This window comes from Ochlerotatus camptorhynchus, unplaced genomic scaffold (assembly GCF_037179485.1).
Source record: "Ochlerotatus camptorhynchus isolate MF236.1 unplaced genomic scaffold, CSIRO-AGI_Acam_v1.1 ptg000220l, whole genome shotgun sequence".
Classification (NCBI taxonomy): Eukaryota; Metazoa; Arthropoda; class Insecta; order Diptera; family Culicidae; genus Ochlerotatus; species Ochlerotatus camptorhynchus.
The window spans coordinates 3,679,697-3,751,785 of record NW_027040710.1 but is presented as its reverse complement, the minus strand read 5'-3'; the positions used below and the strand labels follow the sequence as shown (position 1 = coordinate 3,751,785).

General features: G+C 39.0%; 2 protein-coding genes across 2 annotated transcripts; both read right to left on the bottom strand.

Annotated features, from left to right (window-relative positions):
- Positions 1–28,116: 28,116 nt before the first annotated feature.
- On the bottom strand, positions 28,117–28,769 carry LOC135703688 (probable RNA-binding protein 46). The gene is made up of 2 exons (XM_065224967.1): positions 28,344–28,769; positions 28,117–28,284 (listed from the first exon to the last, which is right to left on the bottom strand). The coding sequence occupies exons 1-2, from the start codon at positions 28,767–28,769 to the stop codon at positions 28,117–28,119; spliced, it is 594 nt and encodes a 197-aa protein (XP_065081039.1).
- Positions 28,770–63,559: 34,790 nt separating this feature from the next.
- LOC135703746 (uncharacterized) lies at positions 63,560–64,167 on the bottom strand. The gene is made up of 2 exons (XM_065225063.1): positions 63,959–64,167; positions 63,560–63,900 (listed from the first exon to the last, which is right to left on the bottom strand). The coding sequence occupies exons 1-2, from the start codon at positions 63,996–63,998 to the stop codon at positions 63,572–63,574; spliced, it is 369 nt and encodes a 122-aa protein (XP_065081135.1). The 5' UTR covers positions 63,999–64,167; the 3' UTR covers positions 63,560–63,571.
- Positions 64,168–72,089: the final 7,922 nt, after the last annotated feature.

The window sequence follows — 72,089 nt, the reverse complement described above, 5'->3', positions numbered from 1 at the left end:
TCTAAATTCAGTCTCCACCAGGTAGATGCATGCAACGATGTGTTGTTATAGGTAGCATGCTAAAGAGTCTCGAGTATCCGTTTTCTTGATCTCTATTAAGCAATGTTGATGGATTATGTTTAAATATTTCAAAACTTTCAGCTACGTCTAGTTTCCAAGGCGAATATACAGTCCGCAGGATATTAATGTTATCCCTAGTCAAATTGTGCCCCTTTGTAACGATATTTTCTGCAACCTTGGATTTAAATCCATAATGAAGTCCTTTATCCATCTCTTTGTAAGTCTTTTTTACCTCTGCGATGTGTTCCTTAAACTTTGTTTCCAAAGTCCTTTTCATCTGACCAATGTAGATTTTATTGCAATCTGGACAAGAGATTTTGTAGACTCTGGCTTTCCCTAAGGCATTTATTGAATCTTTTGTTGATCCTAACAGTGACTTCAGCTGATTTGTCCTGCTGCTGAATACTAAATCTAGGCCAAAACTGAAACTGAAACTGAAACTGAACTCAATGGTTTGGTAATGTTTTTGTCGAAATTCACCGCTACCCGTTTTAAACCCTCAGTTACTGGTGTAAGAGTTGTCGAAATACGCCTAAAATGGTCCTTTGTTCTTTTATCGATTACTACTTGAATTGTTTTTTCTTGGTACCCATTAAGCCTAACGATTTCAAAAATGTGAGCTATTTACTTTGATTTGCCTGTATCGCTAGGAGGAAGAGTTTGCATCCTGCATGTGGTGAAAAGCGCCATTTTGTGTTGATGGGAATGGTTTGAAGTGCTTGGTATTACTCTCTTTGTGTTTGTTGGTTTCCTATAGATTTCGAAATTGAACGAAGACGTTTCCCTGATGATGAGAAGATCTAAGAAGGGGAGTTTGCCGTCTCTCTCTTCTTCGTGAGTAAATTTGATGTCCTTGTGAACGTTGCTTATGGCCTCCAAAGGTTTTGATAAATCTTCCCTTTTGACAATGCTAAAAATGTCATCCACGTACCTATACCAACACTCAGGCAACAAATTCCTATCCTCCAGAGTATTTTCTAGGTTAGCCATGAACAATTCACATAAAAATGAAGAAAGCGGATTGCCCATAGGAGCGCCTTTAGTTTGTTTATAAAAAATTCCTCTGAAAATGAAATGATTTTCCTCCATACAAAGACGAGTAAGCTTGAGATATGACCGAACTTTGCTTTTCCAAGTAGAATCCTCACGTTGCTTCAGAAGCCAGTCCTCTTAAAAGCTGATGGCTTCCTTTAAATTTAAAAGATTGTTTTCTGATTATAACTTATGTAAAAAATACGTTTTAACACACAGTTAAAATATGTATCCATAATTCTTAATGTACGATTTTAATCAAATTTTTAATTATTAAAATTTCAAACATTTAAAAAGTTTACATTTTTCATGAGTTTTTTTTAAACTAAAAATCAAGAACATTTTGCGATATTTAGGTTTCTTACTTCTTATTTTATTTACTTCAAATTACTAAAACACTTTTTTGAATATTTTTCCAAGAAAAACATTATTTTTCTCTACAACTGTATCACAGATCTCGTTTCGGTAACAACCGCCGTTTCAACGCAACAATTTTTTACACCATATTGAAAATTGTACAAGATCCAAAATGGTCGAACTTAGCAAAAATGAGAATCATTGCCCATAACAAACAATTATGCAAAATCATGCAAATCGGGGCAGGTCGAGTTTTTCCGATTCGTCATTTGTCGTGGAACTGCTCTATTTGCAGTTCACTAAAATTCTACGAGATTTCCTGAACTGCTATGAACGATCTTTGATGGAAATCACCTTGAACCCCTTCGCACTACAACCCTGGAATGGTCATCATTTTAACATACAGTCCACTATTCCTTGTGTCGTTGGCTACAACTGCACTATATCCAGAACAGATAGGCAGGAGCTCGTTGTTTACGGCGTGGTGATCTCAGCAACATATACCAAACACACATAGGCTATGTGGTGGTGAGTTACGATCGGCCTGCGGGAGAGGATAATCGGCCGTAATCTCTTATCGAGATCGTGGCCGAGAGATCGATCTGGATCTTGTGAACCCCAAATTCATCGCAAGTGGCTATCGATTCGCCGGTGAAAACGGTTCGATCGGGGGAACCATACGTAGTTTTTCCACTTATGACTAGAGTTAAGTAGTAGTTAATAAATCTTGTTACTTAGAGCAATAAACAAGAAAGGCCCCGGAACTCTATCAAACGGGATAATTAGGAGACCATACTCAAACTGCAGAGGAGAAGCCTTATTATGAATGCGTCATCCCTATGGAGCCATAAAGGTTGGTGAAACCCCAATTTCATGTCGGCAGAGCTATCGGAACCGACAATCTTGTAGTGCCACAAAGCTTCTAAAACTTAAACTAAATTTAATGAGCTTAACCAAAGCTCCCTGATCTTTTTTCCAATCCAATGAGCTTTTCCGAAATTTTCTAAGTTCCCTGAATTTTTGGAAAGCTCCGCTATCTTATGGGATGTTCCGTCAACTACTATGAAGTTTCCCGATTTTTCCGTAGCTTAAACAAACTTTACAAAACTTTCACTTTCGAAAACGTCAAACTTTCAAGCAAATTTGTTTAACTTTTCGAATTTCCTATCACCCATACAAAGTTCCCATCACTTCTTAAACATTTTCTCAAATTCTACGACGTTCTCTGAACTTCTTCCCAGTGCCAATTTTTTCCAATCTCTTTCAATTGGTAATTGTGGGACCACGATTACCTTACGCAACTGATTTTAAACTCTTGCTTCGAATTCATTCAATTGAAGGCGGTTGCCTCCTTCAACGTCAGCTGAATGCTTTTGCTGATTGTTGTATTATGAATCATATGGAGGTTAACCCGTCCAAATTCTCGGTTATCTCTTTTCCGCGCAACAAAGAGACTATTATGTTCAAGTATGTTTTGTTAAGCACTGAAATTGAGCGCGTCAGCCAAATTAAGGACCTAGGTGTGATTCTGTATACACAACTCTCTTTCAAGCAGCACATCTCGTATGCCGTCGACAAAGCTTTTAGAATTCTAGGGGTTATCTTCAGGATTGCCAAAGACTTCACGGTTATCTACTGCCTTATATCGTTGTACTGCTTCTTGTCTCGCTCCATATTAGAATATTGCTCGGTTGTCTGGACTCCTGTTGAGTCTGTTTAGCGACGGTTCTTGAGGAATACTGCCATTACGTAAACTGCCGTGGATGGATCCCTTCCGATTGCCAAGCTACGAAAGTCATTTGCAACTGATCCATCTGGAGCCCCTGTCGGTCCGAATGGATTTTTTTCCTCTGTTCGGGACCTAACACCACTGCGTCCAGTAATTTGATCTATTGTTGTATATCCCGTGTCCTTAGTTTAGTGCATGTCGTATTACCATAGAGGTAACTCTAAGACTAGTAGGTCCCGAAGTAACGTGCTCAACTTTTTGGCTCAGCTCTGGTACTATCTTCAGTCCCAAGCTAATCGATTCACCCCTCGAAACATAGGAAAATCCAATAACCCCTCATTTTATCTGTCAAACTTTCATAGAGAATCAAAACAAACATAATGTAGTACTAGAATTTCGACATGAATGGGGTACGTTAATCGTTTGCTTTGGTCCAATAGTTAAGTCAAGTAGTAAGCCAATTTAAAATCGTTAGTTTCGTATTGATTGTTGGTATTACTTACCATCACTATTGAGAAATGATGAAGTATTCGATTTTTTCACAGCTGGCATTCTTGAATTTATCGCAAGGATCCGACTCTAATTGAAAGGTTCCGCTATTTATACCCTTCGGAGTGTTGAAACACCCTTCAAAGGCGCACCCCTTTGTCAGTCAAAATTGGATTTCTTAGCAACAAAATTAAGGAATGACACCTATAATGACCATGCATCAGAAGCCTAGTCTAAACCACTTCAAACCTAGGGAACAACGAATAGAAGATTAGGAATCACATAGATAAAGACTAACTAACTCATTTTCTTTCTTGTTTCAAGATCATCCTCGGTAGACAAAGCCGAGTCTTGTCACTATCAACAAGGCATAAAAAGTAACAAGGACTAAAATGTGTTCCTTTGATTACTGAAAAATTCTGTTCCCCTAGTTTGAAGTAGTCAGGACTAGGAATCGGTGGTAGATCTTACATCCCGTAACGTACCACGAAAAGTTGATCTACCCACGTTACGGGGAAGAGGTCGAGGCCGAAGAGATACAGCATGGGCATTGCTAATTGCGGATATTATGTAAGGACGCACCGATTGCCCTGTTCTCCTTGAAAAAGTTGACATTAATGTTCAACCCCGAACCCTACGGAATAATGCAATGCTGTGCCTACCCATATAGCGAACTAACTACAGCAATCTTCAAAAGGGTCTCCGCACTGTTTGACTTTAATCTAACTCGCCAGCTGCTTCGCCGGAGGTTTAGTTCTTATTTTTCTGGATCAGTTTAGTTTGTCTAGTAATTTTCCTTTTGTTACGAGATGACTATCTATTTACTTATTGATGTTTAGCTTTAGTACTTTTCATGTTTCGTTTAGGTTACATAATTGGGGCCAGTAGCGCCTGTTGATGTTTAGTCATAAATAAATAAATAAATAAATAAAGGATGATATTCCATCGAATTCATACTTCAAATTCTTATTAATTCATCAACTAGCTCTTCAAAGAAATCGAACTTCTTCAATGAAAACATGCCTCTTCAGGGAGCCTCTTAACCAAGCTTACACAACACTGCTGAGAAAACACCACGAGCAAAAACAAAAGCTCGACTCCCTAATGGAAAACTTTTCCCATCGTCCGTCCTTCCACCATCTGTGCGGAGGTTAGATTTGGCTCAAGATTGTATTCTCTCATCATCATCATCATCATCGTCATCATACTCTTCATCATCGTTGAAAACAAACAGCGGGAAGCGGTATCTTTTGTTTGGCTATGCTCCCACCTCCTCCAGTCGTCGTCGGTCGTCTAAATCAAACGAATTGACAGCTAAACTCATAAGTTCGTTTTTCGTCTCATTTCTGATGAATGGCAGAATGAGTTTCCGTTGAAAAACGAATGTGTTGGTACATGTTTTTTGGTGAAAAGTTTCTGTGTACTCTTCGCCGAGTTTGTATCATCTCTGGGTAAACCAAAAGTGTGTAATATGGAGTAATAAGTGTGCTGGATGGTGTTTGTCTTTTGCTGGCAACTTTTCACAAAGGTGTTGTGTTTATCTGTTTGCTCATTTTCCGACGACAGACCTGGAACGGATGGAGGTGGATGATTGATGGGAAGCATTTAATTACATTGGATTTCTTTTGGGATTTTAATAGCTGTGTTCGTTTGCCAACGTTTTATATGCCATAGAATTTGAAGATCATTTAAAAAATCAAAACTTTTTCAAACCAAATTTTTCATGAACCATTCGTACATCACCGTACGTGTAAAAATACTCATGGAGTATCATCTCCCAAATTTATGCATTCCGCAACACGCAACCATTGTTTTCGGTCCCCTTTTCCCGAAGACGACCCTCGAATTGAAACAACTTTTATATTTCCCTCGCCTTATGCTCAAATCAAGAAGAATGACCTGAACTTCCCTGGCATTTGAAAAAGGGTCCAACGCGGACACTTATCCGATGCTATCTATGGCCGAATATTAATATTACATAAACCCAACTCCTCCATTAGCATCGTAAAATTGCGATATTTTTCCGTTTCATTCCCCCCGTTTGATGTTGTTGTTGGCATTCGCTTTTTTTTTGCACCGGAATTCGGGTACCACACGGCCGCACACGAGTCAGCATGGCAATAACTCTTACTGCCTATAGTGGAATCTCCCACCCCACCAAACGCGTCTTGAATCCGTCATTCGTACTGCTGCAGCTGTGACCGGACAATAATTTATGCACTCATTTAATAATAAATAGCCATCAATTTTCTGCTTTCACCATTATAGCCATAGCCGAACCGCCATCACCACCACCACCATCGAGGGAGTGCCCTTTGAGGCGAAAAACGGACCTCAATTTAGCACCCGCTGCTACACTGATGGCCGGCAGCACCCAGCTTGGTGGCGACACATTCGGCATCGCGATTATTGCGTTGCATTTTAAATCCGTCTCAAATGGTTCGTCCCCGCACCATACTTCAGTGAAAGCGCGATCCATCGCCGGTCCATCAACTCCAAAGGGGACTCGTCAATGCATCGGACATTCATTGCTCTGTGCGCAAAGTGGTAGCCTGTGTGGGAATGCCAAACCGGGGAGTGGTTGCTGGCTGGGTGAAAATGTGCTCAAATAGGCATTATTAATAATAAATGTTATTATAAATTATTGATACACATCAGGTACGCTGTGTAATAAAATAATCAATGATGTGAAATAATTATATTAAAATGACCTGTCATTCATTTGGCACAGGAGGAAAGCGAATGCAGATGTGGAGATCCTTGGTTAGATGCGAGCTGAAACACAGTGATGGAAACCGGATGCCAGGGAGAGGACGATTTATGAACGTGCTTGCATTGCTCGGGTTCTAGTCATATGGGACAGATGATAATCAATTTGGGTCAGATAATTGCTATGACGATAATGAGCTCCATCTGGTGCCCACACTGTTCACATAGGAAGCGCTTGTTTTTAATGCCACCATAGAAGATTAACAATCCGCATCATCTAGAAAGCTGGTGTTCCAGCGTTCTTGTCTTGTTATTCTGGTTATCTATAAAGTTGCTGTTCATGAAAAAGTTTGATAAGGATTTTTTCTGGATGCGGAAGACGTTCTAAGGACTGTTCATATTATAAAACAGCCACACACTTGCCGTCCCATATTTTGTATTTGACTACTTAGTTTAATGCTTGGTTGGACAAACTATCTGGACTCACTATCATTTGATATACGACAGTAGAGTATGGAAGAGACCCAGCAAAATGGTCCCAAACAGACAAGTCGACCCGATGTCGGATCAATGTAAGGCTAATTTAAGGTCGGTGTCGACCCAAGTTCGTGTTGTTGTCGGATCAATTTTGGGTTTATTTCGGGTCAATGTCAGGTCAACATCGGATTGGGGTTTGGTAGAAGTCCAGTTGGTTTCGTGTTGGCTTAGCTTTTTCGCCGGAATGATGACAAGAGCTCCGTTTATGTGTAGGTTATAGTACGTTCAGACTACAGAGTTATAACATGTTATAGCGCTATCTTGATGGTGGTTTCTGTGTTGCAATTATTTGACAACCGTTATAACACGTTATAACTCTCCAGTCTGAACAGCGTTTTACACTCAATTGAATGATATATAGCGTTTTTCAAATGAGAATGATCCATTCCTTCGTCAAATGACTAAGCAACAGATATCACCCATTCGAAGGAGGTCCCCTTTGATAACGAATAGCTACTTTTCTCATTTTCATAAAAAATGTTCAAATGATGTTGAGAATTTATAGCACTGGTATGAGCAATTTCGGCGCTTGCGGTGGCTTAAAAATTACAATTTCCCTCTAACGTTGTCAGCATCATTGGTGTGCTGTCGTCATTTTTATTTAGGAAAACCAGCTGATTTTCAAGAAACGAGGAATACCATCTGGGTGCCAAGACGCAATCAAGAGACGTAATTATTTTTTGCAAGTCCTTTTCCGTTAAACTCGATGGTTGTTTATTTTTATTTCTAGTGATTGTTCTAACAGCTAACAAAAAATTCTCAAGGCAATCAAAAAATGTCTTCTCACAAACGCAAACAAATCAAGGTTGCAAATACTCATTTCAGCTAAAATAATGTTTTTTTGGAATAATAAAACCAAAATATGGTATGATGACATGTTTTACTTGTAACTTACAAGAAGAGATTACACAGTATGTATTTGAAACATAAAACCTGTAAATTTTGCTTTCTATGAGTCACAATCAGCGATTTGCTGATCGCTGAGTGAGTGAGTGAGTGAGTGAGTGAATGTGTGAAAAATCGCTGATTGTGACTCTCATGAAGTGAAATAAACAGGTTTAATATGTCAAAAACATTCTTTGCAACCTCTTCTTGTATCCTACCAATTCAAAATATGATCATGGCATCTAATTATTTCATAATTAAAAAAAAAAAAAACATTGTTTTAGCTGAAATGAGTATTTGCAACCTTGAAACAAATTGCACCAATACGAACACGACTGGAGAGGACTATAAACTTTCATTATCACGCGTGATAGTGGAAAAAAAATTCATGCTTGCTACTGATTCTACAAGCTCCTTTGATATTGCGAGACTTTTATCATTTTGTAGCTGAGAGTCAACTCGATTCAAAAATAATTCCGTTGCACATCGTTTTCTTAGAGAGAGAAAATATAATTTGCTATCTCTCTTTACTTTTTACCGATAGCAGGCACGAAGTAACTTCTGCCAGCAGTGATGGAAGTTTCGGCTCACGTTCGGAAAAATTGCGACACTTTCTGTTGTGTATAACTTTTTATTGCATGGGTAAAATTTTATGAAATTTTCAATAAAACTAGTTTAGAGTGTATTGTTTACATTTGCAAAATCTCGTCACAGGCTGTCAAGCAGTTATGCCACATATACAGATTTATCTGTAAACATACAGATTTTTGTCAATATTTTGATACAGATATCTGTATATACAGATTACAGATTTTTCAAAAATATACAGTTTTTTTCAGATTTTTCAAATGAGGGGAAAATATGGTATACTATTTTTTATATTATTTAATTCCGAATAATAATCTTTTCTTACTTTTGAACAGCTTGAATTCAATCTGAGCATCAAAACCAAATCGTCTTTTTCATTAAATAAATTATCATTGTTTTAGCTTCGAATGGACTTCTGATGTTCAGATGCTCTGATTTCTCGTTGGAAGAAATAGTAGTTTCCCTTTCTATTTGTCGAAGAGTCAACTGGGTATATTGATATTTGATTAACAAAATTTCAGAAATAAAGAATATTGCAAGGGGCAATCAAATCTGCACACTGTGTCGAAACACAGCATGACACATTGTTCGGCACATTAAGGCACACCTTGACAAGGAAGACACAAACAATATAATATAAAACGGCACCACTGTTGAGTGTTGACATTTTGTCAATCGTTTCTAAGGTTTACTACTCGGGTCAATACTTTGTTTACTCACAAACGAAACTAGTGGGATAATGTCATACATAAAACTGGTGATACAAGGATTCAATCAAGAAGTTGTAAACGACAAACGGATCATTCGAAAAAAATTGTAAGTATTGTCTGAACCGTGAATCTCTTCAAACCTAGCAAAACTAAGTCCGTCTCTTCCGATTTCCACAGCAAAAATCACAGCGGATCGTGTTTTCATCTAGAACAGCTTCTATCAGGGCCTCACTTCAGTCGAGTTCATCTATGTACACCATGGCCGGTCCAGAGCGTCTTGTCGATACGGCAGTCAAGACGGTTGAAACGTGTTTCCTCTAGAGACGATTCGTTTTCGATTGAGGATGAAATCATTGTGAAAAATTCCCAATGGTTGCCTTTGATGATAAATTCGAATGGCCACACCAACGATTTTATCAATTTCATGCAAATGGATCCCAACTATACAACAGGGATGGCAGAAAACCTGCACTATTCTGTCATTCGTATGAAAATGATGCATCCTGCGAAGATCGGATTTAATTGTGGAACGATGAGCATCGGGCATCTATAGTTTGATGAATCTCCATATTCACTATTGGAAAAGTTCACCAAAACGCACTAGGATTCACGAAGTTTTTCCTTGATGAACTTCGTGAAATATCGTGAAATTTTTTCCAATGCTGCTCACATTCTAGCCCACATGCTGTCCCACTGGAGGCTTTATTCCAGAACACACTTCTTATTTTTGAACATAACATTTGATACTGTCATGTGTATCCAATCTCGAAGCGTACAACGAAGGATCAGAACAATATCTTCTGCGAGAGTTGAGGTACATCAACAATTTTGTTATACATAATGAACACTAAAGAAGAAAACAAGTTAGGGGCGGCCAGATTTGGCTCCCGGTCTTGCCGAGTATCTTCGGGACGGAAATTTTCACATTTTCTCCTGCGTTTTTCCTCGGGTATTCTTGTCAGTCATTAGTCTTAATTGGTGTGGTCTTTGATAGGACAACCACAGGAATTTAAAGCGATGTCCATAGAATATTGAAAGGTGTATCTGTAATGCTATATGCTCTTGAATCACCAATTTCCCACGTTTGTCATCTGTGTGGAGCTGACTGGATTGGGCGGAATCTTCTCGAGTTCTATCCAGATCTAAGGCGCCTGATAAAGCACTTCCACTGAAGTCTGTGGTGGCTGACAATCCTAATTTCAACTTATGACAGTTCTTCATAATCAGCGATACGATCGACTATTCTTTGAGGACACGCACTTCTGAGTCGATGATTTAAAACTGGTTCGACGATGTTGCTCCAAGCGTGGGATTGAACTACACAGATAAAAATCCTGAATTTTAATTGTGATGTAAACATTCATTCACGTAGACTTGTATTTCATTTCACGCAACCGAGCAACTTGCAAACAATGTTGTTTACAAAGATGGGCTTTTGTATACAATATTTGCTACATTGCATGAAATGTGTCAGAACTTTATATGATATATAATGTAAACGTATATGATATGTGACACTCCATTTATGTGCATCATATTGAACAGAAATTTACACTACTTTTTCGAACTGTGTATGCTTGGTTTGATGGTTTGCAGTTCCTCTTCCACCTCCCGACCCGCTAATGATCTAATGAGAATGGAGGTGAATGTCTACCATGATCCATCAGAGAAATTGAGAATGTAAACAAAATTATAAAAGTCATAACTTTCAGGGTTGCCAAACACCTTGATAAGCATACTTTAATTGTCCTTGATAGGTACGTTCGGCAGAGCACTTGGCACAGCTTTTGACACAACTTATAACTCGGCACGAATTAAGGTGTGCAGAGTTGAACACCCCTTGGAATATTGCATACAATTCGTTTAAACTGATAGTGATAGTTACTTCATTAAGAAAATCTTCAGCCGGAAACAGATTCGCCTCTCACAACTGGAACTTAATGTTAAGATACACATCACTTAACAAAAATTTTGTAGGATTTGGGGATTTTTCAAATAGACAAATTCTTTAGAAAGCATGGCTGTGATTAGTAATTTTTCAAGATTCTAAACTTTGAACAAAGTCCTTCTAAACTATGAATGAACTCAATGGAGATTTACGTAAAGCTGCACTAAGACCAAAATAAAGAAATTTTACAGATTTGTTTACAGATTTTTGTCAGTCAGATACAGATTAAAAAGATTTTTTGCGATGAAAATACAGATTGAAAATCGAAAAATGTGGCATCACTGCTGTCAAGTGGCTATCGAGATGGCTTCCAAACAATAAGTGCTTCGACAAAAAATTATGGGAGCGGTCGTGGAAAATCCAGGCCAGTCTCACAGGTGGACCGCGAATCAGTTTGGAATCGACAATTCAACCGTGTCCCGTGTGGTAAAATTGTTCAAGGAGACCCAAACGACCCTGTGGCGAGCGGGCAGCGGAAGAAAAGCGAAGACGACCGACCCCGTGAACGCAAGGAAGGTGAGGGAATACTGCAAACGCAATCCTAACCTTTCGATTAGGGACGTGGCCAAGAAGGTCAACTCTTTCATCTGGTTCGTCCAGCTGAAGACAGTATAGCTCTATATATTGAAACAAATGAGATAATCCACCACAGCCCCTATTAGTGAAAATCCCATAAGCTGTGGGTATCCTTATTCGCTGATAGCCCGGAAATAAGGATCCGGCAATCAGGGATACCGGCAATAAGGAATCCGGCAATAAGGATTCCTGACTGTAATCCTCCATCTATTCGTAATATTAATTTATATGATTCAATTGTTGTTAGGGAGATACTGACGATGGAAGTCGAAAGTTACGTTATATCGAGGTATACCTGTATTTGCATTCTTACGATTCGTACAAACCACCGAGGAGGAGGAAAACTACAAATACATTATCTACAAATGTATAAAATTATGTCGGTAAGAGCACTGATTATATTAAACTTTAATAAATTATGCATGGAAATGACCCTGGCGATTTTGTCTTTATTATTTGTGTATTTGTATCAAAAATCTTTAACGTAAGCTGCCAGCCCCAAGTGAAAATAAATTCGATTTACTGAGTTTATTCAGCAAAATGCTGTGAGTTGTCAGAATTTTTTATTGCTGAAAAATCAGTGAAGAAATGTTGCTGAAATTTTCGCTGGTTATCAGTAAAATGTTGTCATTTTGACAGAATTATTTTGCTGGATAGTTTGCTGATCTTTCATCAAGTTTCAGTTTGTTATCTTTCATCAGCCAAATTCTGCTGAGTTTCAGCGATTTAAATTTGGTGTGTAAACACATTTTGATACGACAAAATTTCTCAACTGCCGGCCTACGGGTCACGCAATGTCTCAAGGCACTTTTTTTTTTGCAACATTCATGTACCTCAATTTTTTCTTCACAGGATGTTAGTATTGATCCAAACAATCAACTCTGTGATGGTTTGAAAATATTTCATCTTGGGTTTTCTGAGAAAAGGTTTTTTGAAGTTTACAACGCCGAAAACGAAGGCGTATATTGAACTATTGACGATACAAAACTATTGCGAATTGAACAAATGCAGTTAAATCAGGCTCAAAAGTTGATTGAATTAATCCAAATGGCATTAAAGAGTTCTCTTTGACTCTCAAGCAAGATGCGTATTAATTACGTCGACTTTGCGCAAAATCAATTAATATTTGTTGCTAGAACAACTTCTTATTTAATTGCTCTTCCCTCATAAGAGTAAAAGAGAAATAAACGAACAGGACAGTCCAAGACAGCCACGTAATCATAGTAGGCATTGATTTTCTGCCTGTTTCGAGTGTTTTTGAATCTCTCGAAGAAAATAGAGAGTTCGCTTGTTTGCTTCGAAAAAGCGATTCTGTAAAAAAAAAAAATCACGCAACTTTAGTAGCGACGTTTGTTGAAAGATTTTTATTGGAGTTCGATAAAGGAATTAGTAGGTATTTGAAATGTTTGTGTCCCGTACTCAGCTGGTGACGAGGGGGCATTTACAACCCTGAGGGACAGAAAATTAGTTTGGATTTTTGTAACCCATGACGAAGTTGTTTGAAAATCGGTTAACAGATAATGCCGATAATACAGGAATGAAACTCACATGATGTTAGCTGCTCTTTCCCAGTGAGTTTAGGTAGTATTCACCTTAAAATATTACAGAATTGCTAGAGCTTCATTGCAGTTCCCATATTGTGTCTAAGGAAACCTTAAGGAAGGCTCAGCGACTTTCTAGGAAATTCTGCGAACTATAGGGAACTGTAGTGAATTTTAGGAAAGTTAAAGACGTTCCTCAAAAGAATCAGAGAAGTTTAACACCCTTCAGAGAAGTTCATTGATCTCAGTTCAGGAAAATTCTTCAAACTTTAAAGATGTGCTTCGATCTTCAGAGAAGCTCTATAAACTTCAGGAAAATTCTGCCAACTTCAGGGACGTTTTGTGAGCTTCAGGGGAGATCAATGTCCTTCTGATAAGTTCTACGACTCACGAGACTCAGAGACGTTCTGAGAACTTTCAAAAAGTTCTAAGAACATCAGAAAAAATTGAAGAATTTCATCGAAGTTCAACGAAATCAATGAAAAACCAAATGAACAGGGATATGCATTTGAATGTATTTAACTTCTATAAGCTGTATCATCCGTTGGTGGAACAACTCCCACTCCACGTCTTAGAAAACAGGTATGATAGAGAAAATTTGTTGCGACATCTCTTTCTGAGCAGGGTGGCAACAGGGGCGGGATGTGCTGTCAAATCGGCCTACTGAAAGTCCATCAAAGAGATGTAAATATGTTAGGCTCAGTAAATTTGTTGGCACCACGGATTAGCACGTTCAGCACCACCCGCAAAAAGTTACCAAAGGGACGTAGATGAGTGACTTGCGAAGCGTTTACTCCGATAGGGCAGAGAAAGGTAAAATATATTCCGATAAGGCCGCTCAATTGTATTCAATAGTAAACAGTGACAAGAGATAATTACGACTTGTGCATTGAAATTTCCTGAATTTGTGCTAAAATAATTAATAGAACCTACTGTAAGTACCCTGAATATGTTTCCATAACATACCTTACATCTAAATATTAAACTATACAACAGATACACAAATCGGAACAAAAAGCTGTTTAAGTACGGTGGATTCACTAAAGTAGAGGACAATAATTGTAGGTTAACCTAAGAATGTAAAATTTATCAACAAAAAAGTAAAACATAAAATTGAATTTCAGCTTAAAGCTAACTCACAACAACAATAACGAGTTTGACTCGAAGAGGTCCGAACACAGAATCCACTGCTGCAACAACAAAATTTGTTATCTCTTTCGTTCTCCCGTTGTTTAAACGGTAGAAGGAGTGTGACGTCAAACTAACTTCATCCATTTAATCAGCCGGAGAACGAAAGAGACGACAAATTTACTGGGCCTCACCTGTTTACGCTCATTGATTTGTCATATGGGAATTTGGTTCCAAACATCAACAAACCATCGTTGCTTATGGCTTTGTTGTCGTTTGCAACCAGTTATGCGAGGTAGGTGAGGATTGTTCGTATTCGACAGTCACCTCCCTCCAGGGTGGAAGGGCGTAAAAAATGAGAGGTCGCCACCTATAAAATATCCTGATTACGGCTCACGCATGTTACATTGCCGTATACCAGTATAAACAAATTGATCAGTTTATGAAAATTGAGGTTCACAAATATCCAGAAAAAGATGTTAACAAGACGTTCAAACCATGTTGACTGTCGAATTGTGTGAGTGTGTAGATTTTTATAAGAAAAAAGCACCACATAAAAAAACAAATTCATAAAAATGTGTAAGTCCTGCAAGGGGTAGGTCACTCCGCACACAAATCTTGGGTCATCTTTTTTGTCAGTGTGCCGCAGGTGTGCCGATTGTGCCGGTCATAGAGTAAGCTGCGGTTGTTTGTAAAATACTCATCCCAGCAACCCGGTATTTCAGTGTTCACTCGGCTGTCGACAAAAGCAGACCACTCTCGATGTGTGCTACGCGATCGTCTGTTTTCTCGGCAGCAACCATTGTGTGGTCCTCCTCATTGTTCTTCATCAGCAGTTCTTTCGGTCGATGCGTCGTCGACTTTGGAAAGCAACCGTTTCGTGATGAGTGTGTGAGTGCTGACCACGTTTTGCGCTCTGACCCTCGTTGGCGTACAACAATTTGCCATACAATGAAACTACTGGAAGCGGCTCCAGTTCTGATGGAGGAGGCTTTTTGGATAGCGGAAGATAAAGTGTTTATTGTGTTGTACCTTTTGACTATATTTTTAAGATGTATTGTATAGTGACCAAGAATCCTCGGCTCTGTAAAGTTAATTCGGTTGAGCCTTATCAAATAAATTAATGAACAAAAAAAAAAAAAAACCCGGTATTTCTGACGCCTTGAATGTTTTGGTTTGAAATTGCAAGGATAAATCGGATTGAGGATGATTCGCGGAAAGAGACGGGTGTGTGAAATTATGGTGTTTTGTTTTCATAGGATAATAAAAGTCCTGTGTTTTAGGGTTTTAAAATGCGCTCAAAGGCAGACTAGAAACTTAGTTTTTCGTGATGTGAAAAGCAACGGTCTATCAGCGGTCGGAAGGAGTTGGAACCGGTTGGGAACGTTGTTGGAGACCGACTATAGAAGAGGATGATGAATATGACTTCTGTAGTTTGTTTTGTGTGAGTTACAGCATTATTTGAATTAAGGGTACTAATGGGTACTAGGGTACTCTTTCTCTTGAGCCCAGTCAAGAACCTACATTTCGTATTTAGATCTATAAGTCAACCGAGAAGTGAACTGCTGGTCTGAGTTCCTCTGGTATATTCAATTAGAGGACTTTCCTGAATATACAGTAAACAGCACGTAATGTTGTGAACAACTTCAATGACAGTTGTCCGTCAGTGCTCCCAATTTATTTACAACAATCCAATGCCTACGAGATTGTGCCGAAGGTGTGCCGATGGATGTTCCCAAGCTGTGCCGAATCTAATTTCGACACTATGTGCTGAGTGACCTACCCCTTGAAATCATTTCTGACGCAGAAGAACCTTGGGAACGTCAGTCATGTATTGAAAACCGGAAACTTCAGAATCGCTCCGAGTTGGAAGATGAAAGTAAGGATCACTTTGTTTCCAAAAGCATTAGAGAGTTAGCAAGCAAAAAACTAGCCGTGGTTAGTTTTTCAAACGTCGCTGGAAGACCAGTGGGCTTAAATTTAAAACAATCAGGTAAAAAATCTCTCACGAAGATTTACTCAGCTTTAAGAAAGATCTTAATCCGAGTGTTAATAAGGTCAGTATGTGCATAACTTTACACTATATTTTTTTTTATGTTACATACGCTAAAATTGGCTAAACGTATGAGACATACCGACCGTAAAACTATCCAGCCCGGTCTCAAATCAGCTATGACGAAATGCAAAGCGGCCAATAATGATCTCAATAATGCTTCAAATTCTGTGGCTGCTGCAGCAATTGTCAAGCAAACATGCAGTATCTTTAAAGAAGTGGAAAATAATTTCAGATACGACAAAAACTTGATGAAAGCGGTGGTATCGTATAGTAGTGCTCATTTGAAGTAATCTCGTTATCTTGACAGCTCCATGTTATTTATCATTTTCTTTAGATATTTATGTAAGCATTGATAATGGAGCTAATTATAGTAAATATTTTCTCTAAAAATAATTATAGTAAATTTAGAGAATAAGCCATTCTATAATTATTTTATCATTTTAAACATTATGAGATCATGACAAAGTTACGATATCTTACGGTACCAAAGAGGAAATCTTACTGTACCATTGAAACGAAGTATTTTGACTACTTTAATCTCCAACAATCATATTCAGCTGTATTTGTTTCGATCCGTAACAGTTTTGTATCATCAGTAGTCCATATACGCCTTCATAAACGACTAAGTATCAAAATACTTTTTCTCAAAAAACCCAAGATGAAATATTTTAACATTATCACTGATTTAGTTGTAAGGATCCATTCTAACTTCCTGTGTTGAATAAACTGAGGTACATGAAAGTTGCAAAAAAAATGCCTTCAGACATAGCGTGCGGGTGTTTTATTTACAAGTTCAATAGCGAATTAACAACAAGCCTCATGAATTGAACTGAAAAAGATCAACAGCAGCCAAAAAGGAACCCACACATTCAGAATGACTGCAACCTCCATAACGTTACTAACCGAAAGTGAAACAAAATTATGAATTTTCCCTCAAAGCAAATTAAACCCAAAAATGAGCGAAAGTAAGATCGAAAACTTTTTCATTTGCTTAATTTCACTCCTCGATTGTCTTTTCTCCCTGCCTAGTTGCTTCCCTCGCCTGTTGTAGGCTGCATTAGTCGCAATGTTACAACATTACTCTCCACAATCGAGTTGCTCGAGCGCTTTGGCAGCGAGGTTCTGTTTATTTTTCGGCAGGATATTTAATCTTCTCTGCGGTTTTTCCCCGAGCTTGCAAAGGGAATTTTACATTTTTCGGGCTCGCTTTTAATTTGGAAAATTTCACCGGAATAAATTTATTGTGGCTTTTGGTGTTTGCCTCCCGCATGTTCCCCCCCTCAGGTCAAGTGCGGCTCACAATAGGACGCCGGGGATTTAATTCTCCTGGAAAACATCTTCCAAATTAACTTTTCTCATTTGGTGAAAAGGGATAAACCCGGATTGTGTGATTCGCACAAATATAACGAACGAGATAGGATTTGATGGCGACGAGGAGAGCAGCTCGGAGAGTGGGACTAATCCCTCTTTTCTTTATCAAACGAATAGAAGTAATCATGTCACGTTCTTGTTGCTGGCAGAGGTCCCTTTTTCCCGGAGATTGGCTGACCGGTCAACACAGTGGGGGGAAAAATAAGAAAATAAACTGATCCAATGCAGTTCGGTGAGGACCTCACGGGCACAGAAGGCTAAATCCAATGTGTCCCGGCCAGTTATCGTGTGCTGCTTACAATTTTATCTGTTTATATTGCAGTAAAACTATTATCTATTATCTCACCCGTGTCCCATTGTAAAACACCGGACGACAGGTTCCAGCCCGGGATGATGCTGCTCTTTTACCATTGCCCCAGTAGCGTTGAGTGGCGAGGAAAAGTCCATCTTCTCATCCTTACCGGGTAGTTCTGTCGTTTGTGCTGGACAGTTAATCCAACCTTAAATCTTTTTCCACTGCCAAGACACGTCGAAAGGATGGTGTTGTCTGAAGATGGCACCTACCTTCCTTCTTCCGAGGAACAGTGCTTGTTGATCGGTGTTCGAGATGGTCCGATGGTGGTGGGTGCAGTTAGAGACAGATTATTGTGCGCTGACCGTAAGATATCCCGGGGATCATTTGTCACGGCGTTGATTGCATTCAGGGGGATCATTGGGAAAATGGCACAATTAAACTACTGGGATGAAAAAGACGTTATAAATCGATGTTTCACTAAAGAGAAAACTGGCAGCCTTGATGAATTATTACTGGAGATGCTTTGTATGACGTCTTTACTGTATAGACCTTTCTTTGACGTTTAAGATTCGTGGCCACGAGTAGTTCTTGGGAATATTGCAGTCATATACAAGGCGAAATTAATTTCTGTTTACAAGTTACTTTTTTCAGTTTTCCGGGATTAGAAAAAAAATCCCGGGATTCAGGATTTTATTTTCTGAAATCCTTGTAAATCCCAAGATACCAGGGTGAGTTCAAAGACGTTTAAGGCTTGTACTCGAAAAAAAATGCACCATTTTTATCCGTGGGTAAAAATTGATGAAATCTCGGTATAACTAGTTTGGAGTGAATTGTTTACATTTGCAAAATGTCATAACAATCGGTTCAGTGGTTGTTGAGATGTCATCGAAACAAGAAGAAAATCGCCGGAGAATTTTGCGCGCCGTCATGGAAAATCCGACAGCGACCATGAGATGGATCGGAAGACAACTGGGAATCACCCATACAACTGTGTCTTGGTTGGTAAAATCGTTTAAGGAGTCCCAGACGACCGAGCGGCGGGCTGGAAGTGGAAGAAAATCGAAGACAGCTGACCCTGTGAAGGCCCGGAAGGTGTTGGATTATTTCATGCGTAATCCGAACCTTTCGATTCGCGACGCGGCTCTGAAGGCAAAGTGTTCCGCCTGTTTCGTTCAGCAAACCATGAAACGAGCTGGGCTTCGTGTATTCAAGGTCCGGATGGTATCTAACCGGCGTGATCAACAAAACACGGCGGCCAAATCCCGCGCAAGGAAGCTGTATCGAGAGTGGTTAACGAAACCGATGTGTGTCGTTATGGATGACGAAACCTACATCAAGGCAGGCGCAAAGCAGATACCGGGGCTGGAGTTCTACGTTGCCAAATCAAACTGAGTAAACCGTACATCACGATGGGTACCATCAACAGCGAAATTTACCGTACCGAGTGCCTCCAGAAGCGTCTGTTGCCCTTCCTGCGGTCCCACGGAGGCGAGACATTATTTTGGCCGGACCTGGCATCATACCATTACGCGCGATCGACGTTGGATTGGTACAGAGACACTAACGTTGTTTTTGTATCAAAAACCGCAAACCCTCCAAATTCACCAGAGATTCGTCCGATGGAAAGATTTTGGGCCATAATGAAGGCCAAAGTTTGAAAATCGTCCAAGGTGTTTAAAAACGAGCTGGAGTTGAAGAAAGAATGGATGAAAGTGACCAAAAAGGTCGGCTCCACCATTGCACAAAATGTAATGAGGGGTCTTAAGGGAAAGGTGCGGGCTTTCAGCGATGGAAAGGAAATTGAATAAAGTAATTGTACCGAAACATAATCCATATGTATTAGTTTATTCCCTGAAAGTTTCAAGAAAATCCGACCTAAAATAAATTTTTGGCGAACACTTTTGTCTGGTGCATTTTTTTTTCGAGTACAGGCCTCAAATAAACCTAATCTATTGCTCTTCAAATTTTAAATAAATCGTAGAACATACTTAAGATTATCAGTTACATACTATATTTAAAACAAATCTATCATGAAGCAATTCCGGAGTGATTTGAGATTTGGGCGTAATTGCATTTGTAAACAAACACGTCAATTGTCGATTTCTCGCGAATAAAATCTCAATTTCGAAAACTAACAACTCTATGAGGTAGAAGAATGATTCCTCTATCATTTGGTATAGTTTGTTAACGAGATTGAGCTTTAATTGACGAGAAATCAGCGATTAACGTGTTTGTTTACAAAAGCAATTACGCCCAAATCTCAAATCACTCCGGAATTGTTTGTGCATATCGGAGAGGGGGAGCGGATTGTGCGGTCTGCACTGGGTGCACAGATTCAAGAGGTGATTCCACTTAAACGGATGCCTGAGGTATTAAAATGATGCTTGGTATCCCCATATCTGAATATTAAAAGAGAAAGGATTCGCTGCGTATTTTATATTTTTAAAACCTTTTAAGAAGTTGAATTAGCGGTGCCGGTGGTGTAGTTTTAAGCATGATTACCTCTCACCCCAACAGGCCTGGGTTCAATCCCAGTCGGCGCTGCCAGGATGTTCTGAGGCATAACATCTCTGATCACGCCTTCCTTCGTAAGGGAAGTAAAGCCGTTGGTCCTCGGTTCATGAGTTGATGGGTCGAAAGGTAGGGTCCAGGTGTGAGAGCTGCCTCCCTGGCGTCGATAGCATTGGTGCTCAGCACGGAAAACAAGATCGACGGTAAACAAAGCAAGGAAAAGTAATTGAATTGTATTTTTTCAGCGAAAATATTTCCATAGTCTCAGTAAATATTCCACTTAACAATTTCCAGTGAAATTAAATTTTATAGAAAATTTACGATTTAAAATCACCAGAAACTTATAGGACGAAGAAACTGCAGAGGCGTAGTGAGGGATGGTAACACCCCTGGCAAACCATACATTAAAAAATACATACAGCAAAAAAAGTTTTTATCAGTTACATCAACGTTTATTCATAATTTTAGAGATAGTAACGCCATGAAAATCTTCACTCAAAATCAAATTAAGTTTAAGCCTTGCGCGCTTTAACTGTAACAATTTGATTCACAATAGCATCCATATATAGCTCTGGATTCCTTTTCTATTAAAAGATTAGCATAGCCAGAGAGTTCGTATTAGCTCTTTATGGATCGTAGATGATTTTTTTTTTGACGTAGGACTACGTCTGTGAGTATTAAATGGAGGTACACTTTGTGAAAACCAAAAATGGAACATGCAACGAAATTATGAAAGATTTTGAACGTTAAGCTGCTCCTGGACCAATTTCAATAATTTTATCATCAATCGGTCAGACATATTTCTACGCATCGAGCAATTCTTCTGACTGTTGATTTTCTATTGAAAATAGTTGTTAATGTCAAGCATTGTTCAAAAGCGTCGAAATAACTAAAAAATCCACCAATTACGTACATGCATATGCTGCTTCCCCAACACTGTAATCAGAGAGTTGTTAGTAGACGAAACAAGTCGAAGTGGCACTCGCCTCCGATCTTCGGGCGATCGCAGAGCGAACATAGATTCGGACCACTACCTAGTTGCAGTACGCATGCGCTCAAAATCTCTCGACGGTGCATAACATCCGTCGAAGTCGAACGCCGCGACCCAACATTCAGCAATTACTGGACGCTGAAGTTGCTCAGGATTTCGCGCAGCAGCTGGAAGTTGCACTACCCACGGAAGAGCAGCTTGGCGTAGCTTCTCTTGAAAATGGCTGGAGGGACATCCGTTCCGCCATAGGTAGTACTGCTGCAGCGGCACTAGGTACTGCAATCCCGGATCAAAGAAATGACTGGTTTGACGGCGAATGCAAACTGTTATTAGAGGAGAAGAATGCAGCACGGGCGAGAATGTTGCAACACCGCACGAGATTGAATGTGGAGCGATTCAGACAAGCGCGGAACAGACAAAACTCGGTTTTCCGAAGGAAGAAGCGTCAGCAGGACAGGTAAACGGCACCCGGAAGTTCTACGAGAAGCTAAATAGTTCGCGCAAAGCCTACGTGTCGCAAGCCTATATGTGCAAGGACTTGGACGGTAACCTTCTCACGAACGAGTGTGAGGTGATTGAGAGGTGGCAGCAGTACTATGACGAGCACCTCAACGGTGATGCAGCGGAAAACGAAGGTGGTAACAGACCTTAGAGCACGCGCAGAAGATGACAGGTTACCGGCCCCTGATCTTCAAGAAGTTGAGGAGGAGATCGGTCGGCTGAAGAACAACAAAGCAACTGGTGTAGGTCAACTACCAAGTGAGCTATTAAAATACGGTGGTGAAGCAGTGGCTAGAGCGCTGCACTGGGTAATTGCCAGGAATATGAAGTTTAATTCCGTTAATTTTTTACCCGCTTCGGGCAGTAGAGCTTCAAATTTGAGGAAAAAAAAACCTATCTCGGGATGTTGTTCGATGAAAAGCTTCTCTTTCGTTTGCATGTAGAGAAAACTGTAGTCAAGTGTACTGCCTTGGTTAGGTGTTCCGCCTCTCAAGGGTGAACAAACTGGCTTTCTACAAACAAATCATAGCACTTCCGACCCTCTACGCAGCTCATGTGCAAAGACTCACAGGAACAAAATCCAGATCGTTCAGAATAGAGTGCTGAGGATGGTTCTTGATCGTCCTTTCGACACTAGAATTTACAAATTTACAATAAGAGGCAGACATTGCCAAAATAGATTCCAAAATTAACGAAATTAAAACTAAATTTGCACAAAAATGTAATTTATCAGAACATGCTTTGATAAGCAATTTGCATATAGTAGGTTAGATGTACATAGTAGTTGTAGGTTATTTAAAGTTGTAAATAGTAGTTATAAGTAGTCTCCTTTTTCCAATTCAAATCAAACCAATCCCACCAAGGTGGTCATACTTTAAATCAGGCCTGATAGAACTAGGAACTGTAATTAATAATTGAAATCTCAAATGTACTAAATTTGAAAAGATGCATCTGTGTCACTTGAAAATTCATATGTGTAAACCACACAAACACAAGAAATAAAGATCATTTAAAGTAAAAAAAAGAAGCACCAATGTAGTTATGTAGGGAAAATTCTGTCAATTCTTAACCAATAAATTAAATTGAAACATATTATCTTATGCGTAATATTAACGGTGGTCAGATTATGTTAACATGAATTGTCGCGAGTTTTGAACCATAACCGAAAAATTGAAATACTTGAAAAATAAGAAAAAGTATATTAGTCTAAAATGCATGACATACACCATTTTTGCATAGTTTTACGTCATACTGCGGTCGTGTCAAGGACACAAACCTTAATTTTTTTCAAGCTTACCACTATTTCACAAATCAGCGATGCGCTACAAATATTTTGATAGCCTGATAGACTTGGTTGTATACACTCACTGCACTGAATTTTCAGACGACATTCCAAAAATATAATCAAATTGTGGCACTAAATCAGCATCCAAACGACAATCGAAATAAATCGCGCACTTGTTTACTGCACTTGAAATAGAGAGGAATGTTTTACAATGTTGCATTGCTGTAGAATACTATTTCGGTTGCTATTATTCAACTCAAATTTTACGTCCTTCAAATTAACGATCATAACTATTGACACACATATGCTTAAGCGGTCCAGTAGGTATGGTGGATGCTTGTAGATCAGTGACTGCCGGTTCGAATCCCGAAATTCAAAGGCAATTTTAAGACTTAAAATAACAATTTAACCCAAGTAACATTTTAAGTTTTATGAAATACTATAAAGCTTTTATAAAACAACATTCATAAAACCCTGGTCAAGACTGCTTTGCCATTATTGTATCCACCAAAACCTCATTGATGCTAGAATCTGTCTAGTTAGCCCACTCTGGAAAAGGTTCTGAATGGTATATTTTCGAAGCTCTTCAATATTTATTTACTGCAAAATGGTTGTACTATAAACGCATTTAGATCCATTTCAAAACCGCTACAATAAAAGCTATTTGGCAACAATTAAAACCATTATCCGAGCCATTTACCCTAGCTGCTTGCTAAGTTCACTAGAAAAACAACAATCAAGATAAAAGGATTCATAAATACCATCCGATCTTATCAATGTCATTAAAATAAAAACTGATCGTATAAAAATCCCACCGAATTTCAAAAATTATAAAATAGTTCTCATGAAGTGGCCTAGTTTTAGGTGCCATATAAAAATGGATGTAAAATTTAAGTGAAAACATCGAAAAACTTGAGTCCGCCCACGGAAAACATCGATTTTATTAATTACTTAACATTAAGAAAAAAATATATTCTTCAGATCGATACAAGCTTAGCCGAGATTTTTATTTCTAGTGATTTTTGCCTTCTAAATATTTTCTCATTGCTAAATTAACTAAAATAAAGTTTTATCCAAGGAAATATACATTGAAAATCGAAGATTGTAAACAACAATTAAATTAATTGTAATATGGCGGAGGCATAAAAGTTGATTTTCATGGGCCATTAGTGAAAAAGTTATTTTGCTTTCAAGAAATCCTTAACAAATTCATAAGGTTTTGAAATGGCTTCTATGAAGAAAACTTTTAGACTGATTTGTATTTATCTTAAGCCATTAGGCTTGATCCTAACCCGTTCAGATTTATGGCAGCATTTATGGCGGCAATGTTGCCTACAAAATGTTAAACGTCAAAGTTTCTTTATCATTCGATAGTTGCGCTGTGCACTTACTCAGAAAGTGTTCACAACATTTCGCATATTCGCACAGCTGTAACCTAGATCATTCCCGAAAAGATCCCCTTCTTCCGGGTGGTTCTGGAAGTGCACCATCAATCGATGCAGGAATGTACGGTTGAATGAATTTTTTTTTCAAGTGATGACCCTTTCACCGAATAAAATCGCAGCTATGGATCGGAAACCAACTAGTGTCCGCTAACTGACAGTTTCAGTGGTTTGCTGTCGGTACTGACGCAAGTTATTCCGATCTTCATCTATTCGCAAGGTCTGGAGAAGGCTGTATTCAGACTGTTTTGACAATGTTTTATGAATTTGAGGACCACGCTCACTTCAATCTTCTCCACCAGATGCTCAGTCGTTGAAGGTACCGGTTCCGTCGGACGTGCTGATTCTTCTAAAGAATTTTTTTGAATTTTTCTTCCAACTTCGTTTATCCTTCGAGATATCCTTGTCATAAATTTGGTTTTTATTCACTATGAGGATCCATCCTTAAAGTTCAATTAGTAAACAGAGGAGATTTTATGATACACTTTTAAAAGCCTAAAAGGCAACAATATATGCATTTTACTCTCATTTAAAACCGTATGGTTTTATGATTGCTTTTATAATGATAGAACAGGTTGATAGAGTATTTTGTCAAGACATTAATAAAAAAAAAGCTAATGAAGTTTATGATTGATTTTTAAAACAGTTTTATAGTGGGATTGAGAACTACTTTAAATTTAATTTTAAAACAGGACAGTTTTTGACTTCTCGCCAGACTGTAAAAGGTTTTTAAAATAGCGAAAAGGTGAACTACTAAGCAGGAACGTTTTACACTGTGAAATGCTGTATTTAAACTAAATGGATTATTCATTGCCATTATAAAACCATAATAAATCAGAGTGGATGCCAAATGATTGCAGAATTGTTACATGAGAAATATTTATGTGAATCCAATTTGTCAGTATTAAGGTAAAACAGCCCCATAACAATTATAATATATAAAGCGGTCTTCGATTATTTAAAAAAAAATTAAAAATAGCATGCTGAACAAGAATGAAAACAAAATTCAATTAATGTCTTAAAAAGCATAAAATTCACATAACCATTAAGCTTTTGACTGATTAAAATCACCAGATTTAGATGCTTAAAAGCTAAACAAATGTTAACGTGCTCTATAATTATTCAATCTAAGGCTGAATTAAAATCGTTGAAAGAACAAGTGTTAAGCATCAAATTGTTACCTGGACAAGCTATATTCAAATGTTTTACGAGATGAGGCAACCTTTACTCAGCATCTGTACAAGCAAATCTGGCTATATGTTATCCTGCTGTTTAGTTAGAAAGGCACTTATTCAACGTTTTTCCGGTTATAAAATAATCACTACACAGCTTTCACTTGAACCGGGTTAAATATTGTTGAGTTCATTGTGCTGCAAATCAAATTAATCGAAATTAGGTATAAGCACACCACCAAATTATTTACCCTGCGCCGGAACTTGGAATCGAACTAGAGACGACCACATTGGCAAACCTTGACACTACAAACTTAGCTACGCCAACACTTTGAAATGATGTAAACCAAAATCTAAATGCCCTTCTACAACGAGATCGCTGATTAGAGGCTTTATAATAGTGCCCATTAATCACTTTTCTCGGCTAGTTCATTGAATTTTGTAAAGGAGCGGAGTCAGAGCTGTAAAACTGCACAAGTCTAAAAATAAACCTAGTTGACTGTAAAAATGCTTCCAAAGTAGCGCTACCACAGTTTATTAGCTGAGTAGAGGTTGTTTGGACGTTGAAAAAACACTTTTGATGTATACGTTATTATATGTTGTGTAGAAGCCATCTAATTATCAATATATTCACTTTTATAGCTTCGTTTTGCAACAGCAAGTTGAAAGTTGATTAATATTTGCATCGACGTGACATTAGAGTTTATTGGTAGATGTTATTCAGTGCGACTGACAAATTGAATAATGGTTGTGAAAGAGTTGAGTAAACCCTCTTCAAAACTGTTTTGTTTGCTTCTGATTGTAGCATTATCTGCAGCTTTTTCAGCAACTTTACAGCACAACGCTGGAAAAGTTGGCTTATAAAGCTGAAAATGTTAGTTGAAAGGCTCGTACCCCAAATTCCCCTACTTCATCCCTGTTTAAAGCATCGGCAAAGTCAATTCCGAAGCCGTTCGTTCAAAATTGAACGCGTTCAACCATCGACAACCAAGAGAAACCACCCGCCAAACTCTAATAGCTTTAGTTAGGAATCAAGAAAAAAAAAAGTTCTTCTTATAATTTTATGATTATGGAATTCCCGTCTTCTTCGGGAAACTTTTCACTCCAACCACCCCAGCCTCTCTTCAGCGCAGTCAGTGTAACTGCTGTTGCAAAATTCCGGTAAAACTCTGTGATGGTGCTGCACCTTGCCCTGATGCTGGTTTCCCTCTGCTTTCGCCTTCCACCCACCAGCTCACCTTTTATCGCGCGCTCTGAAATGTGCGAGTTGATCCCACCGCAGCGCAGCTCACTTGGCACTTTGGTTGTCGTCGATGCACTTTTCTTGTATTAGCCACTTCCAGGCGGAGATGGAATTGCCACAATAAGCTGTAAAGGAAGTTCTTGGTGGGTACCTACTTGGTCGTATCAAGTTTTTTTCCTCTTCTTGGGTAAAGAATGAAAAGTTGTTTTCCATACACAACAAACGCGCAGCAAGTAGGTACCTACCTACAGGACGGAAGAAGTCAAATTTCGCTGACAATAACGTGGGATGGCAACTCAAGTGAGGAACCGGAAGGCGAACGGAAAATGTTAATTTTATTTACGATCTTGATTTTCATTCCGCGGACCGCAGGGTTTTTTTTTTTCGGGACTGCTTATTGGCTGGGGAAGTTTGACATCTTTTGCGGCAAACATATTGGGTGATTGGGTGGGGACGGAAAGTTTCTTCTTTTTTTGCTCCAAAGGACGGTACATTTAGAACCAAACGAAAGGTGGATAAGACTGTCGAAGAGAGAAGAATAAAAGTTGGAAATCATCACTCCCAGAAGGATCAGACTTGAGAGCTTTCGGTAGTTTAAACTTTCTAAATTGGAGTGCAAGATTTTGCTTCGACCGTAATGCGGGAAATTGATGGCATGGCTCTTGAGGTAGATTTTTTACTGCGACAGTATTGGGGGAACGTAAGAGTACTGGCGTTTCCTTGTTTATCGAACATAGGGAATCATATTCGGACAGATTTTTAACCGGATGAAATATCAAAAATTCAAATTAAACAAATCGAAAATATTATATAATCAATTTCAGTAAAAGTACAACAACCATCCATTCTTATCATCAAAAAGCATTCAATACATTAAACTTATTAAACTTCAGATCAATTCACCGATTATCTGTACAATTCAGTTTCTTTACCGCTTCAATTTCAAAGTCTTGCTGCGCCTCACTTTAGATATTTTTCCCGATTGTACCACTTCAGGTAGCAATCGTCTCCGAAGCACGTCAAGTACCCCATCAACTTCCGCCTGGCTAGGGCCGTTTCGTAGTGGCATCTGAACTGAATGATGGCAAACTTCTTGCTCGGATCGAACACCCGATAACCGATGTACACCTGGAATAAGACCACTTTCGTTAGAAACTGTTTCCACTTTTCACGCTGAAACAACTTACGCAACTGCCTCCACTAATAGCCTCGACAAAGCCCTGGAGCACCTGGTTCATCACTCCATCGTCAATATTCAGCAGCACCAGCTTCCGCATGTTCAAGCTTCTGCAGGCGTACAGCACAAATCGGGGCCCCAGTGGCAGCTGGTGAAACATGGCCAATGCCCGCTGGAAGTCATCCTCGTTCGTGTAGCGCACATACGCGATGCCACGGTTCAGGCCGGAGAAGCACATCAGCAGCCGAATCTGGTACACGAAGCCGGCCGTCGAAAACAGCGGAATCAGCTCCTGCTCGAATATGTGCCGTGGCAGGTGCTTGACGAATAGTTCCCACTCGTACGGTGGTTCCGGAATGTCCTGCGGGGGACCGATAAACCGCTGGCCGTTCACCTGCATGGTTTGGTATTCATATCCGAACCAAAACACGGACATTTTTCACACAAATTTAATGATTCTAACAAGGTCACAACCACGCTGCAATAATAATGCAAACCAAATGAGCTACTTTTGATGAATGAAATCGATGAGACGGTACACGCAAGGGAAAGGTAGAAGCAACGAAGAAAACTTCGATATCTTAAGATTTCACAAATACATTCAAGGACAAAGTCAAGGTTGTGTGTTGTGCGACTTTGTGTTGGTCAGACAGGAAATTACGGACGGTGGTCATACAAGTCTGGCAAGCGAGAGCGATTATTCATTCAAAAATCGATGAACGAGTGTTGGTGACGGGCATCCAATGTGTGCACAAGCTTGAGTCAAACAAGTCGATATATTCGGCGACGCACATCCAGTCGGTACTGTACGAACTAGGTACTGATCCTGAAAAACAACAAAAAAGTTAAGACACGAATCCATGGGGATACCAACACCAGCAAGGTCAAGGGCAAGGCTGACTGCACAGTGCACTACATAATCGCCATCTGTGTTGTTGTGTGTGCTTCAGCCTTGGTCGTTTCGCCTATTTCAATTTGGTTGGTTTTAGAAGGAAAGTTTCTGGCAGGTACACTGATGGTAGTGGTGATGCGTGTTGGTCATTCATACTTTCCTGTTCTGGAAAGTATGAATGATTACCACACATCACCATTACCTTCAGTGTGCGTACCAGGAACTAGAAGATACAAAAATGAAAGTTGAGGCAATAGGTACAACGTTTTTGGTGCTTTTGGAAGACTGAAAGAGCCGAAAACCTCTACACGCTAGTTCTAAACAACCCAAATTTGAATAGGATCTACTCATATCCGTCAAAAGTAGGGCTGCTCACAATAGAGTAAACAGAAGTTGGGACTTACAAGATGACGAATGGACAACATCAATCTGAATCCGAACGATGTTGGTCATTTGTCATCTTTTCAGTTCCAACTTTGTTTATTCAATTTTTGGAAGCCCTACTTTTGACGGATATGAGTAGATCCTACTCAAATTTGGGTTGTTTAAAAAAAAGCGTGTAAAACAGATATGGATTTTTTCCATCTACTTTTTCACGTAAATTTTTCGTTTTTCATATGTAGATCGGTTCCAAAGTTTTAATTTCAATCCACATAAAACTAATAGGTAGTTAGGCCTTTGAAGTAAATTTCACTATATTTTCATGTAACATCTGAGTGAAAAGATCTTCCCAAATCCACTAAAAAGCAACATGGATTTTATAGTACTTGCTAAGTGAATTTTATTTTTTAACTTAAATTTTAGTAAATTTCTTCGCAGCATCAAATTTAGGCGTTTTAAAATGATTTTTCAAATAATAAAAATAACTGGATATATATTTGTTTATTTATTTTATTGTTCAGCTTAATGCTGTTCATAAATTACGTAGACTGTTTAGGGGGCGGAGGGGTTGGCAATTATTCACGGCCCATACAAATTTTAATAATTCTGTATGGACAATTGTCTACGCAGGAGGAGGGGGGTCATGAATCCAAAAAACTGTGTACGTAGTTAATGAACAGCCCCTTACTTGTTTGAGCTATTTTATACACACACAAAAAGCATACAATCCAATGCAATGCAGCTGCCAGCCGCTCCCCGGCCAGCTGCACTTCCTCTGCCAATCTTTCGGGTGAGATGGTAAGGAAATCAAACTCGACGATTCCTCGTTCCACAAAAATATATGATTAGTAAATGGTGTATGACGACGAAAATAGAACAACTTAATATTCAGAAAATTCAACAAATCCAATGGAATTCCAAGAGAAACTTCTGGAATTTTTTTTAGAAAATTTCGCAAAAATCCAGAAGCCAGAAAAGTTTGGAAATCGGAAGCCAATCCCGGAGTAGCCATTTCCGATGACAGAAAATTCTTGGAGAACTCGATAGATATATCCGGTAGAACTTTAATTGAACTTCCTGGAGACGGAAGAAACTTCCAGGATACACTGGGAGAAGCTTCCTAAGATAGATTGGAAGAAACTTTTGAAAAAAGTCGTACGCCAGAGGACTTACGGAACAGTCGAAAAATACTTCAATGAGAAGATGGAAAATATCTGGAAGAAATAGATTTCTGGGAGATGTAAGCACAATATTCCCTGAAGTTCCTCACATGCTCTATTGATCCAGCAATTTTTATATTCATTAAACATCCCTGAAAACCCCACAATGTCCCAGAAGAAGTGAATTGCATTTGGGAGTATTCCATAATTCCTCGGAACTCCTTGAAAGTTCTTGCAATTTTCTAAAGTTTATAGGGATGTTTTGAAGTTCTCTGATCATCCTCGAAGTACGAAACTTCCCTGATTATTATGAAATTATCGGAAAATCTCTTATTTTCTTTTAAAGTTCCTGGATCATCTTTAACTTTTTAATTTTTTTTAAATTAATGAACAGCAGCATTAAAGTTCTCTGATCTTCTCGATTTTTTTTTTTTTAATTCTTTTAAAGTTCTCGAAACTGCCGACAAAAAACACAGAACTTCCCTTAAAATGTTCTCACAATTTTCTTATGTTTGTAAAACTTCCCAATAAAAAAAATTCTCAAAAGTTTCGTTTTCGAGTTTATTTTTATTTATTCAAAGGGGGGATGTTTCTCAGGGTCTTAAACTATGTTAATCATCGATCGAGTTTCCACTTGCTGCAATTACGGCCTCCACACGCTTCCGGAATGCACGGCAGGTTCTAATGATGTAGTGGATCCATTTCTCTCCAGATACGGGTCAATGTTTGTCTGAGGCTTGCTGTACTCGGGTGGCGTTTAGAACAGGCCTTGGCCTTCATGACGCGCCATATTGAGTAATCCAGCGGATTAAGATCCGGGCTAGATGGCGGCCACATATCCTTCGCCCAGAACGGAAGATGTTCCTGCAATATTTGGCTTCGGACCGTACTGTTCTTTGATCCACGGAAGAACAATATTACTTGAAATCGCGATGTAGACCTCCGTGTTGACCTTGTCGCCTTCTGAAATGAACACCGGGTCCATTTTTTTTTTGCCATCGGAAGCCACCAATCCAAACACCATAACGCTAGCATGATGCTTGTTCAGATACACGTTCTTGTGCTCGTCGGCCACGTCATTTACCGGAAGAGAACGAATATACCGGTCGGTCCTGGAATTTGATACGGGATCGACGGTAAACATGCTCTGGTCGGTGAACAGGATTACTGGATTTTTCCGCTTAAGGAAGTTCAAGATTTTCTTGCATCGTTCGACTCGTAGCTCCCAGATGCGGCGCCACGCAATCTTCCGTGCCGTAAAGTCACTGATCCCGTGTTCCTTTGCCATTTTCCTTATTGAACGCACTGGATTCACCCGAATCATCCTTTTGATAACCCTCGGAACCCGAGCTGACCTCGGACGACCTGTAGCCACCTTCGCGGATAGTTGTCCTTTCTTTTCTCGGTCTAAAACCCTTTTGACGGTCCACCGGGACACTACCACGGCGATTGAAATGTCTTTTTGCGACATTTGCGCGTGGGACAAATCACGAATACGCTGCCACTTCGTAATGGTGCACTGTCAAACTAAGTCAATCATTTTCTTTTATATACAGCCTACTACGGTATGAGCTAAAGGTTACGTGCATGCAAAGAAAACCAAGGCATTGTATGCACAGGTGAAACGGGAACCTTATTTGTACGATGGTGCAAACATTATCACGCATACTCATATTACTCAGAGAATGAATCTCTTTTACTGATTCGTATGGAGAATTTTTTTTAATCGTAAGTTACTCATGCGTTAAATGACCTACGCTTTAAGTATTTTTTTTTTCATACAAATGAGTAAAAGTGACTCACAACTGAGTAAAAGTTATTCAATCTCTGTGCTAGTTTCGTTTGCAGTGTGTAACGCAATGAACACCCCTGTTTATCACTCGACAGCCAAACAATGACTTTAGTTAAACTTTCTACGTTTCGCTTACTAAGCATTTGGACTATCTTTCGATGTCTCTCCTTTTTTTTTGTATTTAGCTGATGTAGGTGAATGAATAGAAAAAAAATATGCTACGATGTCCACGCTGCAGCGAACAAGTTCGAGGTCGACCCGTCCAACGAATTTAAATATTTAACATTTATAATGTGTGACATACCACACAAATTTTTTAAAACTGCCGATTTGATCGACATACAAATCATCAAAATCCATTGATTATTGGTAAAGTTATTAACATTTAAAGTCTGACCAATTATCGTTGCATTTCCCTGGATTGGAAGCCTTCCCGAAAGACGTAGTTAACGGCTTTTAAGTGAGCTTCAAAGAATTTGGTGAAGAATTTCATCTTAATTTCCAGGGTAAATCTGAGGAATATTTCAAAGAGTTCCTACAAAGAAATGAAACCAAATGCAAGGAAAATCCAGTTAATGTTTTAGGAGAAAACGTGTTACCAATGTCGGATCCACAGTTTAGTTTGGTTGTCTTTACTATCGAGACCTTCAGCCGTGGCCTGAATCTTTTCCTAATCAATGAAGACAACTTTATTTAATGATCGTAGACAACACAAAAAAAAATGTTTCAGTTTTGGGAAAGTTCTTGTTGTTAGAGACTTCAAATAATCTATGAATTCTCATGCTAAGAAGAGATTTTAATATCTCAGTTCATCAAGACTCTGCCCTAGCAGCACACTTGTCACTCAGTAGTTGTGGTAACTTGTATGTAGCTTATTTCAGTCCCAATCAAGTTGCAGCAACTTTTTATGAGGGAAGTGTGTTGCTTAGGTGGGACTCGAATATTCAAAATTTCGAACTTTTTAGCATTTATAATTTAAAATAGATCAAATGTCTCAAATGTCTGCGAAAAGAATTTTAGCATGTTAAAAAAATTTCAAAATCTTGAGAGCAAGCAAATTATTAAAAGTTTATGACATTATCATTTTTTAGAACTTCGTTTGCTTCTTCTTCTTCTTCTTCTTCCTTAACAATTTTGGTTTTATGAGGGTTCTGTAGAATGCTATAAAACCTCTATAAAACTTGCAATGATACTTGGGTTTCAAGGTTATTGATTTTCGCACATTAGCTTATTGCGTGCTCTCAACTTAGTGTTCTATTTGCATTTCCACAGTTATTACTTTAGAGCTTTCAGTGTTCACTTGTCGACAGAAGCAGACCACTCTCAATGTGTGTCACGCGACCGTCTGTTTACTCGGCAGCAACCATTGTGTGGTCCTCCTCATTGTTCTTCAGTCGATGCGTCGTCGACTTTGGAAAGCAACCGCAACCGTGATGAATGTGTAAGTGCTGATCACGTTTTGCGCTCATTGCTGCAATGGAAGTGCTTTGCCCCCCGTTGGCGATACTGCCATACAATGCACAGTGGTCCAGAATGCAGATTTAGCTGGAATGATATGATTTGAGCCTGAAATTGAAACTTTAGACTAAAAGTCTCTTCTACAAAGTTGTTCCTTATAGTTAGGCCCTTATTTTTATGACAATGAATTCTAGGGTGGTTCCTATTATCATTAAAATCAAAAATCTAACTTTTTTGTTTGAATACATTAAGGTATACAGTCTTGGGATAAATTATAGCTGAGCTAATTTTAAGCAACTTTGTTTCTAATAACTTTTTTGTATCTCTTGAATTGGCTGATTTAGAGCTATTTTCTTGAATTGAGTTAGGGTGACTCTTAAAAAAAACAGTTTTTTTGCTCTGTTTTTCTTATTTCGAATTTCTCAGCAAAGGTGTCTTCAGATAACTTTTAGATCTTAAAAAGGTGCAAATTTTTGCTGCACAAAACTTGTCAATATCTTTCGCCGATCAAGAGTTATTGACGATTGTATACTAAAAATATGCACTTTTCAAATAGTAATATCTCTGGTTGGGGCAAACAAAAAAAAAGTTTTTTTGCAGTATTTGAAAGGGCGTATGTTATTCTCATTAATATGAAAAAATTGGAGGTATATTATTTTTTAAACTCGTATAAAATGAATTTGAATTTATTCATATATTTTACTATATTTGGGTACATCTTTTTTTTTATTAGAAGAGATATAGGCAACAAATTTAGCTTTAAAACATCGTCTTAAAGAGTTTTAAAATGCTCTAGAAGATAACTTTCATGAGAATTTTCAAATAAAAAAGTTATTGGCAAAAGATGGATTTCATAGGACCACTCTTAACTAATTTGGATCTAAGTAAATATGTCGCTACGTCACTTATGATTTGATAAATAATGGATTCCAAATTGTGCTTATTGAATAAACTATGTTTGTCAACTTGTATTATTTAATTATTCAACGCTTAGTCTAATTTAAGCATTATTTACCATGCTCGAAACAGGTTTCTATAGTTTCACAGCAGCAAGCTATTTTATGCCTAACGTCCATTGTGCCTAACGTTCTTATGCCTAACGTATATTATGCCTAATGTATATTATGCCTAACGTTCGTATGCCTAACATATTTATGCCTAATGGAGTACACTCATTCTATATGCCCAGGGAAGTTGCAAAATTTTCCAATCCGAAAAATTCATGTTCGAACCGAGAATTGGACCCAGCCACCTTCAGCATGGTCTTGATTTGTAGACGCCTTTACCGACTGAGCTAAAGGATGCCTCATCATTTAGACCTGAGCTTTAAAATAACATGCGATGTTCCGAATTGAGCATAAATTCAACAAAAATAGGTAAGCCGTCAAAATTTTTTTTTCAAGGACTATGGAAAGATTTTTCAAAGCAGATATATTTTACTTTTCTCCGTCAATTTTAAAAATTGCGTAAACAAATTTGCCTTTTTCACGATGCTGTTTAAAATGTGACGAGAAAATCTTATCCTGTAAAAGATTTGATACTAATAATTAACTTTTAAATATATTATATTCATCAAATTTGTTCAAATGTCTGCAAAAAATACACAAACTGTCTTCACAGGAATTCAAATGGCTTCAAAATTAAGACCTGTCTTCAAATCTGTCCTCCATATGCTACCTGCACATTAAGTGTTCGACTGACTTTGGAGTGCGATCTGGTAAAGAGATTTCGGATTTGGTTCATTTTGCACTTTAAAATTGCTCGCCAGCTTACCGGGATTAAACATTTTCCGACAACCGACGCAATTTGCATTAAAGCAATTACCAATGTCAAACCCATCCAGGCATACAACTCAATGCTCTTTCCGCGTAGTATGGATGAATCCTCTTAACCTTCAACGGGTAGTAAATTATCAACCGTCTGCTGCGGGCACTTTCCGCTTGGAGTTAAATCCACCAGAAACACGGAATGTCATTATCATGTAAAAATATATTTATTTGTTTTTAGCATCCCACTTCAGCGACACGAAATAGGACGGGATTTCACTCGGTCGTCAGTGAGTGCCGGTTGGAATCAGTACTTAATGGGCCCAACCGACTGCTACAACTGGCAATGTCGAGTTACGCCTCATTTGCTCGTTTTGGCTGGAAAATAACAAATTTATTTCCAACCACCTTCCAATCCCCGGCCATCAGCAGCGTCCCGAAAGGAGTCAGCAATGTCGGTATCTATCCATTTCAGCAGGGCACGATATTTTGTGGCCAGTTACAAATTTACACCCGCGCGCCCACTCGGAAAGGAACAACCGACATCAGGAAGCAGATGTTAAAGGTCTCCCCTTGTTAGCAATCGCGACCAGCCACATTGGAACTAGTGACTGAAGTACTGTTCATGCGACGCAGACATGCCTATTTAATTTCACGGCCTCGTAAATGTTTGTGCTTAGCTCTGGTGACGAGGCGGTATGTTGCGAAAAATGCGTGTCCTGTACGTAAAGGCTGGAACGGTTTTCCGAAACAAAGGTTAACACAATACAGACGATACCGTCATAATCGATCGAGACCTTAGGATGTTAATGTATTATTTCAAAAGGTATGCAGCGTCAGCAACAGTGGTTTCTATTCCCAACAATTCGCAGATTTTAACACCGTTGAGGCCCGGTCCAGAGTCACCGTGTAGCGCCATAAATTTGCAACCCAATTGGTGAAAATCCAAAACGTAATAAACTACGAAATTTACCGAGATCCGCCCTTTTGTGGTTTTTCACGGTCCCACTCGGCGTGCGTGTTTGATTTGCCACCTATTTGCTCCAGCTCTCTTAACGGCCGAAATGCGGAATGGATAAATTCGGCTGCTACCGAAGCGTATCCCCAAACTCCGGTATTCTAGTCAGGCGAGGTCGACGCTGCGATGAGCGACGATGGTGTTATTAAAACATCTCTCATCCCCCCAATCTGTGATTAAATTTGAAACCGTTGCAATTTCGAAACGTTATTTTTCTGCTATACGCTTTTGAATTTTCCACTCCGGATGGATACATCCTTTGGGAGTCCTCAAAACGATTGGTGCTGCACACAGTTTGGACAGAACGAACAAACCTTCTTGACTTCGGCTTCTTGCTGTGCACATTTTAAGCTGTGCTGCTATCATAATAGAAAGATGAATCTTCTGCGCTCCTGCTCGTTCCACCCCGCTGCTGCCTAGTTCCTAGTTGGGGAAAGGAAAATATTAAAGAAAAACACTACCACCATGTGCGACGAGATGCTTGGGGGACAGGAGGGAGTACGGAAAAAAATAATGTTGTTGCTGGAAAAGAACATTAAGAACATCTGCTTTTTATTATTTTAGATTTCCACTTGCCGCCCGGCTACAGTTTGGGTTTGCTTGAAGCGATTGAACAAAAATATGAAGGGAGTAAGACGTTAAGAGCCAGTGTTGAGGGTTTCGAATGCGAAGATTATGAATTTTTTTTTCCGCTGGGGTGGGATCGAACAGTTGAAGCAATGTTATGGTTTAAACTACAATTTGGGCTGCTGAGTAGATATAATGTTTATACAAAAGTGTGCCATTGTCCATCTACAACCAATAGGGAGAATGGCTCTAATATTGGTCTATGGATCTAAGATTGGGCCCATCGCTAAAAATCTGCTATTTACCTATTTTATCTACATCTATGCCACATTGGGACGGTACAAATGGATATTTTTAGTCACTATTGAAAATTTAGTCGATTACTGAGTAAATTCAATGTAGTTTTAAAGTGTTATATGAAAGGCAATATTGTAGGTAAGAAATGCAATGAACGGGATCATGTTTTTTTTGCTGAACATAATCTTACAGAAAAGCAAGTACGGGAACAGACCTGTCGTCTACTAATAGTATACGAGATTATTATTTTCGTATTCCGAGAACAGTTGCTAGAAAAAGGAGATGATCACTCTCCGTTAGAATGACGTCAAGAGGGTTAGTAACACCCGGTGCGGATATGTTGGATTTCGCCTCCTCTCCCAAACATTTGTGATTTTTATGAACTACAGAACAATTTTCAAACACATTGCAAAAATGAGCATGAGAAAAGCAAGAGTTCTTTATTAAAAATAAAACAACATGGGGTTAACTACCCCATTTCCGGCCTATTAAGCACAACCCGCACTTACTCTTTCTTAATCTAGCGCAGTTTAGCACCAAACGGAATGTTTTTATTACTGATGGCTTCCAAATTTATTTACCTTTCCGTATGTACCGTAAGATTTGATAAAGAAAAACCAATCGTTGAGATATTGTCAAAAGTCTAGCATTGCTTCTGGACGCCAAACTCGGCCTACGGATTCTAAACTCGGCCTAACGCATTGAAACGCCGTTGAAACGCCAATGAATTCACTTCGGCCTATCGGATGAAGATAAAAATTGATTCGCTCGGAGCGCTTCTTTTGTTTTTGGGAATAATGGTTGCAAACCTTCATATCACGCGTTCTCATTGACTTCGTGCGGTAGCTTATTAACTAGAGTATCGTACCAAACGCATAATTGACTTGTTAACTCTGAAATCATGGATTTATTTGAAGTTTTCTGCTCGATAGGCCCAAAATGGGCGATTAGGCCGAAGTAGTTCTCTACTCTATTTCAGGCTAAGGCCTTGTTGTCCTCTGCTGTCCGAAGTAGTCGTCTCTGTTGAGTAATAATTTCAGCACCGGGTACACTGAGTTCAACCCTGATCTAGTGGTACTCCTACAGCAGCGACGCTATGATGCGGCGTGACAAAGACAGAAAAGAAAGCAAGCAATTATTCTATCTACAAGTATGTTTCCATCAGTCTGTACACAACCTTCTAATAATAAATACCGTCCTCGAATTTGCTCTGAAACCACGTTGCGCTTTATTTGTCTTTCTGGCCGAAATCCCTATTTCCCAATAGGTTATGGGCCCAGAATTCGCAAGTGCCGGGAAGAACAGTAATTGAATGTGTTTCGAACGTTTTACGTTTTCGTGAAAATGGAAAAGGATACGGAGTCAGTGCGAGTTCCTCTGTTTGACGGCACAAATTATCCGTCATGGAAATTCCGGATGCTGGTCGTGCTCGAGGAGCATGAGTTGACCGAATGCATCGAACGGGAGGTGACGGAAGTGGAAGTGCTGAAAATCAACCAGGAGGACAATGAATCTGCTAAGGCAGCAAAATTGATCGCGTTGGGAAATCGTAAGAAGAAAGACCGCAAGTGCAAATCTCTTCTCATTTCACGGATCAGTGATAATCAACTAGAGTATGTACAAGACCAGCCATCCCCGAAGAAAATTTGGCTGGCGCTGCAACGGGTGTTTGAGCGAAAAAGTATTGCGAGTCGCTTACACCTAAAGATAAAGTTGCTCACTCTTCGACATGAGGGCTGTGATTTGCAAGAACATTTCTTGACATTTAATCGTTTGGTGCGTGAATACAAATCGACCGGTGCGGTGATCGAGGATGTTGACGTGGTGTGTCACTTGTTGCTTACGCTGGGACAGGAGTTTGCTACGGTAGTGACCGCGATCGAAACGATGCCGGAAGAGCATTTGACGCTTGAATTTGTGAAATGTCGCCTGCTCGACGAAGAAATTAAGTGTCGCGGAAAAGATGTCGAGTTGTTCGCTCCTAAGCGTGAGCCGTCGGCGTTCGCCGGGAAGCCGACCGGTGCTACGAAGAAATGGAAATGTTTTGTATGCCACAGGGTAGGACACAAAGCGGCAGAGTGCCCAGATCGATTAAAAGTGATGAAAGAAGACATAAACAAGACGAGTGCTAATGTTACCGAAGAGAAAACTGGTGGAATTTGCTTTGCCGCTGGGAATGTTCGTGAGGAAAAAGTGCAGTGGTAAGCTGATTCGGGTGCCTCCGAACACATGAGCAACAACAAGAGTCTCTTCGAACAGTTAGTGCCTCTTAAGAACCCGATTGAAATCGCAGTTGCACTGAACAGGAAGTCTGCGACCGCGAAGTATTCAGGATCGATCAAAATGATCGCCGCGAGTGAAACCACGAAACGCGAATGTACTCTAGAAAATGTTCTCTTTGTAATTTATTTTCGATCCGGAAAGTGGAAATGGCAGGAATGGAGATTATCTTCAAGAACGGTGGCTTGAAAGTTCTGAAAGATTCAGAAGTTGTCGCGTGTGGTTGGCGTCGTGGACTGCAATATGAAATGGAATTCTATGCGAAGAAGAAGGATGCTTCGTCGTTATATTCGTGTGGGAAATTGCAAAAGTGCAATGAACTGTTGCATCGCCGGTTTGGCCACATAAACGAGAAGAACCTTAAGAAGATCATGAAGAAGAATATGGTGAACGGATTCGAAAAATGTTTGATTGAAGACAAAAGTGAAATGTACTGCGAGCCATGCATCGAGGCGAAGCAAACGCGAAAGCCGTTCTATGAGTGCTCAGAGAAGAGAGCTACGCGTGTGTTAGAATTGATTCACACAGATGTGTGTGGACCTGTAACTCCGGTGGGGCATGACGGCAGTCGTTTCTATGTCAGCTTCATTGACGATTGGAGTCGGTTTACAATCATATATACGATCCGATCGAAGGATCAAGTGTTGGAATGTTTTAGACTGTACGAGGCCATGGTCACGGCAAAATTCGAGCGGAAGATTTCACGTATCCGTAGTGACAATGGGGGTGAATACCGGAATAAAGAATTCGAGCAGTTCTGTCGTCAAAAAGGGATCCAGATGGAATTCACGGTTCCATACACCCTGGAACAAAACGGCATCAGTGAGCGGATGAACCAGACGCTGGTGGAGAGGGCCAGATCGATGCTCATTGGTTCCGGTGTCAACAAGAACTTCTGGTGCGAAGCCGTAGAGACGGCTGCATATCTGGTAAATAGAAGTCCAGCGAGTGCTGTTACGGAAGGTAAGACACCATTTGAATTATGGGAGGGTCGAAAGTCGAATGTTTCCGGAGTGCGGGTATGGGGCAGTCCGGCTTACTGCCATATACCGAAGGAGCATCGTAAGAAACTCGACAGCAAATCGTGGAAGGGAATCTTCTTGGGATACCACAGTAATGGCTACAGGATTTGGGATCCAAAGCGAAAGAAGGTGGTAGTGCAACGGGATGTGATCATCGACGAATCTGGAACATCGGCATCGATGTCGACAGATTTTCAGAGCCATGAGGAGAAGTCATCAGAGATTGAAACGGTTCGATTCGAGTGTGAAGTGGAGAACAGTGAAACTGATAGTGACGCTGAGAAAGATGCTGGAAACGAAGCAGCGAGCGATGCCGGAAGTGAATACGGAAGCTTAAGTGATGGTGCCGACTCAGGTGGTGATGAAAATCTTGGATCTGAAGATGACAATGATTCAGCAGGGGCTGCTGGAGGATCATCGGAGAGAAGAATCAGTGGCCGAATAAGGGCACCTCCCGTATGGCATAAAGATTATGATTTGAACTGTGCCTGTGCATTGAGTGCGTTAAATTTCGTTGAAGATTTCCCTGATACGTTGGCGGAAATTAAGAAGCGGGATGACTGGCCGCACTGGAAGATTGCCGTCGAGGAGGAGATGACCGCTCATCGGAAGAACGACACGTGGAAGCTATGCAAGTTGCCGCAAGGGAGGAAACCAGTCTCGTGTAAATGGGTTTTTAAGCTGAAGCGTGGTGAGAATGGAGCTGCAGATCGTTACAAGGCTCGATTGGTAGCTCGTGGATTTTCGCAACGTTATGGATATGATTACACCGAGACGTATGCCCCGGTAGCAAGATTGGACACAGTACGTACAGTTCTAGCTGTGGCAAAACAGGAACGTTTGGAAGTGCATCAAATGGACGTTAAAACGGCCTTTTTGAACGGACACCTACACGAGGAAATTTATATGACACTTCCTGAAGGTTTGGAAGGAGGACCAAACGATGTATGTCGATTGAATCGATCGTTATACGGTTTGAAGCAAGCATCAAGGGCGTGGAACGAACGCTTTCTCCAGTATGTTACCAAGCTAGGGTTCAGGCAAAGTGAGAACGATCGATGTCTGTATATACGAGGAGAAAATGATAAAAGGGTCTTTTTGCTCCTGTATGTCGATGATATACTCATAGTCTGCCGAGATCTGCGGGAAATAGAGAAAGTGAAGAATCATCTAGCCCAGGAGTTTGAAATGTCTGACCTAGGCCAGGTTGGCAATTTTCTGGGAATGCGCATCGAGAGAGATGTGATGAAAAGGACTCTATGGATTTCGCAGCGTACGTACTTGGAAAGCCTCCTTAGACGATTTGGAATGGCTAATTGTAACCCCGCTTCAACAGCAATGGAGAGTCGATTGAAGCTAAAAAAGGGTGAAGAAGCAAACAGGTCCAGTAAGCCATATAGAGAGCTCGTGGGTTGCTTGGCATACGTCGCACAGAGTTCGAGACCTGATTTGTGTGCATCGGTGAACTTCTTGAGTCAATTCCAGAGTTGCCCCACGGATGAGCATTGGTGCTATTTGAAACGCATTCTTCGGTACGTGAAGGGAGCTTTGGACATTGGATTAGAATTTCAAGGCGGTGATCAAGCTGAGGCATTCGTCGTCTACTCAGATTCCGATTGAGGCAATGATGTTACCGACAGGCGATCAATCACTGGCAGTAACTTCGTGTGTACGGTGGCACTGTGGCCTGGCTTACGAGAAAGCAACAGACTGTTGCACTTTCGTCTACTGAGGCGGAATTTGTGGCACTATGCACCACCGCTTGTGAAGGCATTTGGATGCGTAGACTTCTGTTTGACTTGGGGGTTGTTATCGAAGGTCCAGTGACGTATTTCGAGGACAACCAGTCGTGCATCAAAGTAACGGAGGAGCCACGTGATAGTCGACGACTGAAGCACATGGATATCAAGTTCAACTTTATCCGTGAGCTTGTGCAGGATGGGCAGGTTGCCATTCGCTATATTCCAACGGGGGAACAGTTGGCGGATGTTATGACAAAAGGGCTGCCGTCTGTATCGTTTAACCGTCTGCGAGAAGCAATTGGATTGCAGAAATTGAGCAGGGGTGTTGAGTAATAATTTCAGCACCGGGTACACTGAGTTCAACTCTGATCTAGTGGTACTCCTACAGCAGCGACGCTATGATGCGGCGTGACAAAGACAGAAAAGAAAGCAAGCAATCATTCTATCTACAAGTATGTTTCCATCAGTCTGTACACAACCTTCTAATAATAAATACCGTCCTCGAATTTGCTCTGAAACTACGTTGCGCTTTATTTGTCTTTCTGGCCGAAATCCCTACTTCCCAATAGTCTCCACTCTACTGTTGGATCGCTTTCTAGAACCATTTTCACTTGGTCGTTGTGCGGCATTCTTTTGACGTGCCCAGCCCACCGTAGTCGCCTAATTTTTTGCAATGTAGACGATGGAATTCGTGGATCATTCGCCTCCTCTATGTTCCGTAATGCATCTGCCCTCCACCGTAGATGGTACGCAACACCTTCCGTTCGAAAACACCAAGGGCGCGTTGGTCCTCCACGAGCATAGTCCAGAGCTCGTGGCCGTAGAGGACCACCGGTCTAATTAGCGTCTTGTAGACAGTCAACTTCGTGCGGAGGCTAATTTTATTGAACCGGAGTGTCCTCCGGAGTCCAAAGTAGGCACTATTCCCTGCCATAATGCGTCTTTGAATTTCTCTGCTAGTATCATTTTTGGCGGTCACCAGTGAGCCCAAATACACGAACTTATCAACCACCTCGATTTCGTCACCATCAATCTGAACTCGGGGTGGGAGGCTAACATTGTCTCCCCTAGAACTTCTTCACCTACACCTTAACTCAACCAAAAATCAACTTCTGTTCTTACTGTTGGTGGCTTGAATTGTTACTTGGGTGAGGCTGTATAAATTAAATGAGTAAAGCGTTTACATTGAGAACATTGTTAGTTAGGCTGTGCATAAAATAGTAAAGATATATGAAGGTTTAAAGGTCGCGCAAATGAAGTTTGTATGGAGATTTCGGTGAATTACTATGGTAAATTATTGATTTTCACTTACATTGCTCTAACGTTGAAAACATAGTATGTGGTTGTCATGACAATGATCAATAGAATGTGAAGCAATCCGTTTTTTTGTATTTTCATATTGCGGGGTTGTCAACAAACTACCAAGAATTACGTCCGATTGTTGAGGAAAAACGTCACTTTTGGTTTTATAATCTGAAACTCATATTGTAGAAACTGAAGCTTTTGATCAGTATAGTATTCCGGGATATATTGTTGCTGCTTGTTTATCACATTCTAGACACACTGGTGGTGTTACTATTTATGTCAAAGAATCAGTTCAATTCAACCTTCGTACCAACGAGGTTATTGATGGCAACTGGTTCTTGGGCATTACAGTTGTACGTGGCATGAAGATGGGTAATTATGGTGTTTTGTATCATTCTCCCCATTCTAGTGACCAGCGTTTTGTTGAAGTTTTAGTGAACTAGCTCGAGACATTCCTTGATTCTAGTAAATTAAATATATTGGCTGGTGATTTTAATATTAATTGGCGTGATAACTATAATTGGAATCATTTGAAGCGTTTAGCTGATTTAATCAATTTAAAACAAACGCGTATTTCCTGGCACAAGAGAACTTTAATTGACCACGTTTATTCCAATTTTGATTCCATTTGTTCAGTTACGGATACTGATTTGAAAATAACCGATCATGAGACCTTAGTGATTAATGTATTTGATTATATAAATAACAACGATGAATTAGTAAAATTGAAATGCTGGAGGAAATATTCGAAACAGGATGTTTCGAATCTTGTTGAGAGGAGCGTGGATTTTCCATCCGTGGCCGGTAACCTAGATAAATCTACAGCTGTTCTTAAAAACACTTTGAACACGTGTACCAATAAACTAGTTGAGCTAAAGTCGAACAGCTGGTACAATTTGGATCTTTTGCGTCTTAAACGGAAAAGGGACAAATGGTACAAACAGTTTTGTAGATCAATTAATGACAATCATTAGAATGGATACACAATCGCTCGTAATAAGTATTCACAATCGATATAGAAAACTCGTTGTGAATATGTTCAAAGGAAGATTGATCAGCATCAAAACAACAGCAAAGAGTTATGGACAATTTTGAAATCTTTATTAAAACCTAGTAATTGCAAACCGCAGTCTAGTGCTTTTAATGGCACATTAGAACAGTCAGAACAAGTAATTGCATCTTAGTTTGATGATTTTTTTGTCGACGGTGTTTCATTGATTAATCAATCCATTGAATTGGTCGATGAACCTGATGAAATAAAACAGCCAGTTAATAGTAGTTGTAGATTTGAAGGTTTTCACCCAATTACATTAGATGAACTTAGAGTTATTTGTTTTTCATTAGGAAAATCGGCTGGAGTAGATAATGTTAATGCTAGAGTTATTCAAGATTGCTTTCATTACATTGGCCCCATCTTGCTGGACCTTATTAATTAATCATTGCAAACTGGACATATGCAACACATTTGGAAGGAATCCTCAGTGGTTCCTATTCAAAAAGTTGCTGGAACGATTTAAACTGAAGAGTTACGTCCCATCAACATGTTGCACAAATTAGAGACAAATTTAGAACTTATTGTTAAGGGGGTAGTACACTTTGAACGTCCAAAAAGTAAGGCATTTTCGTTAATGTTTTTAAGCAATAAAACACTCAGGGATGGCAAATATGTTATAACCCGTTTATTAGTCATCCTTCGAACTACAATTTGTATTTTTTTGAACTCGATTGGCGTCTTCCCGTGGCCGGTGCACCAGGTCGCGCGGGCGTCCTCGCGTGGAAGTCGGAAAACAGCGTGGGAAAATACTCCTTTCCATGTGATCCTGGAACATAAATCGAACAAAAATCCTGATTGGTAATGAAATACATATTCCGATTTTTTTTAAATTATTTTTTTCAAAAGTATATTTTCACCCTAAAAATGCTTTCCAAATCGTGGATTAAAAATCCATTTTTGACAAAATCGAAAATGTGGATACGTATTTCTAAGCAGAATTTAATTCTGAACAAGAAAACCTAGGCGATATCCAAATTTGATGATAACTGGTTAGAGTTATTTCCCACGCCAGTTTGAAAAACCCCGTTTCGAGATAAACGCGTTTAAAGATAAAATCTCTCTCTCAGCGCGCCTGTACATGTTTTAGGAAATCGCTTCGTAAAGCGGTAAGGAATATTCTGGTGGACTTGGAGTATTTTCTAAGTTAAAGTAACATCCCAAGGAACATTTTAAGCCAAAAAAAATGCATTTTTTTTTGAAAAATCCAAGTGTACTTCCCCCTTAAAGGCCAGCTGGAGCTGGACTATTTAAATAGTAATAGTTTGTTGATAACAGAACAATCGGGATATCAGGAAGGTCCTTCTTGTGAAACCGCGTACATGGTATAAGCGAAGAGAAAAAAATACTTGGATTGTGAAGATACTATTTTTGCTGATTTTTTTTTTTTTGATCTAAAACGCGCTTTCGAAACAATATCTAGGCCCTTATTGTTATGATCAATCAAGCGCTTTGGAATTACGAGTACTGCATATAAATGGTTTGAAAGCTATTTGTCTGCTGACAGAACTCAACGGACTGTTCTTAATTATTCTGTTTCCAGTCCCGTGGGGACTAACCTTGGAGTGCCCCGGGGAAGAGTATTAAGGCCCCTGTTATTTATTATGTATCTTAACGACATGAGACGTGTTTTACGATTTTACCGATACCGATACCGAGTAAATGAGAACGTCTCTGTTGTAACTGATGATGGGACTATTGATCGCGAGATTTGCACTTGGAGGAAACTTAATTAGTCGTTTCTTCAAAAGTTAAGCATCTGGGAGTAATTCTTGATAGCAAACTCATTTAGAGCTTACATTTGGAGCAAGTCATAAGCAAGGCTATAATGCGCTAAGGATAAGCAAAAAAACGTTTGGTAATATATATATGGTAACTGAAACCAAAAATGATCGTTTGGATGATTAGTTTAGTAGCCAAAAACAAAAGTTAAAAATGCTATAAAAAAGCTCGAAACGTTGCAAAGACTTACTACAATTTTCATCATAAGAGCAAATCATAGCAAACCCTCTTGCTAGAGATGTTGAACATTTATTTGTGCAGATAAAAGCCAAGAAAACGTACTAAGGTTGAAAAGAACAAAACAGTTTTTTGTTAGGGGTCATCTCAGTATTTTAGAGGAATCTAAAATTAATTCGTTATTCAGCGTCACTGAACCTAGTCACACCGAATGGGAATTAGGGGATCTCCAATAGTGGTATCTTGGAACCAGAAGGTTGTACCAGAGCACTAAAGCTTGGATGGATAATCGGTATGTGGTGTCCCGGAGGAGCCCATTTAAGCAGTTTGAAGTCTGAATAACGAATTCTGTATTTCATGCAAGTTACATCGTTTATATAGCCAGAACGGCTTCAGTTCGACAAAGTTCTTACAATTTGTTTTGTCTTAGGTCTAATGTGAAAAAAAAGATAGAACGAGACGCCTGGGAAGATGTTGACAAACATTGAACAATTTGGCCTTTACGCATCCTATATCGATGGTGGTGCTGATGGTGCTGATAATTGAAACTTTTTGTTTTCCTTACTTGGGTCTGCTAGTGCGAGACCTCTGCGGCGCACCAACGCTAGAAAAAGGAAACATAACTTATTTTTTAACTCTTCATTTGTTCCAAATTCAAAATAAATTACATTTCATGATAACCTCGGTGCTCCAGCTATTACAGTAACATACCAGCCTTAATTGTTATGATATATATCTATGTGTTTTTACATTATTCCTGCCTTGGCAATTCAGTATTTTAAACAGGGTTTTTAAACCTGCATGTCAGTATAACAATTTAAATCTTAAAACTAAAAACTAACACTAAATCTTATCTAATTATAAAGAGTATACATCGATTTTTGCTTGAAATTATTAATTATTTTGTTGGACATCTGCTCTAAAGTCTCAACCTTATAGTCACTTTAACGCTCTTGGATCATTCATGACTTATCCGGGGGTGAGATTTGAACTCGTGACTTTGGCGTGAGAGGTATGGATGCTAACCACTACGCCGGGGTCACCCCCCCCCCCCCCCGACATCCAGCGGGAAATTTCGTAATGATTTCCAGTCGGAAGCACAATAAAGGTACATTCGACTTATCCTGCAAAGCAATTCTTCGTAGCTTTACCAGACAGAAGAAGCTTTCCAAGTCGGCCCGAAGCAGAAGTGATTGATGTAGCATTTATTACTATTGCATGAAACAAGCAGAAACCCCGTCTAGCGGCAAAACAGCGACGAATATCTGATGAGGATTTGTCTCGTTTCCTTTCCATCGCTGCAAGCTTTCCGAAACAAGGCTGTCGGTTACAGAAATGAAGAATTGCTCTGCTAGCTTCTACACAAGCCACACGTAAGCCATACCTATGTACCTATGTAATATATCTAGGAACGTTTTTCCTCATGACAGGTTGCTTGTCAAGCGGTATGACGCTTTGGAAATTACTTGATTTGTTACCTGTCCACCTGTAAGCTGTGACTGGCTTTTTCGCGTTTACGGATCTTCTGACAACAACAACAACAACGACAACTTGAGGGACTGAATTTAAAATAAGCTTTCAACGTCAAACTACCTACTAACTGCCAACCTGCAATGCAATCAATCTCAAGGTGTTTTCCTTCAGGGGCTCCATTCAATCACGACTATGACAAAACAAAAATTGTGTTACATCGTCGTGCACTCTTGCAAGAAACACAAGTTTCGTAAACTTTCTCCCCCGGAAAAAGCTCCATCACATCATCGGACCGGTCGAGACACTCTGCCACTTTCCCACAGACCAATTGTTTGGATTCCTTTTTCCGGAACACGCCGCCCATGCCACCTCTGGTGTTGCTTGGAAGTTGGTTTAATTTTGTTTGTTCTTCTCGGCTCCGGTGGCCATCAGCTAGGTCGTATCCGGACGGAACAAACCAACCGACCGACCGAGTTGGACTGATTTTTTTTTGTTTCTCCCATCATCTTCCGCCGGTGTCCTACTGGCACTCTGACTGAACTGGGAAAACACACTGAAATTTTTTATTCGTAATTTCTCTTTTGCTCATTTCGTAAAAACGGGTTTCGAAGATAAAACAATTATTTCGTTTGATCTGCGAAACATTCCTATTGCATGTCATCAGATAAAATTTCAACATTACACTTAATTCGTAGAATACACGAACTGAATTTCGTACGGATAGTAAAACTACCTTTTGGTCGTCAGTGCAAATCAGTTTATAGCATACAATTTAGTTCCTGGGCAGCTAGAAGAACTCGATCATCATCATGAGACAGCTAAATATTAAAAACGGTAAGTACATTAATGTGTTGTGATGTGATGTGTTGATGATACTAATAATCCAATTGATCATTTTCAGGATGTGGTTCCCGTATGGAATCCGGTTTGCAGCTAATCCAGTTGTATTTTATTTTAAATTCCTTCATCGCAGGATTAAACTGTGTGCATCGATGTTTGTGCTGCCCACGTTGGATGGATGCAAGTTACGAAACGAAATTACCCAATGTATTTGTTACTAATTAATCAGCGTTAGCGGAAATCCAGCGACAAAACAACCCACGGAATTAAAGACGTGCTGAGTGATGATGCCCCGAATATGAATTAAAAATGGTTGTACAATGCGTATCAGCGGGTTTGTTTGCGCTGAGTGATATTTAGTGCGACAAATAAAGAAGTAAAATTGTAATGATTGTTTGTTTTTTTGTATATTTGATGATGATTGTTTGTTCCACCAGTACTCTGCTGTTGTCCTCCCAGGTGACCATATTCATATTATTGTTGTTTCTGCTGGCACTGATTGTTGGGCAGATGCGAATCTACTAACTTTTTCGAACATACAACAATTGCTAGAAAGTCACTCTTACTTTTCAACGAAACTTTCGTAAGTGTGTATTGTTTATCGTACAATGTATGAATGCTGTTTTATGGGTCTACCAATTATTCGTACTCTTCTTCGTCATTGGCATTTTTACATACGAATAATTCGTAGCGATTCGTAAAATGCAAGAATGCTACGAAATCAATTAGGTTGGTACATTAAACGAATCTCGCTTCATACATAGTACGAATCTATTTAGTTGCAGATAGCAACGAATGAATTCGTGGCACAAACGAACGTTTTCGTAGTATAAACGAAATTTTATTTTCAGTGCAGTGATGTTTGAGTTTGCGTTGCCTTACTCTTCTGACATGCCTTCCCCGTTTTTCCCCGGCATTTGGCACATCATGATACTTACAGGTTGGTTTTTTTTCTGCCCCGAGGGGACAACCCCTGCCGCTCGGATGGGGTTTGCCAGATATTTTTGTTGGTACGCTTTTCCTTACCCACCAGTTCATTGTTTTCCGTGCCAGCATCCGTTTCCGCTCCACACGGCCGTTGAGTTTCGTTCACTAGAATTTGCAAAAAACGTAGGTCACTCATAGACTGAGTAAAATTTTCCTCGATTTTCTAGGGAATGCTTTTCGAATATGAGGAAAATTAATCTTATTCTATTAATATACTCCTAGAGTGAGTTAAAATTTTCACGAAATTCCTAATATTCGAGCAGATTTTTGAGGAAAAGTGATTTTGAGTGAAAAACAACTCAATGTTGAGTTGATCTAATCAGTCGTGCTGAACGGTACTGTGCTGCTGGAAGCTTTTCTTGTATGTCAGGAATGCCAGATATATTGTAATCGGACATTAAGTTTAGTAGCGAATAACAGTGTTATAAAGACATTTGTAATAACTTATATTTTATAGGCGTGAAGGCCAAACAGAGATTAAAAAATAATTGGAATAATTATCTGTAAAAAGGCAGAGCAGTTTACAATGTACATTAGAGTGCATCATTTTGAAAAAAAAAGAAAATTAATTGCTGATAGGTTTGATCCTCTGCAAAAAATGGTAACGGTTGATGAGGGTTTAGATGTCGCAAAAATGATTTGAAATTTGTATATGGTAAAATATGGTAAAATAATGGTAAAATAATCAAAGTCACTTGCTCTAACTTTGCTTCTACAAGCCTAAATGTTGAAAAATGTAAATGCGAGGTAGAAAAAGACGGAAAACTCGTATTTCTCGATCTTCTAGTCATCAGGGAATCGTCATCATCTTCTTCGCTTGAATATGATATTTACAGGAAGCACCAAAAGAGTTATCCCCTATACTTCCAACCATTCGTTCCAGCAGAAAATGACTGCCTTCCATCACATGAAGCATCGGATGCAGACTCTTCCACTCAGCGATACAGGAAAGGTTAAGGAATTACTGTACATCTTCGAAACAGTGAAACTCAACGGATACAAGGAGACCACTATCCAGGCAATTATCGATGAAAAAGCGAGAATTCTACAAAGGATATTATTTACAACCCTCACCGCAGCACCTGAATCCATGAAACGGGTGTTCGTTCCATTCGATCAAGATATTACTTGTAAGCTAAGACCACAGTTAAAACAATTCGGATTAGATTAAGCTTTCACCAGTAGACATAACCAGTTAAAATCATTGATAGGATCCACTAAAGACCCAGTTAATGTTTTTGGTAAAGCAGGTGTATATAAAATAAGCTGTAATCATTGTAACAAAGTATATGTAGGACAAGCCAAGAGAACTTTAGCCACTGGATTTAAAAAAAATATAGCGGAGTTAAATTAGGCCAAAATGCAAGAGGAAAAGGCTTAAATTATGATTTCAAATCAAAAGTCGCAGAACACATCTTCACAGAGGACCACCAACTACCGTCGGAGGACATCACGATTTTACGAACCTCAGCTACGCCATGGAAATTGAATGTTGCAGAGAGCCTCGAGATCAACAAACAACGGAATTAAACTTTACTCAACAGGGAAACGGACATACATGGCTTTTCAAGTTACTACCTAGGGCACATCAACGAGCAAGCAGCGGAGTACCTTCTCCTACAGGAAATTAAATTTAAGTTTACCTAGCTTCTAAATGAAAATGTACCTGTGTTAATATATATTCGGGCCGGCGCCGGTGGTGTGACTGCTTTCTTACCCCAATGGGTCTGGGTTCAATCCCAGCCGAGGTCGGTGGGATTTTTCTGAGGCATAAAAATCTCTGGTCACGTCTTCCTTCGGAAGGGAAGTAAAGCCGTTGGTCCCGCCCCATGTATGTGTGTTGAATGGGTGCGATATTCTACGCAGGTGTGGAAGCTGCCTTCCTGCACATTCGATTGCTATCAATGGATGGCAATCGATGTCCGTCGGTGATTGGCACTAGATTGCGGAACAGAGACCGACGTTAAATAAAGGAAAAGAAGTAATATATATTCGGTAAAATGCAATGTTTTCCTCAATCGAGTATTAGCACAAGACACTGAAAATGTCTGCACATTGTAGATGAAATGCGAGTATCTGCCAAGGATAAGCAAATAAGGTAGTGGAATTAAATAGATACTAATAATCCTTCTCTCTCTATTAATACAGATGTTCCACTAAGACGCCCACATCCATCAGGGTAATATCAACAATCAATACGAAACTAACGATTTTAAATTGGCTCACTACTTGACTAGCCTATTGGTCCCAAGTAAACGATTAACGTACCCCATTCTAGTCGAAATTCTAGTACTACGCAATGTTTGTATTGATTCACTATGAAAGTTTGACAGATAAAATGAGGGGTTTTTGGTTTTTCCTATGTTTCGAGGGGTGAATCGATTATCTTGGAACCGAAGAGAGTACCAGCAACACCTCTATGGTACCAGAGCTGGGCCAAAAAGTTGAGCACGTTATTTCGGAACCTTCTAGTCTTAGAGTTACCTCTATGGTAATATGTTGTTGCAATGAACAAAAAGTCAAGAATGTTAGAAATGCGAGAAAATGACGAAATAGGGTAAATTGACAGATGAATATGTGCAAGACATAAACGCCAATTTCATCACAACAACAAAAGGCTTGTTGATCATTGTCATGACAACCACATAACTAGAGTAACGTCAAATAAATTCAAAACAAATCATCGGCCCTGCCTCAACCAGTAGGGCCTAGCTTTGGTTTGAAAATTTTCAATCATCGGCCCTCCTACGTCACTAGGCTTATCAATGAAATAAAATAAATAAATGGTTGGCCGTTTTAGCGTGTGGGTCTATTAATGAATCGAAAAATTTCGTTGATCGGCCGATTCGAAAATCGAGTTACTTTCAATGATTTTTACCGATTATGCGGAATTTTCCTACACGATTAGTGGCTATCAAGCGGTGCTAAAGAATGGTATCAAAACCCGATTTGTTTACGTTTTGGACATGAGCCCATTTCAAATGTTACTCTATATAAGTTCATCGTTTAGACAAGTACAACCAAAGTTAGCGCAATGTTAGTGAAAATCAATAATTTCCCTTTCTAATTCACCGAAATCTCCATACAAACTTCATCAATCTTTACGATTGTTTGCACAGGCTTATATTTTGGGGTTATGAATCAAACTGGAAGGTGACCTATCAGAAATGGATAACTTTTTTCATAATGAAACACCGTAATTTACATACACCGTGCGCTTCCAGATTTGCCTCTCTTTCGCATGAAATCAATTGTACCCTCTATGGACGAGTGCACCGATGAATTTGAGTTCACTCACTCGAGAAAAAGTGACACAAGCTGCGGGCAATGTTTACTAATCATGAACACTAGAAGTTCATTATTCAATATTCATGAACATTTAGCGTTCATGATTAGTAAACATTGCCCGCAGCATGTGTCACTTTTTCTCGAGTGAGTGAACTCAAATACATCGGTGCACTCGTCCATGGCTCCATCCCATGTACACGGAGAAAAAATACTACCCCAAATTTGAGTTATTTTTACTTAATATTGAGTTCAGCCTCTCACTTGCACTTTTTATTGTTGTTAAAAAATGAACGAGAGATTCGACCCAACGATATAGTTCAGCTCAATAAGTTACTTTTGAGTAAATTGCATGTTCTCAAATTTACGTGAATTTAACTTAATTTTGGGGGGAATATAGTTAAGAGAAGTTTTTTTTTGCTGGTGTTAAATGGAAACTGATATATGCAATTTTCTCAAATTTGGGTTATTGGGCTAAACCCCGGAATTGAGGGAAAAGTACTTAATGTTGAGTACTTTTTCATCTCCCTGTATGTAATGGCACTGTGGTATTAAAGCGTTCACTACTGATTCCAATGACAGTGGGAAGTTCGAGTCCACTTTCAATCAGAGATGCCACATTTGAAGACATGTCACTTGTCATTTTGAAGACATTATAAATCCTGAGCAGAAATTTTGATTCCCATAGACATTAACAAAAGAGTGAATTTTCAAAAAGCCGGATCTGCCTTTATAACAGAGATTCAAATATCGATTTGTCAAAACTTTTAGCTCGTCCACGCAAACTAATACCTTAATAATGTTGAGGAAACTTTACCCTACCTGATGGTGATGTAAGTTTGCGTGGGTGAGCAGAAGTTTCAACAAGTTGTCGTTTGAATCTTTGTTTTTAAAAGCTGATACGGCGTTTTGAAAATTCACACATGATTTCATGTTTTATGGAGATTATTAAAGACATGTTGAAATTGAGGCTTCCAAAGGCTTGTTGAATTTTTATCAGACAAATGAATATTGAATTATTGAAGAGAAATTGATACAATAATAGTAGAATTAAAAGGAAAAACAACGTAATAAGTTTTCCTTTTAATTCTACTATTATTGTATCAATTTCGCTTCAATAATTCACTATTTACTTTCACTATCACTTATTTAATAAAAAAATATAACAGATACGTATTTCGTTTACTACTTTCAAACTTCTTCAGTCTATAACTAGACACGGAAGACACAAGTAGTAAACGAAATATGTTTAGTTTTTTTAATGTGATAGTGAAAGTAAATAATGAAAGTGAATAGTGAATTAGTGAATCAGTGAAAATGATACAATAGTTGTTGCATTAAAATGAAAAACAACGTATTAATATATACAATTATTCCACTAAAACGCTTAAGAACAAGAAGATTCTTGCTGTAGAAATGAAGGTTTTGAAACAACAGGCTAACAAACTTTTAACAAGGAGGGAATGAACACTGAATCTGCAGTTAGTTCGTAGCCAGAACAATTTTTTAAAGGATTGTTTGTAAGTGGAGCAAAAGCTTACTAATCTGGCACCAGTTTCTGAGATGCTTTATAGGGTGTCCCAGAATGTCTAAGCACGACTTTGGAACGCCCCTGTTTGTTTCAAATGACGTTTGAACAGCTGATTATCACGCTGAATCATTGTTTCCTTTCGACCAACAGTTTCCGTGTATCGCAAGTGTCGGTTCTTTACATTTCCGTGATAATGCGAAGCATTTCTCCGGAAAAGCGCAATCAGATCATGCACAAATGGTGTACTTTCCCCAACATTTCTCTGAGTCAATTAGCGAAATTGGAAGGTGCACGGGAAAAAAAGAGTTCCCATATTCGTGAACCACAGCCGTGAACCATAGTTCACGGTGTATATTTGAGAAAATTTTGTTCTGGATAGTTGGCCGTGATTTTTAGTTCATGGTCCGTTCCCGTTTTCGGGAACGGATTTTTTTCCGAGTGTAAACATTGGAGTCGTTCGAAACGCGATTCTGAAGTATGGTAATGAAGCAAATTTTCAGAACAAGCAAAAATCTGGACATAAACCGAACCCTGTTGACCGAAATCGGGACCGGAAAATCGTGCAAGCTTTCACAAGAAATGTGCTTCGGTTCAAGATGAGGCTAAAAACAGTGAGATCCTCGAAGAGTAACGTCCAGTGGGCCAAGGCAAGGATGGGTCTAAAGACGTATAAGAATCAAAAGAAGCCAAAATGGAGTGAACAACAAACCGCATCCGTCAAATCGAGGGCTCGGAAGTAATACGACCAATTGCTGTGCTGAAAATCGGTGTGCGTGATTATGGACAATGAATCATACGTTAAATTTGATTACAAAACTCTTCCTGGTGATCAGTACTACACCGTTCGTGATGGTCAAGTGTTGACGCCGTGGATAAGTCAATTTTTACCGAAAAAAATCGATAAAAAGGCTATGGTTTGGCAAGCCATTTGTGAGTGTGGTATGATTTCCAAACCGTTTGTGGCAACGGAGACAATGACAACCGATGTTTTCGTGAGAGAGTGTTTAAACAAGCGTCTGTTACTCATGATCCGCAAACACGACGCCTCAGTACTGTTTTGACCGGATTTGGCGTTGGTTAATTACTACAAGGACACGGGCCAGGCCAATCGAGATTTTTCGGGCCCTGACCAGAGCATATTTGCGTAAATATGGAAAGGCAGCGGATTCCGTTACAAACTTTGCGAAAGACTGGAAAAAACTAACCAAAATTGTTGAAAAGGCATCTGTGCTGAAGCTAACACTATAGAGAACATGAATACGAAATAAAAATCGGATTTGTTGTAAACAGAGCTACGTTATCGTTTTTTAAATCGTGCTTAGACATTCTGGGACACCCTATATTTCTGAAAATCTTTAAATGCTTTTTGATAACGTGTAAGTCGTAATTAAAACAGGGTTGCTTCCACTCACTTGATGTAAAAAATTGCCTTCGGAATTATGAAATCATTAGATGTTATGATGGTTATTAGTACTTGTAAGTTACAAGAAGAGGTCGTGAAGTATGTGTTTGACACATAAAACCTGTCAATTTCGCTTTCAATTTCAATTTCTAAAAGGAGGCTGACAAAATCAGGTCATTACTGTATAATAAAAGAGTGATTTAGACAAGTTGGGGTGGTTTTATATTTTTGCACCGCCTCAATGTTTTGCTCCACTATAATTGATTCATGTTTACTGAGTGTTGTGCAAGCAATCGATTCGATCAGTTCCATTTGCGTACTGAGAATGAAAAGGTAAAGCAAAGTGCGGGAGAACTTTGTTTCCGCAAAGAAATTCTCTCGAGATAATATCTTCTCATTCGGTAGTGATAATTTCGTTTCCTTTTCGGCTATTTTTTTTACGGTTATTATGCTTTTTCACCCTTTTCGAGAACCCGATTTTCAGCTGTCTTGGAACTCTCATCACGGATTTCGAATGATTCCCTTCCCTTTCACATGGTAACAGAGGACTTCCGCAGCAACTTCAAATGGCTTCTAGTGAGAAAACAAATTAGCGGCTGTTGTAAATCATAATTTCAGTGATATTGTCGAATTATCTAAACAACAAATATTACAAATTCTGATTACTGATCATTACCAAACGTATCGCACGACAATTTAAAGCTCTTTGCTTGTTTATGATCGATTATATTTTATATTTTATTGCAAGACCTTTCGTTGAGCTTTCATAGCATCGTAATGTTTGTTTACTTTGCACGATAGGTAGCCGGTGTGACAGTTCAATATGTAGACTTGGCTTTACTCTTGGAGTGACTCGTTTTACACTGACTCTACAATTGTGAGTGCTGTTACTGAGTGACGGTTTGCGACATAATTTTGTCCAGGCATCCACTTCCCTAAAATTTAGTACACTGAAACACAGCTTTGTTGAAATTTACAATACTTGGAAACCTGTTTACCTGTTTGTAGCATGAATCCGGAAGAAAGAAATACGGGAAGGTCCTTCTTTTGAGCTGGAACATCCAGAAACTGCGCAAAACGATCAACCCATTCCGTAGAAAAATGGTAAAAAATAAAACGATCCATATAGTTTAGATAATGACTGTTATCTCATTTTGAAATTGACAGATGCTAGAGGTACAAGGTCCATGAAAACAACTCTAAATTGAGTAAGATTCAATGTTTCTAGGCCTTTAACGCCTGTGTAATGAACATTTTGCCGGTTCTCATCTTAAAACAAAAAGCTTAAATTAAATACACTGTGCAACAAATCGGAACTTTTTTTTCTAGGACTGAGTTGACCATATTTGACTTTCTGAATAAAAGTCCTGAACATACTTATATCGTAAAACGTCCTAATTTTTTTGTACCGCCCTCTTTATGAATTTTGGTTTGTTGTCCCGATGTCGGTCGTGTACTGCCTAACTAAAGCATGTTACGACATTGCCGTCCAAGAGTTTTTTTTTTGTAGAAAATGACTTGAGGAACATTTTTTTTTAATATTTGAAAACGATATCTTGCCGTCTTACCCCTCGTTTGGGTGATTTCTCAAATTAGGCACCCCCTCCTCAAAAATTTAAAATCCATATAAATTCACAGTTCATTACGCATAATATTATTCCTCATTTTGGTGATTTTTCTTATAAAGTCATCACTCAAAGATCTAAAGTTATGGGAAATGCTCAATAAACATGTATCTATCGTTTATTAGGATGCGCTCAGATTTTTGGTTATAGGCAATTTCTTTATCTTTAAGAAATGAAAAGATAAGTGGCCTTTCATGCTTTTTTGTTTTTATTACGAGATAAACCAAAATAGCAACTATTGATTACTCGGCTTCAAATAAGTTCCAGCATAATTCTGCCAACTTTTTTCCTGAATACCAAGCTTCAAATGGTGCAGCAATCTGATGGAATCTTTCGCCGTGTTCATCGGTTTCGGTGCTCAATTGTTTTTCGAGTTGATCGAGATGGCAATGCAGGAAATGGATTTTTAGGGACATGTGCACATTTGTATCGTTGAACGCGATTATCATACTCTCAATAATTGATCGGAATCTTGGAGACCGAATTATGAATCACATCTTTAACGCATCTCCAGGCAACTTGTTTCTTTGGCAAAAGATTGTTTTCGAAGACTGTACTCTTCTCTAGCTTCCTGATATCCGGGCCATTGAGTATTCCTGTCGAACGAATAAAATTAAGATTATTCTATCATATAGTTATTTACGTGTTACCTTCTTTAAGTTTAGCTGGACTTAATTTCGGGAACACGCCATGCAAACATAGAAACGCTGGCATTTCCTTATCCTATGATTTAATAAAGTTTTTAACTATCCCTAGCTTGATATGAAGGGGAGGAAGCAAGATTGAGTCTCTGGGAAAGAGTGGTGGGTAGATTACATTAGATTTCCTTAGCTCGTGTTGTCCACGCATTTTTCAATCAGTTTTCAAGGACTGGTTCTGCTTATAGCGTGTGTCCCACAAGTACAAGTAACACATGTTTTTCGTATATCCAGTTTGCAGACCGCATAATAACGTGACAACCTTAAGGTCTGCACAAATACGCTACTGATGATCCTTGTACTTAACTGCATCTCAAATCTATAAAGACTATCGTAGGTTTCTTTTGTGTTTACGTAGGTTGCAATTGGCACAGAATTTTTCGAGTTATCGACGTACAGTAGAACAGCTTTAAGTGAGATTTTACAACCATCGATAAAAAGGCGCCAATCATCTGCCCGGTATTCATTTCCCATTTCAGTCATCTATATCATGTCTATACAGTATGCAAACGTATTTTCTCTGTTGCTCGTAAAAAATGGAACAAATGATTTCTGTCGATGTCGGAAGGATGTTGTATTTACACCGGTAGCCAGGATATTAACTGATTTCAAGTGACCTGCCAATAATTCCGCTTTGCACTTGGACAGATTCAGTTGTCGAACTATTTTGTTCAAGTGATCTTGTGTTATTTCGAAAAGGGTACACGGTGCACTAACCTGGGATGGGCACATAAGCAGAGTAACTTGTTGTTGCTAATGATGGTAATGAGGCTTGTCCGGAAATTACATTGTATTGTAGGTGCTTTATAACAGGAATAGCTTCCGAATTCGGCATTGGAATTTGAGCTGATGATACTTCTTTATAGGTGATATTATCTCTCGAACGTTTGTTGTGGCCAACACTTTATTTACGCATACAAAGCAGTTCTCTGCATTGTGGATGTCCGGGTCGCTCCATATCATCGGAACTCCAAATGATAAATGCACAGCTTTCCCACATTTCCATTATCTCAAGCTATTGTCACACGAAGTACATACAACGTTAGGAGCCCAACGTACACCCGAAATTACAGGCATGTCAAAATACTGCTTGTATCTTTCGGCAAACCGTGGTGAACTTGATCTTCTGCTGGGCGCTATTACACACTTGCTATAAGCGTAGCACAATATGTTAATATTATACGCTTGAATTGCAAAACAGATCACGATACTCCGTTACACAAATACAACACTTATTTGACGTTTTACATATGTGGATTTGATGCAATGTGATATAGAGGAGGTGAAGAGATATTAGTGATATGGTTATGAGCAGAGTAAGGTATGGTGACATCATAAAGTTTCATCATTACAGAGTCCTTCTTTTAGTTCCAGAGCTTTAGTGAAATATTTTATTTGGCAAATCATCAAAATGAGATATAAAACGTTAAGAGAACATTTCCAAATGTTCATTAAAAATGTTATCGCAGAAATTTTCTACAAAATTCACTTTTCAACAACAGCACAATTATAATGTTAACATCTCATATCATCCCAAAGTTGTTTCCTGTAAATATCCATGGATTATAGATTTTTACGGGGGTATCCAATTTGAAAAATCACCCGAACGAGGGGTAAGATGGCGAGATATCGTTTTCAAATGTTCTAGGAAAGTGTTTCTCTAGTCACTTCCTACAAAACACTTTCAGACGACAATGTCATAACATACTTTAGTTAGGCAGTGTACGACCATCATCGGGACAACATACAAAAATTCATAAAGAGGGCGGTACCAAAAAATTAAGTCGTGTAGGATATAAGTATGTTCTAGGATTATACTCAGCGGACAACAAGAAAGTCAAATATGATCAATTTTTTCAGTCTTAGAAAGTTGTAATATTCTTTTAATCAGACAAGCCAATAATAATTTTAAATTGAATAAAATAACAATAAAATATGATTAAAATCATCGCATTTAGAGTGTTTTCATTCTTTTGGACTATTAAAATAATTATTTTATGGAAATCTCAACATACCAGCACATATTATGGTTTTTTACAATGAATTTATATGAATTATAGATTTTTAGGTGGTACCCAATTTAAAAAATCACCCAAACGAGGGGTAAGACAATGATATATCATTTTTAAATATTCTAAAAAAATGTTCCTCAAGTAATTTCTACAAAAAACTCTTAGACGGCAATGTCATAACATGCTTCAGTAAGGCAGTACACGATCGACATCGGGACAACATACCAAAATTCATAAAGAGGGTGTTACCAAAAAATAAGGACGTGTTAGGGTATATGTATGTTTTAGGATTTTACTCAGGGGACAACAAGACAGTCAAATATAGTCAATTTTCTCAGTCCTAGAAAGCCTTGTTGCACAGTGATATTATTCTTTTTAGACTAATGTTGTTGTATTTTCTAATACATCTTATATTCTATTTTGCCATAACCTCCACTTTGAATAAAATTTAAGTATATTTTAAACAGGAAATTTTTCACAATTCTGCGTAAAATTTTACTCAACTGTTGATATTGAGCTGTCAACTGCTAAGCACTCAATTTACAGTGTACTAGTCACCTTTCGTGTCAGTTGTGTCTCAAGGAGGGGACTTTTACCCTTTCTGACGTTTATAACTCGCACACTTGCGCAGGCTTGCTTCCACTCACTTGCTATAAAAAATTATTTTTCGGAATTATGATATCATTACACGTTATAATGATAATTCATACTTGCAAGTTACGAGGAGAGGTTGTAAAGGATGTGTTTGATTCGTAAAACCTGTCAATGCTGCTTTCAGAGCGTCACAATTAGCGTTTTTGTGTGATTCATGAGCGCTCACTCTCAGTGAACGCTCACGAATTATAAAATCGATTACTGTGACGCTCTGAAAGTGAAATTGTTAGATTTTATGTATCAAACACTAACTCTACAACCTCTTCTTGTAACTTAATAGTACAAAATATCATTAAAACATTTAACGATTTCAAAATTCCAAAAGCCCAGTTTTTAAAGCAAGTAAGTGGAAGCAACCCTGCACTTGCTTAATCTTATTTTCAAGTGCGAAGTTTGTTATCCTCACTCTCGCTAAAGCCAAAAATGTAGGTTTGTTATTGTTATCCTCACTTTTGGAAAATCCATATTTGTTCATATATAATGGACTATATTGTTAATTTATAATACACTGGAGTCGCTTTTTACGCGGATGATACGTCCCGCGTAAAAAAAAACCGCGTAAAAAAAACATCGTAAATTCCGGAATCCGCGTAAAAAAAAACCGCGTAAATTCCTAAATCCGCGTAAAAAAACCGCGTAAAAAAAGACCGTGTAAGAAAAAACCGCGTAAAAAGCGATATACCGCGTCAATTCTGAAATCCGCGTAAAAAAAAAACCAAAATCCGCGTAAAAAAAACCGCGTAAATTCCGGAATCCGCGTAAAAAAAAAACGCGTAAATTCCGAAATCCGCGTAAAAAAAACCGCGTAAAAAAAACCGTGTAAAAAAAACCGCGTAAAAAGCGACTCCAGAGTATGTTCATAATTTCCACGTCGTTGTTATGTGCTTATTTCTCCCCGGTTAGAGCAAATATTATTTTTTTTAAACTCGTAAAATAGTTTTATTGATTAGAGGTTTGAAAATTACTAAATAATGTTTGCCAGAAATTAAAAACCAGTAACATATTGTCAAAAATCGATCAAGCTTATTTAGTAGTGATGACAAACTATATACATATTCCGAAGGCACATGAACAACAGAACACTTAAAGTATTCAGGATGATTATAAAAGACGAGCATTCGCATATTTTTAAAATTGCCTACTAGGATTTTAAATTGACATGAAGTTATAGCAGATAAAACGGGTGCTCAAAGCATACCCTTATGTCAAATTTGTCATTTGGCCAGAACATAAATCACAATACAGTGCCTTTCACGTTTTTGTCTACATGACCTCATCTGCTAATTGTTTTCTCAAATTTGTGCTAATGCTTTCTCAAAATAGTCGCCACGAAATAGAAAGGAGAAAGGATCATCAAAGGATATTCCAGTGACATCAGAAATTCAATAAAACCTTTGATAGTACACCTAAGAAGGCAAAAATCATCACTGCATGTGTAGAATCACATACAGGCAGCATTAACTTGTTCCAACTGCACTTAAATTTCAGTTAGATGTAAGCGGACCAAATCTGCCATCACTTCATCTCATCTCTGCTGACATGGTTCCCCGACATGTTAGATACATCAAGAAGTTGTCTCTCTACCCTCACATCACAAGCCAACATTTAGCCTGTGGGGATTGGCAAGCTATTCCCGATCTGATTGAATAGGATAATAATGCAAACATAGCCGCAGTCTGTGTTCCTTCATGTTGGTTTGCTGGTTGCATGGCAAGGGAAAGAAAAACAGTTCCACCCACTCTCTCCAACAAACAACATCGGGGTGCTTTTCCAGTTGGGGCTAGAAAGAGCGAACGTTGTTGAAGAAGGATGTTCTTCATGCCAATAGCTGATTACGGTTTTGTCCCGCGGGTTCCGTTCATTCGTGCGTAATCGAACTCTTCGGCCACCATGTGTGTGTGCTGAACATGTCTTGAATGGAGGATCTGTGTAAAAATGTGGAAAATTGAAAACCCTTCCAGAATCCCAAAATGTTCCCAAAATGCATTTCGAATGACACAGAGCAATACCACTTGCAGCGTTGGCTGAATCACTTCACATCTCACTTTATTGGGGCAATCTTCCATCGATACTCGTAGCGTGATTTACCATCGTCGAGGGCAAGATAATCCACCCGTCCCCGTTTCTTTCCCCCGGCATACTCAATGTAGGAAACTTCGGATCGTGTGTCGTCCCCTTCCTGGATCACCTGATACCAGTACAGGGTTTCGGTTGCGTTTCGGCACGAGTAGCCTTCCAGGACAGTGAAATTAGAATTCTTCCGGTTGAATACAGCTTCCAACGTCATCGAGACCCGTTGCGTGTGATTCGATGCTTTCAGTTCGTGGAATGGAAACGGAAACCTGTTCGGGCACTCCTTGGCGTATATCACTGCAAGAGATGCATTTTAAAATGTGGAAATTTGCTATATCTATCTAATAATACGCACCGCTTGCGATCAGGAAAACGAGCACCACAAATTTGGACATTTTCTAGCAGTCAAACGTACTAACTATTCACAAATGAACACTTCCACGTCTAACGGATTAGCTATTTTGAACTGATAAGAACGACCGATTGGTGCTAATTCTAGTACAGCGTCATGATCAGACAGGGATTTTTTTTGTCCAACCGAATGGAATTTCGTCGTCGAAGTCTGTGCGGCAAGGTCGCCCTAATTATCAGTACTAACAAGATCGTCATTAGCACACACGATCAGTAGGGTGTAGCGGTGCGGTGTTTTGAGTGTATTTACAGTTCTGAGACTATTTAGCGGGTCTGTGTTTTGCAGCACAGAATTGTTCGTCTGATCACTGTGTCAATATTTGTGTTCACTGTTATCATCAGCTTGATTCGGTTCAATGAATGTGAAGCTCGTGCGATGTGAGCTTGGAGGGAACTGAAAATGACATCTCAATTATTTGGAATGGATTGATGGATAGTCAAAAATAGGTAGCTACAACCCAAGTAACAATTGTGCAGCTACTTGGCATCCACTCTGATTTATGATGGTTTTATAACGGAAGTAAACAATCCATTTAGTTTAAATACAGCATTTCAAAGTGTAAAACATTCCTGGTTAGTAAAACAGCTTATTACTGTTTTAAAAAACTTTTATAGTCTGTCGAGAAAGTTGTTTGAAAAATAAATTTAAAGCAGCTCTTAATACCTCCATAAAACTGTTCTGTAAATCAATCATAAACTTCATTAGCTCTTGTTTATTAATGCCTTGATAAAATAATATATAAAGTTGTTCTGTCATTATAAAAGCAACCATAACACAATTCGGTTTTAAATGAGAGCAAAAAGCATATATTGTTGTTGTTTAGACTTTAAACTGTACCTTAAACTCCCCAATTACTATGTATTCAAATTGAACTCAAAAGTTGGATCCTCATAGTGAATAAGAGCAATATTTATGACAAGGAAATCTCGAAGAGTTGACGAAGTAGGATGAAAAATTCAAGCGATGTTAATGACCGAAGGGAAGTCAATGTCAGCAACGACTGAGCATCTGGAGCCTTCTCAAGATCGGACGAACGAAATAATTTGCATTTGTACCAACAACAAACAGTTGAAACTGTCAGTAAGTGGAGTTTGGCTGGTTTCCGATTCATAGCAGTAATTTTATTCAGCGAAAGGTTCGAAATTTCATTCAAACGTACTTAATTTCAACTGCATCGTTTGATTGTACACTTCGGGAATCATCCGGAAGAAGGGGATATTTTACGGGAACAATTGAGCTTACAGTTGTTGCGATATATGCGAAATGTTGCAAAACAGTTCCGCACACTTTCTTAGTAACTGCTTCCAATTCAGCGGGAGAAAATCCCCTGGAAGAACGCTGGAGTAAAACCTCGTTGCAATGATCGAACAACGCAACTATTGAAAGATAAACAAACTTTGACGTTTAACTCTTTGCAGGCAACTTTGCCTCCATAAATGCTGCCATAAATCTGTACGGGATAGGATCAAGCAACATGGCTTTAGACAAATACAATTCAGTCGGGAAGTCTTCTTCATAAAAGCTATTTTAAAACCTTATGAATTTGTTAGGGATTTCATTAAAGCAAAACAACTTTTTCACAAATGGGCCATGCGAACCACCTTTTAGGCCACCGCCATATTATTATTTGGTTGGATTATTAGAAACTTCGTTTTAAATGTGTGTTTCCATGGATATAACTTTATTTTGGTCAATTTAGGAATGAGCAGATATTTGATATACGATAATCATAAAACATATCTCGGCTGAGCTTAATGATCAATCTAAAGAATAATTAATTTTTCTTCTCGATTAAAAATAATAAGTGAGATCAACGTTTTCCAAGGGCGGACTTATTTTTTTTTTCGATGTTTTCAAGTACATTTCACATAAGATTTAATATAGCATCTACAACTTGGCCACTTTATGAGAACAATTTTAATAATTTTGGAAATTGAATAGCCTTTCATATGATCAGTTCATATTTCAATTACATTGCTAAGATCGGATGGTATTTTTGAATCCTTTTCTATCTTTATTGATGATTTTTTTTAGTGGATTCAGCAAGCGGCTAGGGAAAATGGCTTGAAAAAGGTTTTTATTGTTGCCAAATAGCTTTAAGTGTAGCTTAAATACGGGTTTCAAATGGGTCTCAATACGTTCGTCATACAACCTTTTTGCAGTAATTCAATCTTGAAGAGCTTCGAAAATATACCCTTCAGAAACTTCTCCAGGATGGGCCCACTAGACAGATTCTAGTCTTAATGAGGTTTTGGTGGATGCATCAATGGCAAAGTAGCCTTGACCAGGGTTTTATGAATGTTGTGTTATAGTAGTTAAGCTGAACAATGCATTAGGACCTATGTACCATTAATCGATTTTCTTCAACAACTTTCTCTTCTGGTAATCGGTGAAGTGGTCATGCTTACTTGCCTACTTGTAATCGATTTTAATTATTGCATTTCAAGTATATCCGATAAAAATTGACGAAGTTATGCGACTTTGAAGAGTAACAACTACTACGTTCCTATATTACTAACAACTACGATGTAATCTGCCCGACGTTTCGGCCATGGGTTGTGGCCTTTTTCTAGGGAAAATCTTTATTGTACACAGTCAATTAGTTACAAAGTCATTGTTTGATTGTCTTACATTGTCTGTCGTTATTGTCAATAGTTTAGACGTTGTTGTGAATGATTTTCCATATTTTGGTGTCCTAAATGGGTGTTTGAAAGTTTTAAGTGGTATTTGGTGTAATTGGACTTATTTCAACTTACATTTAATGAAATTTAATTGAAAAAAGTAGGAGGTTGTATCCAAGACTCGACCGAAGATTTGACGTAGGATTACGTGCTCGGTATCAATATTTGGTAACTATGTTAGGGGAACCACTATTTGCTGGCAATCGATGATAATTTTGATCACCATTCCAACAGTTGGACATTTGTGTAATTTTCAATAAGATTAAAAATTATAAAGTATTCATTTTAGCAGCTTGGTAGAAAAATTACCAATCGATTGGTTTGTTTAGAATTGAAATCCATGCGCCATTGACAGAGTGATAAGTGGTCAAAACCTGACCACTTTTCGAAACGCGGTCGATTTTGTTGTTGTTTTTTTTTAATTGCACCCCCAATATGTTGCCGAAAGAAGTAATCCTACGTCAAAACTACTTGGTCACAATTTTGATCACCACTTGAGCATGGATATTTTATCTTAAATTTTGCATATGTGCTTAGCATGTGCATGTGCATATTGGGATGTCTTTGTTTTCTACTTCTAGAGTCCTGATGAATGTGGGCGTCTTAGTGGAATACCTGTATAATGAGAGAGAGAAGGATTAGTATTTTCCATTTAATTCCACTACTTTATTTGCTTATCCTTGACAGATACGAGTATTTCGTCTACAATGTGCAGACTTCTTCAGTGTCTTGCAAGGGCGTAGCCAGGTTTCGAGCTAGGGAGGGGCGAAAAAAAATTACCATGGAAAATTTGGCCGAATGCCATTTCACCGAACGCCATTTCCTTGAAAGCCTTTGTGTTGCCGAGTTTAGGGGGGGGGAAGTCGCCCCCCCCTGCCCCTATCTGGCTACGCCTATGGTGTCTTGTACTAATACTCGACGAGTATTAGTACAAGACACTGAAGAAGTCTGCACATTGTAGACGAAATACGCGTATCTGTCAAGGATAAGCAAATAAAGTAGTGGAATTAAATGGAAAATACTAATCCTTCTCTCTCTCTCATTATACTTCTAGAGTTTTTAACAGTGTGTAGAATGCCAGCGTAAGTGGAATTTAGGTTGTCAACGTCTTTTCGAAAATGTACTGTGTGTGTTGTGTTTGTTATATGGTACATTTCTAATGTAGAATGAGCCGATTCTCTCCGGGCTTGGTCTAATATGATAGTTTTGGCTAGGTTGAATTTGTGTTCTGTATAGCATGGTCCATTAGAGCTGTGGATTTCCTGAGTCTGATCGTGTGCTATTGGTTTGTTGTAGTTTATCTAATTTGTTAATGTGTATTTGATGTCCACTTAGTCTAATATTTAGTTTGATTTTCGTCACACCAATGCAAGTCATGGTATACTGTAGATAACGTTGGAATTTTGTTGTGTTGATGTTGGGTCCTTTACCGGTTTTAAGACGCTTTTTGTTGTTTTGGTTGTTCGATAGGGCAGTTTAACTTGTGGGTAATCTCGTTTTAGGAAGTGCGCTGTGTTGGTCGTCAGTTGCGGGACAGACGGGATGGATCGGTAGATGATGTTCAGTGGTGCTGATGGTAGAGTTTCATGTTCTTGGGCAGTTATCGGTGGCTTGTTTTGGGGTGCATTAACGATGGTGTTGGCTCCTGGTAATAAGTTTTGGGAGGATATTGGAGATACGGCGGCTGTAGTGGAAGTTGGTACGTCGAGTGGTGGATGGCTGGCTGCCGTGGTGGGGTAACCAGTGGTGGAACATCTGGTGTTGGAGTGTTGTTTCGGGGTGGGATCTGGTTTTCTGATCGGTTGGGCTGGTTCGACTAGTGGATGCGTGACAGTGACAACATAATGTTAATTATTGTTGCTGGGTAATTGTTTTGGCATAGGTATAGGAAGATAATTTTTTTCTGCTGTTCTAGGGGCTGGTTTCTCATGACACGATTGATGACTGTGAAATTTTTGATTTCAGATAATTTCTTCTCGGGTCACCGCGAAACGTCATTTAAAAAATTCCTCCTCCTGGAAGTGACGTCCTGTGGAACAAACACCACCTAAAAACATATAATAAAGCATGGCCCACTTAGTAATGGAACAACACCATTTGGGGCTATTTCGGATTTGAAAACGGTTTTCACTCAAATGCATATTTCTCCTTATATTTTAAGAAAGAAATTCGAAACGAATAATTTGTCGTGGCTTCGAAGCCATTCTCTAACTTTTTCCCTAATACGACCCACAACGCACAACGGTCTCGTCCACTGTCTTGGCGATTTTATCCCACCAATTTTTCATCTAGAGAAAATGGATCTAATGTCGGCCAAAATGCCTCTACATAAATTCAGCAATCGACTAAATTTTCAACAGTGACCAAAAATATTCATTAATACCGTCCCAATGACGCGTTAATATACATAAAATTGATAAATAGCAGATTTTCAGCGATGAGCCCAATCTTAGAACCAAAGGCCAACATTAGAGCCATTTCCCCTATATAATTCCTTTATTTAACGTCAGTCTCTGTTCCACAATCTAGTATCAATCACCGACGGACATCTATTTCCATCCATTGAAGGCTATCGAATGTGCAGGAAGGCACCCATTCAAACACACATGGGCCGGGACCAACGGCTTTACTTCCCTTCCGAAGGAAAACGTGACCAGGGATTTTTATACCTCAGAAAAATCCCACCGACCTCGGCTGGGATTGAACCCGGACCCATTGGGGTGAGAAAGCAGTCATACTTACCGGTGTTGGCTTAATTTTTCATCTGAGCTCTACCTTTTACCATCAGTTTCCTCTTCATAATTTCCCAGTAGTTTTCAATGGGCCTTAACTGGGGACAATTGGGCGGATTCAGGGTTTTGGGAACAAACTGAACTCCGTTGTCATTGTACCATTGTTGTACTTCCCGGCTGTAGTGACAACTCGCAAGATCCGGCCAAAATGTCACCGGACCATCATGTTACTGGATGAAGGGCGCTTCTGGAGACATTCGGTTTTGTAAACTTCCGAGTTCATCATTTTCTCGGTGACCAAAACCTTTGTCTTCTGGCCACAGCTGCAAAATCACTACCAAATCATATATTTGCGTGCGAATTTATCCGAAAAAACCAATTTGAAACTGTCAGGGACACCTCCTCGAGCCTTCGCCTTCTAACATTTTGGTCCTGGAAGCTGTCCGAAGTCGACCTTTACAAAGGTTTCATCATCCATAAGTATTAACCCACCAGACTTGGTCAGCAGGTTGGGTTAACGGTATTCTGCTTGAGTGATCGATTTGGTTGCCGACTGGCGCGGTATGCCTGTAAGCCTCCGCATGAGCAAATTTGTTGCACTAAACTACGGGCTATCAAATCGCGATCGGACATGCCTGGGTTGCTTCTGATGGACTTCACGACCTTTCCATGGAGCTGAATGTTGGCAGTTCCACGTCGGTGTTTACATTGAGGTTTCCGATTCGTCGTCAAGGTTTCCCTGTACGTTTTGAGCATACGGTGTTTTTAGGAAAATTCGACACTTTAGCCAGCTTGAACGTGGACCACGATGGATTTTACAGGTGACTGTGCACCATTTGTTTTCTTCGCTCCTCTTTCATGATGACTGTCTACACAACAAGAGCGTTTTTAACTGAAAATATACACTGTTATTGTTATTGGTGTTGTCACCAAATATACGTCAAAAGCTTCCGAAAATGTCCACTAGGAGCACTGTAATAAGCAAAAGAGCATGTTTCATTACTTAGTGGACCATGGTTTAGAATGATTTTCGAAGACGAATGTAAGAACAATAAAAGTGTGAACACCGATTTGAAATATGTCGCTTACTTTCCGAGAAAAAAATATCACAAAATTTCGTTTTTTTTTTGCTCTTCTTGATTTGATGTCTTCGCTTGAAGGTAGGCTTGACCCCTTAATAACTTGGGTACTGAACCGTTTCTTGTCGTATTTGTCATTTACAATGCTAGATAAAAGCTTGTTTTATCGATCCGTGTGCTGAAATTATCTGAGAATGTTTTAACAAGGCCGTGAGTATGCATAGAGAAAATGTTCAGCTTGAACTTATCAAATATTAAATCGATTCAACTATCTTAGACCTTTTCTTTCTATTCTTCTTCTTAGATATTACAAACAAACACGTTCGATCATGTAGTGTTTGATCTTGGCTGAATGGAATGTGTACCCAGAATTGGTGACGAAAGCAGCGTTGCTTATTGGTATCAAATGTTTAAAAAAAAAAGATATTTATCTGTATTTACTATTTTAATTCATCATATATTTCTGCAGCTTTGAAAGCGAAAATTAAAAATTTTGGACTTAAAACGGAAAATTTTGTGTTTAGAAGAAGTCCGAAAAAACTGAATGAACCGGAATTACAGCTGGTCGGTACAGACCGTTACTTGTCGAAGGCTTGCAGGAGCGGATTGATCAACCGTTTCCATTCAACTCAGCAGGCCATGCAGTGATGGCTGCCATGACAACGACCGTTAAGTAGGAGGGGGTCATGGCATAGAGGTAACTCTAAGACTAGTAGGTCCCGAAGAAACGTGCTTAACTTTTTGGCTCAGCTCTGGTACTATATCTCATTTTATCTGTCAAACTTTCATAGCGAATAAAAATAAAAATTGTGTAATACTAGAATTTCAACTAGAATGGGGTACGTTAATCGATTTGCTTGGGACCAAGTAGTGAGCCAATTTAAAATCGTTAGTTTCGTATTGATTGTTGGTCATGGGTAGAACCAATGTTGCCAGTTTTTATTATTTAAATATTACAATGTGTTAAAGAAGAATGGTGTTTATGATAGAAAGATCATTCATGGAAAAGAAACCTTGCTAATCGTCATATTAGAACTCTAATCAACCCAAATTATTTTAACAGAATAAAAGATATAATATATATAGGAATAACAAATTTCCATATAACTATGACGTATCAGAAATCAGGATCCTTGGAACATAAGTGGAAAAACGGGAAAAAGGGAAAATATTGGGGATGCCATAGGCCAACACAGAAAAGGGGAAAAACGGTAATACCACGTTAATGTGATGCGATACGTCACGCTTTTGCTGTTGCTTTTTTCTCCTTTCTATGTGTCAGTGAATGATTATAATTGATGCTGTAGTGGTGTGAGTGTACATCATGCACTACCGCAACTACGGTAAAGATAGCTGCTAGAGTTCATTATTATTAGGATGTGAAAACGATGGGGAGTTCACCATGTTATATCTTCATTTTATTTCATCAACCTTATCTTCCAGCAGACAGTAATTTCACCATTTATTTAAAAAAAACTACATTTGTCAGCAACACTGATTGGGTGTATCCTATGGCTTACCTTCCCTACTAACATACCTAATTCCTAAATTCCCGAGACATTTATGAAGGGTCGTAGTGTTC

Bases quoted from the DNA above. Each gene is read 5' to 3' on its own strand.
- LOC135703688 (XM_065224967.1), bottom strand. From the start codon at position 28,769: ATGTCCGTGTTTTGGTTCGGATATGAATACCAAACCATGCAGGTGAAC. The intron at 28,285-28,343 runs GTAAGTTGTTTC...GTCTTATTCCAG, and splicing joins CTATTAGTGGAGGCAGTTGC to GTGTACATCGGTTATCGGGT.
- LOC135703746 (XM_065225063.1), bottom strand. From the start codon at position 63,998: ATGTCCAAATTTGTGGTGCTCGTTTTCCTGATCGCAAGCG. The intron at 63,901-63,958 runs GTGCGTATTATT...CATCTCTTGCAG, and splicing joins CGTTTTCCTGATCGCAAGCG to TGATATACGCCAAGGAGTGC.